Consider the following 72,089-nt stretch of genomic DNA (forward strand, 5'->3'; position numbering starts at 1 on the left):
TCAAATAGTGCTTGCATTATTATTTATTTGCTTCTTTAGAATTCCTCTTTGATCAACATGCTTTTTAGAAATATGTTTTTGTGGCCTTCCCAAATTGTATGCTAATGGGAGTTTATTGCTTTGGTGATTTCATTTAGGTTATGCATTTTGAGCAATAGACAAGGGTTGTTGCTACTTTGTGTTGCATGATCAATAGTTCTTTGCATGTGTACACCTCCATAGGGTTTACAAACATGACTCTCAAGGGATTCTAGTGGGTTTCACATTTCTTAAGAATGGGATTGAACTTAGGCTCTTATTACATTAGTGGTTTGATTGTTTTGACATTACTAGGAATCCATAATAGATTATTGCCTTTATAGTATGTTGCAATGTGAGTAAGACTTTGGGACTCCACTATGGAGAGATAAACCACCATTGATAGCTCTTTTTTTGTCTGATTTGAGCTTCATGCTTGTGCCCTACAACTTTTTGGGACTAGGGTCTAATTGGAGTTTCCTTTGATTCCTTTTCTGGTCTCCACTTGTACGTAATGGTCAGTTTTCCCTTTTTTGTAGGTTTGGACTTGCTTACTAGTTGTAGTTTCTTCTCTTCCACATTGATCAGGGTTTGTGGAAAGTTTTTATTCCCTTTGGCCCCAAAACCTTATGTTAATGTATTAAAGCTAGACCCTTTTTCCAATGAGAGCATGAGCATTGACCTCTCTCTTTGTGGTAATCTAACTAAAAGACATGTAGGGTGGATAGTTAATTCTTCTTCAAAGTTAAGATCAATATTTGTAACAACCCTAATATGGAAGTTTGGTGCTCTATTTTGGGGCATGTAGTTTGAATGATTTGGATGATCGTGTCAACTAAGTTTAGCTTGTTATTGCAAATTCTTATACCAAGCTTGTTTTGCCACTATGAGGACTCTAATTAGAATGTCAAGCTCATCCATAGGAGGTTCATGTTAACAATGTTATGAGGTTATTTATTTATTATGTTGCCATTGAAGTGCCAATTATTCCATAGAAGTATCAAATGATTCCGTGGAAGTGTCATGGTGATAATATTTCTTGATTTTGATTCCATATTGAAGTCTCCAATGATTTCCCCTTGCAATGGCTCTAATTTCATATTGCCTAATTCTTTGATGGCATAGACAGGATAGGGTCGAAAGCCTCTAAATTTCATCTTTTGTTTATGGCATTTGATCAAGTAAAGAAATAATAGATCACCTCTTCTAGAGTTCATGTATTATATTTGGTTGGTGAACCAAGCCTCTGTCTAGATCTTTTAGAAATCAAGACATGGGTTGCCAAGATGTGCATCTTTGTAATAAGCACTCTAGCCCAACAAGCCAATTGGTCCAAGCTTCTTCTCACCACTCTTGTAGTACTCTCTACAAAATGGGATAAGAAATTCTATAAGTATTATGTCATTTGTACCATGTGTAAGATTGAATTAATTCTAATCCATGGTTGTATTATAAGTAGTTCAATAAGCCCATAAAGCTACCATAAGCTTATTGTCCTAGTCTGTCCTAGATGCAAAGAACTATTTTGATGAGAACATTTTGTTGAGATATCAAGCTCCACTCATGATATGCCAGGGTGACCGTTGTGCATTTATGTCACTGATTTGTTAGCTATAGATGCGGTTGGTACACCGCCCATGAATAATAGCTAGATGACAACTATCCTTATCTACTCTAGTTCATGGCTCAGTTAGTATGCCACCTTAGTTAGTTGAGTTTGGTTTGAGACCCATATATAGGGTTCTTCTATTTCTATGTACTAGGGTTCTTTTGGCTTACACAACTAAGAAGAGGAAAACTGTTTTCAGCCTCCATCTGTGTGTGTATTCCCCCATTGTGCAAGCAAGAAAGCTACAAGTGAGATTCCTTCCTTCTCTCCCACAATCCTGATATGGTATCAGATCCTTGTTTGTGGTAAGGAGATCAAGAAAGCAAACCAAGTTCGCGGTGTTCTGGTAAGAGGACCAGTGTTGCTTTGATTTTTCTGTTTTGGGAGCAAGTCTCTGCAGGTAGCACAGCCGGAAAGTGCAAGAGTGCATTGCCTCATATTGAGACGCCCTTCGCTATGTAGCAAGAGGGCAGTATATGCTACGGGGAAAGGCCTTTAGCCCTTGGTTGCTCTGTTTTTTTGATTTGAGGCCATTTCGGGGCCTCTTTTGGAGGCGGAAATTTTCTGCACCACGCACTCAGGAAAAGGCCCTGTTTTATGCTGTGCGACCACTGTTCTACAGGTCGGTGAAAAGTTACTGTAGATATTGCATCGTATGCCTGTGCGCAAAGACATTGGGAGTCACAGAATCATCCTTGTTGCCTGTTGATGCAAAATCATCACTAAGAAGTGATTGTGTGGTCAAATACCACTTTCGTCAGTTTTGCATATTTGCCCTTGTGAGGCTGAAGCTGTGTTCTTTACAGTGACAGAATTTTTTGCAGTGTTCTGTAATGGCGTCTGATTCTCTTTCACAGATTGTCATTGAAAAGCTTGACAAGAACAACTTCCAAGCATGGAAGTTTAGAATGACGAATTTCCTTATGGGAAAAGGATATTGGGAATTTGTTGCAGGAAATGAAGAGGAACCAGTTCTTCCTGATGTTCCCAATCAACAACAAATGCAAGCATTTAAAGCATGGCATGAGAGAGCCAGGAAAGTTATGTACTGGCCGTCTATCAGCATTTCAGACTCTATGATTGTGCATATTCAAGATGCAAGTACGCCAAAGGAGGCATGGGATACTTTGTCAAAACTGTATAGCACAAATACGCAAGCCAGGAAAATGCAGCTCAAGAAAGAGTTGCACAATGTGCAAAGAGAAAATATGAGCATCAATGACTACCACATGAAGGTGAAGAAGATTGCAGATGCACTTGCTTTCATTGGGTCACCAGTGGAAGATGATGATTTAGTTTCTGTGACCTTGAATGGTCTAGGAAAGGATTATGCACAGTTCCAAACATCCATTTCCGTCCGTGAAAGATTTCCTGATTTTGAGGAGTTGATTGCTCTTCTAATTTCTGAGGAGCAGAGAAATGGTGGTGCATCTTGTTCAGGAGGAACTTCAAAAGAAGTTATCTTCTACTCAAATGTTGGAAGAGGTAGAGGCAGAGGTAGAGGAGGCCGATCTGGAGGCCATGGTAGAAATCAGAATATGCAGCAAACTCAAGAAAACCAGTCCTATGGAGGAGGACATGGTAACTCTAGAGGCAGGGGGAGCCAAAGAGGTCGTGGTGGATGGCAAAGAGGCCAAAATGCAAACAGTAATGTTGAATGCTACTACTGTGGTAAAATGAGTCATATGGCTAAAGACTGTTATAAAAAGCAGAATGACATCATGAATGGAAATTTGCAACAAGGGAATTATGCATCTTCTAGTAGACAGGGTGATGATAGAAATGAGCATTTGTTTATGGTGCAGCACATGAACAATTTTATGACAAGTGGAGAAGAAAGCAACGATGTATGGTATGTTGACTCAAGTGCATCAAACCACATGACAGGTCATGCAGAATGGATAGAGGATGCAAGGAAAATGGAAAAACTAGGATTTGTGGAGACTGGTGATGATACTGCACATCCTATTGTGCAGATTGGAAAAATTCCTTTGACTATGCAGGATGGGAAAAAGAAATACATGTCCGATGTATTTCATGTCCCGAATATCACCAAGAATCTGGTTTCTGTTGGTCAAATGGTTGAGCAAGGCTTGCAGGTCAGATTTAATCCTCATGGATGCTTTGTTGAGGATATGAAAAATAAAGGTCGCTTGATAGCAAAAGGAAAGAAGAAGGGCAGAATGTTTACGTTCGATGCAGACATGCCTGAATTGAGTACAGCAATGTTTGCACATGGGACCGGTGTAGTTGCAGATGTTGATATTTGGTATAAACGCATTGGTCATGTTAATGTACAGCGACTGCCCAAAATATTGTTGCAGGATTGCCTAAATTCAAGGTTGCAGAAATGCATAAGGTATGTGAAGCCTGTCAATTTGGAAAACAGGCAAGGAAACCATTTCCTAGACACGTTCAAGAGAGTAAGAAGCCATTGGAATTAATCCACTCTGATGTGTGGACTACTAAAGCTGCGTCTCTTGGAGGCTGTCATTATTTCGTCACTTTTATTGATGACTATAGCAAAAAAGTTTGGGTGTATTTCATGAAAAAGAAAAGTGAAGTTTTTGGGCATTTCAAAACTCTTAAAGATATGGTTGAAAAAGAAACAGGCCTGCAAATAAAATGCCTAAGATCAGATAGAGGGGGAGAGTACCTCTCAAATGAGTTTGCAAGGTTCCTGTAGGAGCATGGCATAAAGCAGCAATATTCATGCAGTCATACCCCACAACAAAATGGAATTGCAGAAAGGAAAAATAGGCATATTGGAGAGGTATCTCATGCCATGCTCAATGAAAAAGACTTGCTAGATTTTTACTGGGTTGAAGCAGTTGCTACAGTAGTCTACATAATGAACAGGACTCCCACTGCAGCAATACATGGGATGACTCCAGAGGAGAGGTATACTGGTAGGAAACCAGATATTTCTCATTTGAAGATTTTTGGTTGCATTGCCTATGTTCATGTGCCCGATGAGTTGAGATCCAAGTTGGATCCAAAAGTTGAGAAGTGCATCTTTATTGGTTACTCTCTGCAGCAAAAAGGGTATAGATGCTATAACCCTTCTACTCGTAAGTTTACAGTGAGCAGAGATGTTGTTTTTTATGAGATGAGTAGCTGGTATAAACCAGTAAATGTGATTGATGATGTAGATGCACAAAATGGTAATGCTGCACATAATTCACAGCAGCAGTCACAAGATATTAGTGGACCTGGAGCGTCCTCTAGCAGTGGTTCACATTCTTTGCCATGGATAAGTAGATTGAGATCAGGAGAATCTTCTCAAAGCAATGCAGATAGTGGTATGCAGGTATCACGAAAAGGAAAAGAGAAGGTAGATCAGCCCATGTTTGATGTGAATGCAGGTCACTCTTATGTGGATGGTGAATCCAGTGGCTCAGAACAGAGCATTGATGATGAGTTGGGTATTCCTTCTATTGTTACACTTGGAGTAAGGAAGACCAGGGATGTTTTGAGAGCACCTATGAGTGAACCTACTTTGTGCAGGTCTACCAGAGTTAGGTATCCTGTGGATAGGCTGAAATATGATGGATTTACAGCCATTCACTATGCATATATGGTCAAAGTGATACAGGAACCAGAACCCACTTCTTTTGAGCAAGCCATGGGAAAAGAAAAATGGGAGAAAGCCATGGATGAAGAAATGGATGCCTTGGAAGCAAATGCTACATGGGAATTGGTACATTTGCCTAAAGATAAGAATGCAATTGATTGTAAGTGGGTTTATAAGGTGAAGCACAATGCAGATGGCTCTGTGAACAGATACAACGCAAGATTAGTAGTCAAGGGGTATGCACAAACATATGGCATTGATTATGAAGAAACATTCAGTCCGGTTGCAAGGATGGCAACCGTAAGAGCAGTCATTGCTATGGCTGCATCAAAGGGATGGTCTTTACATCAGATGGATATAAAGAATGCCTTCTTGCATGGTGATTTGCAAGAAGAGGTCTATATGGAGTAGCCACCAGGTTATGTGCATATTGTTCATCCTGAGTTTGTTTGCAGGTTGAAGAAAGCCTTGTATGGCTTGAAGCAAGCACCTAGAACATGGTCTAACAAGATAGGCCGGTATCTTGTCACTATTGGCTTTCAGATTTCCAAGGCAGATTTCTCACTTTATGTGAGAAAAACAGAGAAAGGTATTATGCTGCTTGTCATTTATGTTGATGATTTGATTATCACAGGTGACAGTGATGAAGATATCCTTCATGTGAAAATGCTATTGAAGCAGAAGTTTAAGATGAAGGATTTGGGAGAGCTGCGTTATTTCTTGGGCATTGAGGTGATTAGATCACCAAGTGGGATATGGCTCTTGCACAGGCAGTATGGATTGGACATGCTGTCCAAATATGGGATGACAGGCTGTAAGCCTATTTCAGTTCCTTTGGAGCAGAATGTGAAGCTGAGCGCAGATGCAGGTGAGCTTCTGGAAGACCCTACTATGTACAGATGCATAGTAGGAAGTTTGATTTATATGACTATTTCCAGGCCAGATTTGAGCTATGTTGTTGGATTGGTAAGTCAGTTTATGCAGGCTCCAAGGAAACCGCATTTGGATGCGGCTAGACGCATACTCAAGTATGTGAAGTCCACATTGCAGTATGGACTATTTTATGAGACTGGGGTTCAGATACAGTTGCATGGATACACTGATGCTGATTGGGCTAGTAGTATTTCTGATAGACGATCTACCAGTGGATATGTGTTCTCTTTTGGGAGTGCTGCAGTCACTTGGAGCAGCAAGAAACAGCCTACAGTTGCCTTGTCAAGCACAGAGGCTGAGTACAGGGGTGCAGCAATGGTTGCATGTAAGGTAGCTTGGTTGCATAAGCTACTTTATGATATGCATCAGTCTACAGATGGACCAGTTGTCATTTATTGTGACAACATGAGTAGTATACACTTGGCAAATAACCCAGTCTATCATGCTAGAACAAAGCACATTGAGGTGCATTATCACTATGTGCGGGAGAGGGTTTTACTAGGTCTTATTGATGTAGTTTATGTCAGCACAGAAGATCAGGTAGCTGACATATTTACAAAGGCATTGGGCGCAGAGAAGCTGTGCAAGTTCAGAGACCTGCTTGGTGTGCAGGAATTGGGATTGAGCTTGAGGGGGAGTGTTGAGATATCGAGCTCCACTCGTGGTATGCCAGGGTGACCGTTGTGCATTTATGTCACCGACTTGTTAGTTGCAGATGCGGTTGGTACACCGCCCATGAATAATAGCTAGATGACAGCTATCCTTATCTACTCTAGTTCTGGCTCAGTTAGTATGCCACCTTAGTTACTTGAGTTTGGTTTGGGACCCATATATAGGGTTCTTCTATTTCTATGTACTAAGGTTCTTTTGGCTTACACAACTAAGAAGAGGAAAACTGTTTTCAGCCTCCACCTGTGTGTGTATTCCCCCATTGTGCAAGCAAGAAAGCTACAAGTGAGACTCCTTCCTTCTCTCCCACAATCCTGACACATTTATCGATGTTTTATTTATTGATTCTAATTGGTCATTAGCTTGATAGTAAGACGTAGGCTTTATGTGAATGAGCAAGAATGTGGAGATCAAGTACTCAATGAGTTGATTGATGAAATGTGTTTATGGTCTCATAAAATCTTAATAATGCAATCAAATCTAGAGATGACCTACTCCCATAAGAACTTGGTCATGCTTTTAGTTTTATTCTTATGAGAGATCCTATCCTCATCCCATTAGTCATGTAAACTATGGGAACAACGATATATCTTTCTTACAACTATTCAATTGTAGGAATAATGGGTTCCGTCAAGTTTATACCCCATTTCTCAAACTCTTGATAGGCAATCATTGGTGTGAGTGTCATCTTATCTTTCCTAACTAATATCTTGGTAGGTTGGCACTCATCACAATTTTTTGCAAATTGTGCCACATCCTTAAACAAGGTAGGCCACCATAATGTGATTGAAATGCTTTTCTAGCCATAGTACTAACTAGTATTGGCATGGCCTTTGAGTGGCCTTCTGCTATCCCTTTGTGTACTTCTTGGAGGACATCCTCCATTTCATGCGCACACATGAGTCCTTTTAGAGATTTTCTTGCCCAAATCTATACAATTGTATTGCAACCATCTAGTAATTTCATGTCTTAATGAGAAGACCCAACAAGTCTTGCCTTTTCTTTTGGGCATTCATATAATCCTTTCTCTAAGATGTATACAATGCCATCATCCCAATAGGGTGATATGTTAGCCTTGAAGAGTTGTGCCTCTTGTTAGATTCTAAATAAAAGTGAATCAAGGAGATTATTATTGATTCTAGTTGCATTTTTCCCACTTGTTATCCTAGCCATGTGATTGGCCATGTAATGTTGCTTTCAGTTGCATATGATCACACAAAACTCAAACTTCAGTAGTAGTAGCCATCTAGAAATGGACCCTATAGCACATGGTTTATTTTCCAAATAAAGTAGTGTCTAATTGCCTATTAAAAAGGTGAATGGGGTGGCAAGCAAGTAGTATTGAAACTATTTAACTACATAGATCATTCCCAATCCCTCTTCTTTTGTGGTGGAATAGATCATCTCAACATTAGTTAGATGGTTACTAGTAGCAAAGGTCACTAGAAAGTCCACATTTTGTTCACTAGATTGGCACAATACCACTCTAATGGAGGCCTTGCATGCATCAATGTGTATGTGGAAAGTGATTGCCTAATCTGGGGCTTGTAGGATAGGTGTAGTTGTAAGTGTCTTTTTGAGAGCTTCATACATAACTTGACACTCCAATGTCTAGTCCTACTAGATAATCAAAAGTTTGTATAAAGGTCTTACTATAAAAGTGTAATTTGGCACAAAAAGGCACTACTATCCAATATGGCCAAGGATATAAAAGAAATAAATTCCATCAAGTGGTTACAACATCATTCTTTGATACCACATGACCCAAGATTGTTTGATCCAAAATTGGCATTTCAAGGGATTAAAAGAAATTTGGTAGACTAATCTTAGCTTCTCTAAGTGTCACTCCCAACTTAGAAGGACACATAGATCATCAACAAACACTTCAAACCACTTCCTTATCTTGTGTTTGAATATCATGCACATCAAGCATTGAAAGGTGGCTAGGCATGACTATGTGGATAAAAACCACCATTCCATGGCAAAGGCTATCTTGTGCCTATCATGTGAGTGGACTTGCACTTGATTTATGGAGTTAAGTCCATGATTACTCAAATCTAGTGGTTACAATGTCATTTCTTTGATGATCCAAAATTGGCATTTCAAGGGATTAAAAGAAATTTGGTACTAAAGACTAATCTTAGCTTCTCTAAGTGTACCTCCCAACTTGAAATGACACATAGATCATCAACAAGCACTTCAAGCCACTTCCTTAGAATGTCTTTGAATATCATGCACATTGAAAGGTGCATAGTGCATTAGTCATCTTAAAAGGCATGACTATGTAGATAAAGACCACCATTCTATGGGAAAGTATATATTGCCCCTATCATCTGAGTGGACTTGCACTTGATTTTATCTTTAGAATCCATTTAGGGAAGTATAATCTTCCTTTATTGTCATGTTCTTGATCATGTGGTCTATATATGGTAGTGGTTAATGATCTCTTTTAATATTCACATTGTGTTCTTCTAGTTTACACATACTCTAATTTTTCCATTCTTCTTAACCACCACAACAATGGATAATACCTTATTTGTTGTATGCTCTATTTATAGATGAATCCAACTTCAAGAATCTCATCCAACTCCTCTCAAACATGGCGTGATATATCATGGATCCATCTAGCACAATCTTTGTTAAGAAGCTTGCTAAAAACATCTCCCCCTAATAGAAAGGTCCTCTATTTTGCTATGACAAAATTCAACATCCACGTATGGAGCAAGAAATGGAAGCCTTCTTAGGGCTCTATATTAAGTTGTTTCATGGATAAAGCAACCAAAGTTCATGCATACTTGATTAGGTATGGGACACTCTAATAGTAGATTATCTCCACTGTAGTTTATGCACTAGATTTTTTGCCTATATAACCTCGGTTAATAGTTTCTATGAGTTTAGTGTGCTTCTGTTATTTTTTCTTAAAGGCGTTCAAAATATCTTGAGCTATGTTGAGTTCTACATTGCTTTTGCTAGGCTAGGGATCTTGAGATCCTACCCCTCCTTATGGAGATCGTATATTCTAATGGCTTTATCCAATATTACATTTTTATAAAATCTATCCAAGACTAAATTACTTGCCATGGCCTTGTATATTCTTTCATCTTTGATACCCTTGATAAAAGATTTGGTTACCAACTTGAAATTAGATGTCTTTTGCTAGTATTTTTTATGCATAGACCCCTTACCTTGAAGATGTAGTCTTTCATGTTGTCTTCCTTCTGCAACTCTACATTCAATAGTCTTACTATGAGGTGATCCCCATATCATACCTCCACAAAGCACATGATAAAGAGGTCATTGATAATTAAGAGAAATACTCCCTTCATAGTGTCTATGAATGTAAACCACATCCCTCCCTTTTCAACTAGGTATAGCCCAGAAAGCTTGTGCTCTTTATAAGTTTAATAAGGGTATTAGCTTCACACATCTTCCCAAACTGCTCCTTAAAGTTGTAAGGATCATTCCCTACCTTGAACTTTTTTTACTTGTTTGGCCATCATTGAGATTGTGGATTGCTCTTCCCGAGTATAGTTCCTAGTCCCATTAGCAAGGTATGACTATTCAAGATCAAGCTTAAAGCATGCTAGAGTTATCAAGAAACCATCTTTGTACTAGGTCCAATAACAAGTCATTAGTTTGTACTAGGTTGACCTTGCATACCAAAGTTGAAGACTAGTCTCTTGATGCCATATGTTTGACTTTGCATATCTTCCCTCTCCTATTGTGTTGCTATGGTTAATTCCACCAACAACTTAAAACACATTGAGTGCTTTTCTCTTGATCTTCAAGGGTTTATAACCTTTGTTCTATGGCCTTTTGGGCCACTTTGTTCTTGTAAAATTCAATTACACCTTCGAATTTTTCGAGAGTTTTGAGCAAGTTATTGAGGAACTTCTCTTATATATTTTTTCCCTTCCATCTTGTTGGTTTTTTGTTGGGTTCATCTCATATTCACTAGCTCCATGATCCTCTCCATCAATAAGGCAAGGGGGTGTTCTCAATTTTTTGCTATTGTAGGATGCATTTGGGACTAGGATATCTACTTTTCTTGGGGATTGGAAACTTTAGCCCATTGTGCAATCGCATACATAGTGATCTTTCTCAACTCTTGGTTTGCTTAATTAATCACAATCACTCTCCTAAAAGAGAAGATCCTCCTAGCCTTGGATTTTGATCTATTTTTGCAAGCAGGTTAAGCTTCTTTGAAAGCTTGTTATGATTCTCATTTTGATTTCTTAGGTATTTCTATTTTGACCCTCACCTTCAATTGTCTCTTGACTATCTTATATTATCAATAGACTAGGCTAAGTCTCACTCTTTATTAATTCTTGACTCCAATGCCCTTGATCTAAAAGGTTGTTTTAAATGGGTTTGGTTCTTTGTGTGTATTATTCCTTGAGTTTCTTATGTTTGATTTGATTGATTTAGGGTTTATGCTCTTTAGCTCAAGTTAGTGTTTTATATGTGTTACCCATTTTAAGTTTGTGGGTGTGATTTATTATTAGTCTTTAATTTAGCTTTTGACTTCGGCACTTCTTAGTGCAACAAAAAAAAAATGCACAATCAATGTTTTTGCTCTCTTATGCTTAATGCAAGGTTGATTAATGATGATGCAAGTGGGATTTTTGTGCTCAATCATTTTTCAAACTACATCAACTGCCAATCTTGTGCTCAATCAATTTTCAAACTACTTCAAGTGCCAATCTTATGCAAGCACTCAATGTATTTGTACGTTGCTATTATTGGGGTCTCTAAGTGGTTAACAATTCACTCTTGCTACTTGAAGTGTACCCTAAGTACATTCATGGGCTAATAGATTGGGAGACTCATAGGCTAGTAGGTTGGGAGACTCGTAGGCTAGTAGGCTAGGAGGGTGGGATAGTACTAGGCTAGTAGGTAGGAGACTCATTGGCTAGTAGACTAGGAGATTCATAGACTAGTAGTCATGGAGACTTGTAGGTCAATAGGCTATGAGACTAGGGGACTCAGAAGCAATAGGTTGGGAGACTCATAGGCAAGTAAGCTAGGAGACTCGTAGGCCAAGAGGCTAGGACACTCATAGGCTAGTAATCCGGGAGAATTCTAGGCTAGTAGAATGGGAGACTAATAGGAGGTTAGGAGATGCATATGTTAGTACTATTATATGATTTAATTACAATTGTGAACTAAGAGATCATTGGGGGAGTTTTGAGGTCTTGAAATTACCTTTTAGGGTGTAGGGAGTGTGTGCTCTAAGTGAATGGCTCTGTAATGAAATTCCCATTTTTGAAAAATGAACAAATCATTTTTAAAGTAGATATAAATATTTATCATTGCAATTTTTTAATATAAATACCTATATTTTAACACATGTGGTCATGGTCGTGACGCTCTTTGATTTAATGGCATAGTGCCTCGTTCACCTTACATTAATGACATAATCGTGATTGCATGATTGAATCTAAATTAAAATTATAAAAAAGGTTTGGGTCTCAACTTCCCCCCTATGTTTTTCCCTCTCAGCCATGGATATATAATTTCAACCTTCAACAAGGCACCCAAGCTCTCGAATTGCATCCATATCAATGTTTAATTAATTTCATAGCAATGAAAAAATGAATTCCAACCATTATTAACAAAGGTAGTTGGGTCATCATGCAGCAAGCAAGACGTGGAAGAAGACAAATGTGTGAGCTCATTCATCTCTACTTGGAAGGATTGAATAAAAGAGTTCAAACTTAGAGCAAGTAAGAGTAGTGTAAAAGGGGTGCTAATATAGCATGTATTTATGCATAGAGAGTCCTCAAAGTTTCCACTACACAAATCTAATTGTAAGTATTTAATTCTTAATGCTTATCTTTTTAAAAACTTATCATTAGGTTTGATTATGATCATATACATTTGTTTTATACAAATGTAATCCGTCTAATCTTGAGGAATGGAAGCCAATTGACTATATTATTGATGTTTTGCATGGTCCCATTGGAGAAGAAATATACAAAGGTAAGAAAAAAACATAGCTTGCAAAGAATGGGGTATTCATTTATGATTATTCATATGGGGCCCCTACATTGCATTGTCAATGGGGTATAATTTTCCCCCTTCCTTTGCTTGATTTTTCAAGTTTTGAATGGCCTTTGCCAAGCCCAACCAATAGTGAAGGCTGCAAGTGCAAAATACTTATGTATTCATTCATATTTGTTACACATTATCAAGTATTCTTTAATTTCCAATTTACGTATAACTCCTTGTCTCTTTTCCATCATATTATGTTTGATATAAACATGATTTTTTTGTCAATATTATTCCATGCATTCATTTATGTCCTTACTCAACAATGTATAGAGTATAGTATCATCCACTCTGCTTCCTATGTTTGTATATGATCATTTCCATGTTTGTACTTATAGTGTGAAATTGGTGTTTATGGGGGCTTGTGAAGTTGATCATGCCCTTTATTATTCTCATATGCCTTGAGGGTGTCCTTAGGAGTTGCCATTCCAAGGAAATAGCAACAAAATCTACTAAGCAACATGAGGGTAGACAAATGGTTTCATTTTTGCATTGATTACAAGGGCCTCCATAAAATCCTTACTAAGAACATATATAGATTACCATGGACGGATGACCTTATGGACTAACTCTTAGATACACAATATTTTACCATGATTGATATTATATCTATATACTATTGAATACAAATATCACCAAGAAATATTGCAAATATCATGTTTCATATCCAATATGGACATTATCAATTTTTCTTGGTGGAGCATATAATACATTTTTTAATTTATGCATTCATGTCTGCTCATAAGGCTAATAGGTTTTGTTATGATAACCTACTATCAAATCTAGATGTTGTAGTTTTATTATTAATGTTTTCTATTGTCAATAGAGAAAATTACCATGAGTCTCAACATTTACTATTATACTTACTATTAATGTTTTCTATTGTCAATAGAGATAATTACGGTGTGTCTCACCATTTACAATTTTCTAGGTTGGTCCAATGTTAAAAGCTATCATGGAGTTGAAAAGTCAAAATGTTTGGTATGTTGGTTGTAATCTCTGTATACCTAGTGCAACAATATTGTTTTCAAAGACATGACACACAACTGGACGGTGATAATGAGCTTTTGCACCCAACCAAGTTCTCCATTGTCCACATTCCAACTGCAATGTATTTACATTATTCAAAAATATCATGGCCATTTTTGTGGCAATAATGCACTTCCTTTTCTTCATATCCTTATCCAAAGTGGCATGGAAGTATACCTTTTGGACTGACCAATGCTTATGCAACTTCCTCACAAATGATGAACTATCTTTTATATCCATATCTGGGATAGTAGGATAGTGGTGTTCAATAATGATATAATCACTTAGTAAAACATTGATGAAACATCTAGAACTCTTCAACTTTGTCTTACATATTTTAAAGCAAGAGAAGCTATACATTAAGCAATCCAATCTTTTAATAGGCAATTGTTGTATCTTAGTTGTGGCATTTGAATTGTTCTTGAAAAGGTTTGCTTTGTGCTTGAATAGCCTATTCTATAAGCCATTCAACAAGTAAAACCTTTTTTATGTCTTACTAGATTCTTCAAGAAGTGTACAAAGAATTATATTAGGATTGTAGAACCCTTTTGAGTCTAATTTTAGGAAAAAATATTATATTAGTCTACCCATCCAATGGACCAACAAGCTCAATCAATGTTTGAAAACATTAAAGTAGTTTTTAATGTCTTACTAGATTCTTCATGGTGTATAAAGAATCATACTGGGATTATAGAACCCTTTTGAGTCCAATTTTAGAAAAAAACATTATATTAGTCTACTTATACAATGGACCAACAAGTTCAATCGATGTTTGAAAACATTAAAGGGTTCGTAACAATTCAGTGATGTTGTAGATTGTGGATAGAAACAAGTGATTTGTGGTCAAAATTCCAGTTATTATGTTACAAGTATTGTTCTTTATCAAGATGATTGGCATTTTACATTCAAGAGTTGCAAGCTCACTAAATTGTATATGTAGTACCCCACACAAGAAAAGGAATTGTTAGCCATCATCCACACCCAAAAACTCAAAAGCCATTATCTTTACACGTCCACTTCATGGTGTAGATAAACCACTATCCTTTGATATTTGTGACCAGCCCAAAGTTTGACATTGTAAGGCTAAGACAAAACCATGTGAGTATTAGACTACTCTAATTATAATCTTCCAAGGACAAGCAACACAACTCTACCTGAAGGTCTTAATACTCCCCCACTTCTGTGGTTGTAGGTAATAAGTAACTTCTACAATATAACCTGGTAGAATTTTCACTTTAAGACCACAAACCTCTATAATTGCACCATTGTTAGGTATCTAGTGCAATTGAGAGATTAAAATAGAAAATGCTACCTATGTCAAGAAAACTCCCTTGGAAAGTTTCTACAGTTTTTGTTGAGATGGACACCTTGAATTCTTCAAGGGAGAGGGAATGCAATGCCCAAATAGTTTTGATTGTAATGATTTCTCCATCGCCTCTCTAACAAATTACCAATCCCCAAGTAGATCTTATTTTAATGAACTTTAATGCCCTCACTTGCAACTTACATCCCAAGCTTTCAAAATCAATATCCAAGCCTTGCTTCATAGCTCAATTTTTAAGTTTTAAGCTGCATGTGAATTCGATTTACGTAAATTTACAACCTTACAGAGAAGCATTTAAGTATTAAGCTTCTATGTTACAAAAAAAAGGGTGGAACATAAGCTTCCATGTAAATTTACAACTTTACATAGAAGCATCTAAGTAATAAGCTTTCCATGTTACAAGAAAAGGATGGATCATGAGGTGGTTGATTAGGATGTGCTACCAAGAAAAGAGAAACTAAAGCATCAAAAACGCTATATGATCAAATGAAAAGCCTAGTTACATTACAATTAGAAAAAGTACAGCAATGAGGAAGGTAGAGGTTCTCGTTGCCTTCAATGCCCCCTACTTACATTATTTATATTTTGCTATTTAACTAAAATTCAAAAGCTATCCTCTTGCTAATTAACAAAGTAAACTCCTCCAAATTTAATACAACTTTGAGCTCGTTTAAAGAGTGTACAAGAGATCGATATACAAATTACAAAGAACATGCAATCAAGCCATGAAAATGGAAGGCCAATCCATCTACATGTTTGTCAGTGCTAAGCAACCATAAGATCCACCTCAATTAGACATTTTAGCCAACTCATTCGCTGCGCCTAAAGGAAGTTGTCTTAATTCAATGTGTGTGTGAGAGAGAGAGAGAGAGAGCTTCCCCAATTCCTACAACAATATTTGTAAGAGCATTGGGAGAAGCCACAATGATACTCTAAGAACAATTTGCAAATATATGTCACTTCACCAACCATCAAACTCATGTCAAGGCATTTAGAGGCCTCTGATATATTGCACCATTATTTATGTGTATTGCTTATATCAAGGCACCTGGAGGCCTAGAAACAAATACAAAAGCTAGAGACCAACAAACCTTGGGGAGACTAAGTCCTGATCTTGAATACCTCGTCCCAAACAGTCAGCTGCCATGTGCAATTCCAAGAACCCAAGACCAAAGTATGCTCCTTTGATCCACCGTGACATTACTATTCTATAGAGGACAAGTAAAGGTACTTGGCATCAATACAACACATAGGAGTCATTAAATCATCAAAGACCCAATGAAAGATTACGACACTAATATCCACGAGTATAAGCAACAAACTGTATCATCGCAAATAATTGCATTCAGCAACTATAGGTGAAGTACCTGTAGTACCTTAAGGCCTCAACAATTCTATGATATGCCATCTCTATGCTTGTGGAATGCACAGTACCATTTAGATATAGAAGACAATTATATGATGCTCTTCACATGGAAAAGCGAGCAGACATTTTGAAACAAACAATAAAACCCATCTGCTGAGAAATCTCTCAATACCAGCCTTAATTTTTTGGAAATTTTGTTGCAGGTTGTAAGCATTTTACTATTATGGCCATTTTCCCAGTACAAAGTTCCATGTGTGAAAAACCAGTTATGTAGCCCTTTGAATGTAGCTATCTTATTTCTGTCACTACTGTCACAGTTTAAATTTCAATCACCAAAATGTTTGCTGAAACAAAGAAATTGAGGTAGAGAGAGAGAGAGAGAGAGAGAGAGAGAGAGGCACAGATCATCACAGGGTGATTTGTCTAAATCACTTCTCAACTGAATTAGAACATTCTTTGATTGTGTGGCCACCCTTCAAGATTGAAGAAGTTTTATTACTCTTTGAATTCTGCTACAGAGAACTATGCATTCGTGGTCAAAATACGTTCTCTTGTGTTGCATTTGATCGCGGACTTGAAAATGTAACATGTGATGCAAACTTGTGAGTGAATTGTTGAGAAGGCAGGCCAGCAGGCCACTCAAAAAAGCCTACAGCACATCAACTTTGAAGAGAGACTGAAAGTAAAAATGTTCTTGGGACAAAAAACAGAGAGTTGGCTGTGCAAGAATAAATTTCAACAATATGCAGGCAAACTACATACACTTGTGATAGAACATCAGCTCCTTTAGCAGAATCACAAAGGAAAACAATGCAGAAGACAAGACTCTTCCAAAGTTAACACGCTCTCCACATAAAAAGTAACCAATGATCCTTCAACAGAGCTCCTCTGATCCCGACCAACTGGATAAAAACCTATGGTACCATACTCTCTTTGAAATTTGCCATGCTACTTCTGCTGCTTGCATATGGCGTTAATACATTCTTCCAACTGAACGAGAGATGCTACAGCTAGAAAGGTAATAAATTATGGATCTCTCATAAAACCAGTGATTTGAGGAGAGACCTTCCCAAAATACTTGGCCCATACGGCTTGGCCATACAGATGCAGTGCCAAAACGGCAAGTTAAAGCAGCTCATAGTTCTGGCAGAGACTGCAAGGATCTGACTGTGGATGCAGGTTCAACCACAATTGCAATAGCACTGCAAAAGCAACCACAGCAAAAGAAGGGTATGATATATACTCAGCTTGCAGAGTCAATTGTGCAACTCTTGCCAGATACAGGGACAGACATAACCCCAGTCCTGCAAAGTCAGAATGGAAAAAGACTTGAGGTGCTTGACAAATACTCTTCCCACACCAAATATATAACTAACTGATTTGTATTATTGGCAAGGACAGGTAGAAGAAGACGACAAGTGTGGCAAACCATACCAGTTATTAAAGCCCAGGTGAAACCTTCAAAAACTCAACTGAATTGAAATCCTCCACTGGGAACAGACTGATTTCCACCAAAATTATATGCAGCTTGATTATCAGAAGCAACGTTTTCATCTTCCTCCTCATCCAGCCAGTATGTTTCCAAGAGCTTCACTGCCTTCTCATAAATGTCAGAATTGTCATGGGTCTGTAAAGTCTCAATCTTTTCAACGCCTTCTGCTTCATCAATATACTGAGCATACAAATTGATGCCACCTGTATTACCAAGGTCCTTCTCGGCTTCCCCAACCCTCAATATGTTTTCTAATCCTTCCAAACACACCGTCACAATTCGAGGATCCGAACAGGTCAATAGATCACACAATGGCTTGATGCAACCTTGGCTTATAAGGTACCTGCAACAGGTGAAAATTATGCAACGTAAATTTAGTCACCACAAATATGACATGAAGTGAAGGGCACTCTTCTGCCATCTGGCAATAGTACTTTATCTGTTCGTGTGTACCACCCGATGTAGCATTTGATATAGCCCAAGCTGCCTCTTTTTTAATCTCAAATTCTGCTGTACCAAGCAATGATACAAGAGGAGGGATGATGTTTGCATCAATAACGGCCTGACAATCATAGAATCGATTCTTAAGCACCATTTCCCAGGAGTTCTTTCTATAGAACTCCAAAGAACAGAAAGAACTGTTGTAGCATAATTTGGGTGAAAGGCTGCTCTAGACTGTGTGCAACTGTCACAATAGACAATACCTGAATTTGCTCTTTGTTCCCAGCAGTTATATTTGATATGGTCCAACATGCTTCCTTTTTTATGCTTCTTTTGTGGTTGTAAGTGAGCAAATTTAGAAGGCAGGGAAGTACATTGTGGTTGAGAAGATACTGTTACAAAATCAAGTGTAAGTGACATTAAATCAGTGGAAACCACTCAAAAGGTTGATGTGCAAAAATTACCTGTGTCTGTGCATCATCCCCTGTGACAATATTGCCCACTGTTCGTAACGCAGGGATGAGGACCGATGGAGATGGATGCCTGAACCCAAGACAGTGTCAGAAGACTTCAGCATACATATTATTGCATTTAATGAATGTGCAGGTGAACTCACAGAAGCAATGCAACAAGCCTCGGGCAAACACCAGCTTCTATAACCGCCTGAATTTTATCATTTGTGCCATCAGAGAGGTAGGAAAGGGCCCAGCATGCATCTATTAGGACATCCTCATCAGTTGATTCTATCAATCTCTCAAGAGCAGGAAGAGCGACTTTTGTCTGCAACAAATAGCCCCATGTCACAACCAGAAAGTACAAAATACAAAGGGCTTGCAGCCCAGAATTATACAACTCCACATTCCTACCTGTTCAAAAGGCGGTGGGGGCTTTCCACGACAGAAATTGGAAAGGGTCCATGTAGCATTTCTAAGCATTGAAATCTTTGCATTTGCATTCAACTGACCTAGAAGAGGTATCATGGCACCATGGCTCAGGACCAAATCCCTACATGTGGGAGAATCACCAGCAACATTTCCCAGTGCCCACACAGCCTGGCATCATTGTGATAAAACATTAAGGCATCAATATCTTACAGCTACAGCCCAACAACATGCAGGTTCCCCAAACATCTTCATATCCCCTCAGACACTGGAGCAGCATGTCCAAAGAAATTGAAAAGTATGATCTGTACCTGTTCTCGGACATCATCACCAGGGGAACTGAGTAGCTGCACAAAAATGGGAACTGCGCCATGATTTATGACCACTTTAGTATGCTCTGAGGTGCCAGATGCAATGTTTGTCAAAGCCCATGCAGCCTCAAACTGAGTATGTTCATGAACCAAAATTAGACACACACAATGTACAACATGACTGTTTGGATTTACAGATGAATCAGCCCTAATAATACAACAGTCAAACCTGTAGCTGGGGAAAGTCATTGCGGAGAAGAAACTCAACAAAGCGTGGAACCACACCTGCATTAATTACTTCTGCAATTGGAGGACTGCGCTCTGCCAGACAGAAGTACAAACTTTTCAAAAACGTGAAAAGATTTGCCCAAATCTGACTTGAAATAAACAAGAGGACCCAACATGTCAAATCTTTCTAGTTGTGCTTAGCATAATACAAAAAAAAGTCACACAATGAGGTCACTTTGTGTGCTGACCTATTGAAAGAAGCTTCCTGAACTGGTGAGTAGCTTCTAACTGTATGCTTGGATCTTCGGACCAAACTCCACTTACCATAATAGGCAAGCTTTCAAGCTGCATAATATAGTGTAGCATATTATAAACAAACCAAGCCATCAAATGTGAATGCCCAAGGAACACATCAATCATATAACATATGGATCTATCACATACAGATACCTGGAAGTATTTCAGAAAAATGGAAAGAAGAGAATGCTGGTGCCAACCACCCACCAACCCCCACACACACACACACAGATATATATATAGAGAGAGAGCACAAATTATGCAATCTTGCACAATGCCAACTAGTGGTCTCCCGAAAATTCCATAGAACACCTTGACTAAACAGGAAATCCGTTGGCAATCAGACTAATGTTTGCACATGAAGATAATCAACAAACAAACATACGTTGGAGGAGCAAGTAATAGTACAAGAACTTGAAGCCAAAAATGAACCACCCGTGAAAGTCCATGACAGTTGGTTGTTATCACTTCCATCCGAAAAGCAATGGTGATCTTTAGAATACGAGATGGAAAAACAGAAACAGGAATAGTGTGACCATCAAGATATAAGAGTTCCTCATTTACAGGAATAGTGTGAACATCAAGATAATGAACCACCCATGAAAGTCCATGACAGTTGGTTGTTAGCGCTTCCTTAGAATATGAGATGGAAAAACAGAAACAGGAATAGTGCGACCATCAAGATATAAGAGTTCCTCATTTACAGGGATAGTGTAACCATCCAGATAATGGAGTTCCTTATTTACAGCTAGGTCAAGACTGTTTAAGCTACCTTGTCTAGTTTCATATGCTGTTTCTGCTTTTGTCTCAGATGTCTTAAGTGGTGTGTTTAACTTGTCATATGTTTTGTCATTGTAATACACTTGAGCACCACTTAATCCAGATCTTTGTTGGTCATACACCACACGTGTTGTAACACCCATATACATGGTTGGCAGGCGACCAGAGTGACCGGCAGCATGCCACATGGCTGGGGCTGGCTAGACACACGAGCAAACATAGCAGCCAGCAGGTTGCAGGCAACACAGCAGTCAGCAGTTAGTAGTCAGGGAAATAGTCATTTCATTAGGCAGCTGACAAGCTGGACATTTAATGGAGGCCTAAGGGACAGCAAAAATTACTTGATGATGTTGGCAAAACAAATTAGAGCGAGTCAGCAAAGCTGTTGAGCAAAACGAATTTTAGTCAGTCAGCAGAACTGTTGCGCAAATTACATCTGCATTCCTATTAAAGGCAAGAATCACTGTGACCAGCATGGTCTTAGTCTCCTTTCATGATTTCTAGATCTAATTGTGATCTCCTCCTAGCTCTTAAAGGAAAAATTTGTTGTGAACAGCAATGCCTTAGTCTCCTTTAGAAATTTGTAGATCTGATTATAATCTCCTCCTAGCGAGTTTACGGCAAATCATGAATGCTCGATAGCATGAGCATGTAGTGCCCCTAATCCCAGTGGTTAGTCTCACAAGGATATGAGATTTTGAGATGCTTTAATCTTGCAGATAACATTTGATGAAGTTATTAAGCAAATGTGCAAGGTTGTTTAACACATGTGATACACATGGCAGTTATTTCATTGTAACAAGTTAAGGACCCCAAGGATGCACTGGGGGTCAAAGGCAAAAGTTGTGATAAGTTATGCCAACTGGGTTTTGGTGGTCAATTTGTGTCAATTTTGACCCTAGGACAATTATTTCGTTAATAAATGTCAATGGTGACACTGGGGACTAACATTAATTAATTAATTAATGCCAATCTAAGGGTCAACAAAGATTGGGGACCACTCCAAGTTGCAAATGGCCTAGCCAATTTAATTTATGGATGGGCACATTTAATTTTGGGTAAGGTTAAAAGGGCTCAAATTAATTTTCACGATTATTTAATTTTTAAAATTAATTAAATGGCTAGATAATACTCAAAAATCAATTCAGAAGGCTGCCACTTGGCAAAAATGCCTATGCAAACTGAGAAAACGTTTTTGGGGACTAGGTCTCAACCATTTAGTTAGTTTATAGTCTGGGGGAGAAAGAGAGGGACTTGCTAGTCCATTTTCTGATCAATGAACAGCAATTTGTTGCAAAAGACAGAAATCTAGGGGCCTCAATAGGCAAGGGTGTAACCAACCTTCCTCCTCGAACAGGGTGATAAATAATTTATTAAGCACTATTTACAGCAATTAACAAATTCACAAAAATGAAATGCATACTTTACCATATAATCTTGGACATTGGACACCCTGTTGGCCCCAAAACTAGCACCCCTTTTGGTATTCATTTAACTTAATTGAAGAAGAAGAAGATGTGCAATGGGATTCTCCCAATCCCTTTCGGTATTCCAACTCCCCTTGCTATCCAAAATGACCAGCAAGTCTTTAATCTAATTTGCCCCTTGATTCGGACAGTCAATTGGCCTTCACCTACATTGATGGAGATGGATAATGCCCCAAATTCAATTATTTGCCGGTCCCTCCACTTGGATAGGCTAAAAACAGCTTCAACCTTGTTGAATCCAAGTCTTGGAGTTTCCAATTTCTAGCATGCTTCTCGAGACTGCTGCTAAACCTTGATTTCTGTAGATTAGGGTTTACAGCAAAGAATCTGAAATTTCTCGATCTTTGGTGATCTCAATGCTGTAATCTTAGGAGCAAGGCTATAGAAAGGCCAGGAGATGAGAGAGAATGCTGAGGAGAGAGAAAATTCAGACTTTCTTTGCGAAGAACTGAAGAAAATCTGTCATTTACTTCTGCTGCCCTGTCTCAACAGCTTGTAGATGCAAAGAACTGAAGAAAATTATGTTGGAAAATGGCAGCCAGCTATAGAGAGAGAGAGGAGAGACAATGACAGCAAGAGAGTTAGCTGAAGCAAAAAGAGAAGTGTACTTGCTAGAATGAAAGATAGAGTGAAAGTACAACTTATGTTTAGGTCAAGGGTTGGCCTAACTAGCCTTCCACCAACTAACTAGAGTTAGGTTTAACACCTTACATTGACACTTTAATAAGTGTCCACACCACACAAATTACATTGGGTACTGCCCATAGAATCAGCAAATTCTAACACCCCCCTACAGTGCTAATGTGATGAAGTACAAGAATGATCAATCACCAAAGGATAACAAGTTTAAGGACTTTCGAAAAGCCTAAAACTTCTTGCATGGTAGTGCCTTGGTGAAAATGTCTGCAACATTTTTCTGTGTGGGTACATACATCAAGCTAATCTCTCCTGCATAGCATCTCTCTCTGACATAATGGTAATGCACCTCTATGTGTTTCGTGCAAGTATGAAACACAAGATTTCGTGCTACTGCAATAGCACTTTGACTATCAGAAAGAATGGGTGTAGGACCCTCCAATGGTAAATATAGATCAGCCAACAATCTGCGCAACCATACACATTCCATTGTTGCCGTGAAGGCTGCCCTGTACTCAGCCTCACAAGACAAGGTAGCCACTGTAGATTGTTTCTTGTTTAGCCATGAAATGCATGAACAGCCTAGAAAGAAACAGTGTCCACTAGTAGACTGCCTAGTGTCTACACCACTAGCCCAATCTAAATCACTGTAAGCCTGTAAGTGCAAGTCTTCCCTCCTAGGAAATAATAATGCATGTAACTGAGTACCTTGCACATATCTAAAGATCTGCTTAACAGCTTGCCAATGTATGGTCTGTGGGCTGTGCATATACCTACTCACTTGAGATACTGCATACTAAATGTCAGGGTGTGTGTTACAAAGATAAATAAGACAGCCAACAGCCTAGCTGTAAATTGCAACATCAAACATCTCTTCACCATCATGCATAGACAGCTTTAAGCCTAGGTCCATAGGAGTGCACATAGGTTTGCAATCTTGCATACTAAACCTACATAACAACTTATCCATATATTGTGACTATGACATGATGATACCATGCTGATTTTGGGTGAACTGAATCCCCAAATAATAGTATAGCTCCCATACCTCACATAGCAAATGCATGTTTCAATTCAGTCTTAAAATCTGCAATTTTTTCTTCTATAGATCCAGTGAGTAGCATGTCATCTACATAAACAATGATAATCAGCAAGTTCCCCCCCTCATTCTTAATGTATAGAGTGGGAGCAGTTGGACTATTTTTGAACCCTTTGCTAGCCAAATAAGCATCAATTTTGGAGTACCATGCACGAGGAGCCTGTTTGAGACCATAAAGAGCTTTATGCAGCTTGCATACCATGTGCTCTTTCCCCCTAACCACAAACCCTGGAGGTTGTGACATATAAACATCCTCATGCAAATCCCCATTCAAGAATGTTGTTTTAATGTCCAATTGATGTACTTTCCGGCCATAATTTGCGGCCATAGCAATCACACATCTCATTATACTCATACAAGATGTAGGAGCAAAAGTTTCTTCATAATCTATGCCCTTCTTCTGTACATAGCCTTTTGCTACCAACCGTGCTTTGTACCTGTCAATTGTACCATCAGCCTTGCATTTGAGTTTAAAAACCCATTTTGTGCCAATGGCCTTCTTGCCAGGTGGTAAATCCACAAGATCCCATGTAGAGTTAGTGGCAATAGAGTCTAACTCATCCTGCATGGCCTGCATCCAATGTACATCTTGTTGAGCTTCATCCAAGGAAGTAGGCTCATCATCATCCAATAGCAAGCTCATAAACACATGCTCATCACAATCATCTAGTTCCATAAAATCAATCAAATGTGCCCCCCCTACATCATTTGCTGTATTTCTGGCAACCCTTCTAGTGCGTTGAGGTATAAGAGCATCCATTTTACTCTCCTAGAGAGTCTGTAACAGCCATCTTGGGACTATTTTGGCTGCATTTACAGCAGCCCTTTCATGTTGTTCTGCTTCTTCCACTACATGTGGCAAACCATCATTGATACCCTGCTGTTCAGGAGCATATGGTGCAGCAACAGCTTGTTGTATTAAGTATTGTCCTGCCATTTACACCAGGCATAGACTCCAAAGTAAGTGGCAAAAGACCCTCAAACACATCACCAATGTCATGGGTGACTGGCATTTGAAACTGATCATGTGAAAATGCAACATTTTCAGCAAATAGGACATCCTTGCTGACAAAGACTTTCTTCGTGCGTGGGTCATACAAGCGATAGCCCTTGCTCTCCGAACTGTAGCCAATAAATATCCATTTTACAGCCTTGCCATCAAGCTTCCCATGAAGCTCTTTCGGAACATGTGCATAGGCTATGCAACCAAACACCCAAAAGTAGTCTACTTTGGGTTTCTTGCCATGCCAAGCTTCGAACGGTGTGATTGTCTTCAGTGCCTTAGTGGATGCACGATTCAACACATGATTTGCACACTGAAGGCCTTCTAGCCAAAAATTATGAGGTAGCCCCTTGCTTTTTAGCATACAACGAGTCATCTCCATAAGAGTCCGATTCTTCCTTTCAACAACACCATTTTGCTAAGGAGTCATTCTAATAGTGGCTTGATGCGTAATGCCATGATCAAGCAAATATGTCTCAAAAGCATGAGACATGTACTCCCCCCTCCTCTATCTGTGCGAAGTGTCTACACTTTTAAGTCAGTTTCAACTTCAAGCTTTGCAACAAGATGTTTGAAATACATGAACACATCAAATTTTGTTTTCAGTCCATACACCCATGTATATCCAGAGTAGTCATCAATAGATGTAACAAAGTACTGATGACCTCCAAGTGCACGTATCCTCATAGGACCACAAACATCAGAGTGAATAAGCTGCATTTTTCGAACACGACACACTGCACCATCCTTTTTTAAGGCAAACCTATGCATCTTGCATGAGGAGGTGGAGTCTTCACTGGAGACAATGTATCTATCATATGAGTCATGACACCTTTAAAGGGTCATCAAACTTCCAAAGCTCATGTGTCCAAGGCGAGTAAGCCATAGCTTCGCATTTTGCATAGCGAGCGAAAGAGTAGTGACTGCTAAAGCATCATGAGACTGTCTATTATATGTATCCAACAAAAATAGACCCTTATACAAGGTGCCAAACAGCCTAAGTGCATAATCCATCTCTCTGTCTCTAACAATGCATATGTCATCCTCAAAGATGACCTGAAAGACATGCTTATTAAAAGCAGAGATAGGCAACAAGTTCTTTGTAATGCCAGGTACAAACAAGACATCTAGAAGCATGAAATCACAACCATCTGCAGCAGTAATAGTGACTATCCCAATGCCACATACATCATAACTGCTGTTGTTCGCACATGTAACACAGTTCCTAGCAAGGGCTGAATGCAAAGAGGTAAACAAACACTTCCTAGAAGTGATGTGCTTTGACGCCCCACTATCAAAATACCATGTTTGCTGCGTTTCAGCAACATTAAATGTTGAATCAGCTAGTGAAGAATCATAACTGCATGTGAGAAATGCACAGTTCTCCTCTACAAAGTTGGCTGAAGTATCATCATCAGTAGATTTATTGGCTGATGTTTCTTGGACAGCCAAACCAAAGATCTTTCTCTTCTCTTTGGCCTGGCCAATCTCTTTTTGTATTCATCGATATAGTGACCAGGCTTCTTGCAATAATGGCATTTTTCCTTCTTTTTAGTCGTTTTTGTGTCTTGGACAACCTTATTTTATGGCTGTCCAACATCACCCTTTTGCTGATTTTTTACATTTTACTTGACTTTTCCTTTGCCTTTGAACTTGGAAAGCATAGCCATATCACCTAAACACAATGCCACATTCTTCCGAGTTTGTTCCTCTTACAACAAGAGGTCTTCCAACTCCACAAATGTAAGGGACTGCTGCCCCCCTTCCCCCCCCCCCAAAGACAACATCAAAGAGGTGTGTAAATCAAGATATAGCTCTAGAAAAGAGTTCAGTGTGATGTTTACCAATTCAACATCCTAAATGACCTCATCAACATTGAGTAGCTGCTCACGCAAATCCTATATGTGAGTAAGGTGCTCTGTCATGCTATCACCTTCATCCATGGTCACATTGGCCAACTCTCTGCGAAGATAGGATATCCTAGCCTCATTGCATGCTACAAACATACGCTCAAGTACATCCCATGCTAATTTTGAGGTCTTACAAGACTGAATGTGTAGAATAATTGCCCTTTTCACTGACAAGGCAATCAAAGAAAATACATGTGTATCTTTGAAGTCCCATTTCCTCTGATCCTCGGTAGGAGGGAGAGGAGGGGTAGCAGCAATAGTAGCACAAATACCACCACCAGCAGCACCAACGATCTGTCCTCGAGCGTTACACTGAGGTATCTAAGGTGCAAGACGTCCTGGCCACTGCAAATCTCCTGTAGCATAGTCCCACAGGTCCTTCGCCACAAAAAGGTGACCAACCATAAAACTCCACAGAGACTAGTTTGAGCCATCAAGTTTGTCCTCCCAAGTGAGGACACCAAGGATGTTGCTCTGATCACTATTCCCCTCACGTGTCATGTTGTCAACGATAGACAAAAATTTGCATCCAAATACTTAAATGCTAATGTGTAGAGTATACTCCTCAGAGTACCAAAATCCCCCACAGGATTAACAAACAAGTATCAAACTATCACTCAAATGCCAAAGCGTACACAATGCCACCCAAATCAACACTCAGCCAATAAATTACAGCACTATACTGCTATACCACACCCGCCTCAAAATGTGTACCCACAAAAGTTCAAAATACAACTTAATGCTAATTCTTACCGAAATTTATTGAATTTTCTACCCAATCTGACTGTAACAGCAATTAAATGCTGTTGTACTACTTGTTGCTTGCCTCGGAGTACTTGTTGGGTGAAAGCCCCAAATTTCTTTCTAAAATTTCAAAGAAATTGAAGAAATTTGTACCTTACAACTAGAATTTCTGCAAAAATGTCGCCTCGGGATGCATGTCAACAGTGAACAACTGAGATCTACCTCGTGATACGTGCCGAATCCAAAAGACTGAAAAGCCCCTAATTTTCTTGAGCCAATGTGGAAAAAATTGTGCAATGTCTATGAGTTTGGTAACAATTTGCGCAAAGGGCCTCCAATCAAGCAAAAGCCCCAAATTTTTAGTGGGAATGTTCAAGAAATTGAGAAATTTCTTTGAATTCGTTGTTAATTCAAACTTTGGGAGCAAAAATTAGCAAAAGCCCCAAATTTTTGGGCAACACAAGCTGAGATTCGAGAAGAGATGGCTGAAATAGATTGGAAATTCCAAAAATTTTGAGAAAACCCCAAATCTGAAAATTTGGGTTTTTGCACTTCTTAGGGTTTGCAGAAATACAGGACTGAGAAAATGGCGGCCAAAGCTGAGAAAATGGCAAGCAGAGCTGAAAACAGCAGCAGCTCTTCCAAAACAGCAGCTCTCAGGCTGTGTGCAAGGCTGCATGTGGGACTGCATTCAAGGCTGCGCGCAGGCTGAAAACAGCAGATCTAGAGCAGATGACTGAGCTGGACAGATCTGCAGCAAATGAACAGATTTGGAGCTGATGGCTGAACTGGACAGATCTGGAGTAGACAAGAGACAGCTCAGCTACAGCTCCTCCACTTCAACAGCACCTCACAGCAGCTGAAAACTCTTCCTCAAGCTGAGAACCAAGCTGGCAGCAGTAGGACCTTGGGCAGGATGGCACCCGCCGCTGATGGCTGCTGAACGGAATCCGCATGTACGAGTTGCTCTGATACCACATGTTGGAAAATGGCAGCCAGCTATGGAGAGAGAGAGAGGGGAGAGACAATGACAACAAGAGAGTGAGCTAAAGCAAAAAGAGAAGAGTGTACTTGCTAGAATAAAAGATAGAGTGAAAGTACAACTTATGTTTAAGTCAAGGGTTGACCTAACCAGCCTTCCACCAACTAACTAGAGTTAGGTTTATTTTACTCTAGAGCCTAGTGTCACTACTTTTAAGTTTCTAAGACACTAGGTATACACACCTTACATTGACACTTTAATAAGTGTCCACACCACACAAATAACATTGGGTGCTGCCCATAGAATCAGCAAATTCTAACACATTTGTCATTTATTGCTACTGCCCTATCTCAATAGTGTGTAAATACTATCACCTGCTGTTGATTGATCTTTCTTGCCCTTGGCTGCCTCAAAAGGTCCTCCAATGGCTGCAAATCAAACCAACAACATCTCCTCCCTCTCTCTTGCAGGTTGAATACACTAAAAATGCCTCTCTCCAACCTCTAAAGACGTTTTTCAATATTGCATGGGCATTTTTGACAAGTGGCAACCTTTCCAAATGTTTTTTCTAATATTATCCATAATTAAATATTAATTTTAAATATTAAAAATTAATCTAATAATTATTTTGGTGCCTTGAATAATAATCTGACTAGCCAATAATTAAATTGGCTAGGCAACTTCCATTCTCGAGTATCTTTGCGCCATCTTTGACCATCAAATTGGCCTTAGGTACCATTAAACACCACTTCCCTAGTGTCACCAACTGACACTTATGGCCAAATGAATGACGTAAGCCAACAACTGAAATACCACCAAGTACTTGTGTGGCATAACTTATAGCAATTTTTGCCATTGACATCTTGTGATTTTCTCGGGTCCTGAGCTCGTAAATTTACTCTAACCCCGATTACACCTCACATGTGCAACATTTACTTAACCATGTGATTAAAAATTAATGCACATGTTAAGTGAGGTTTCAAAAATACATGTCCTCATGAAAAGGACCGCATGGATACACCTTCCAAGGGCTAGCAACAACATTGTTGTTCAGGTAACAACATTTTGAAGATGCTTGCTAGTAGGTGATAGTAAATTCAAGCTGGAGCTAATAGCAAGTAGATTTTAGGATTTTCTCGTGAAGAAAAACAGATCTCTCTCTCATCTTGGCTTTCTCTCACCTTCTCCAACCTCTTCTTGGGAGATCTTAGCATTTTCCAACCATTTTGAGCAAATCTTAGCCAAATTTTGTGAACAGCAAAGATCCCAAGGATCTTTAATGTAAACCCTAAATTTTTGCAAAAATTAGGGTTTAGCAACTACCTTGGGACCCGTGCCAACAAGAGAAGCCATCATACAATGAAATCAGCACCTAAATTTCGTAGAATCGGCAAGGATTTTAGATGCGAAGTCATCCATTGTAAATTGGGACAACAATTGGCCAATTGGTGGTTCTATTAATGCAAGTCTTGGGTGAAAATCGAGAGACAATTGGCCCAAATTGCTTGCTAATTGTTTGTATAGCAAGAGACTTTTGGATCGGCAAAGAAGATTATGAAATCTCAACTTGTACTCAAATCATCAGCAATTAAAGTTAAAGAAATACCGAAATGGATACCACTTTTGGAACCACCCGAGTCTCCATTGTTCAACATTAATAAGGTAATGTGTGCATTTCAGTTTATGCTCATTTATTAATTACTGTATTTAAGCGTTTGATCAAGTTGTACCACCCTCTTTGAGAAGGAAAGCCGATTTCATGATTCGATTGCCCAAACACCACTCAATCCCTTGAGTTGGTGGGCCCACGGCACCTAATTGCAAGCCAAAGCTTTGTGCTAGTGCTAATTTTTGCTCTCAGTTGAGAAATTACAGCAATATGTCTTCATATAGTGAGATGGAATCAAGCAATGATGATGCCTCTCAATATGGAACACTCACATGGGGAAGAAAAAAATGCAATGCCTAATCTTGGACAAGGTCCAAACCATAGACAGCAAGCTGAAAATGTTGATGTTGGGCAAGATGCAAAGCCTTTTAAGGCATAATGAGATTAATGACTAATGACCAATTCAAGAATCAGATGAGGACAGCAACAAATCTCTTTGCAAAATTGACAAAGAATCCTCAGTGTGCCCAATTTTTGAAAACTCCGAAGGACAACAAGGGCAAGAAGAAGTCTTCTTCTACAGAGAGTAGGGAAAAGCCTAGTAAAAAGTTGTTTAAGGCGGAGAAAAGGGGCAAATCTGAAAATCAGCCTGAAAATAGGTCAAAATGGCAAAGAAAGGGCTCGAAAACATTGGCACAGCGTAAGGGATTGATGCTTGCAAATAAATGTTTCATTTGAGAACAAGAGAGTCACATTGCAAGGGATTGTCCCAATAGGCAGCAAGCTGGAAAATCAGAAAATCAAGGAGATCCTAAGGAAAAAAAACCCAAAACATTAGTGGTATTGGTGCCAATGTTATTAGTGATCAGCCCAATGATGATGCTACCGATTTGTACACAGCACAGAGCAAAATTAGGGATCAGCATGCATTGCTTTTCTTTGATAATGGTACACGAGCCAACTTCATCCCTATAGACATGGTAGCCCATCTAGGAATCAGAGAGGATGAGATGGAACCTATGGGGGAAGTTGGATAGTGCCATGCAAAGCCTATCACACAACTCATTGAAAAGCGTCAATGAAAGTGCCGATTGAATATATAGGGATATGTGGATAGTGAAGAGTTCTTCATTGCTCCACTTGAAGGTTGTCATGTATTTCTTGGAATACCATGGTGTCACAATATGCATGTGGTGATTGATTCTCATGCACAAGAGATCAATATTCAACATAAGGGAAAGACACTCACACTCGATATAAAGATAAAGGAAAATCTGCCCCCGTTGTATCTATAGTTGCCATTTCTAAAGTAATGAAAAATCATATTTCAGTGTACTTAGTTCTTACTAAGGATAAAGTTGATAGTGAGAATATTGGAAATATGTCTAAGATAGAGATACTTTAACCTTGCCGATAACATTTGATTAAGTTATTAATCAAATGTGCAAGGTTGTTCAACGCATGTGATGCATATGGCAGTTATTTCATGGTAACATGTCAATGACCCCAAGCATGCAGTGGGTGTCAAAGGCAAAAGTTATGATAAGTTATGCCAACTAGATTTTGATGGTCAATTTACGTCAATTATGACCCTACGGCAGTTGTTTGGCCAATAAATATCACTAGTGACACTAGGGACAAGCATTAATTAATTAATGCCAATCTAAGGATCAAGAGAGGTTGCGAACTACTCTAGGTTGCAAATAGCCTATCCAATTTAATTATGAATGGGCACATTTAATTTTGGGCAAGTTCAAAAGAACTGGCTAAATATTGCTCAAAATTTGGTTCAAAAGACTACCACTTGGCAAAAATGCCCATACAAACTGAGAAAACGTTTTTGGGGGCTAGATGTCAGTCATAGTACCCCAAAACCGTATCTCAAGGGACCCATAATGGAATGGCCATTTTGGACCGAAATGGTGTCGAGAGTTTTTTGCAAAAACTAAAAACCCCTAGAAAAACTATAGATAGGTTGGATTTTTGTTAGCTTAGTTGTTTACGTGGCTATTTGTTTTGTCGTTTCGTGGTTGGATTTTCTATATTTATCTAGCTTAGAAATTGTTTTTTGTTATTTTATTTGGATTTTTTTAGTTTAAGAACTTGATAGCCTTGGTCAAGATTGGAGTATTCCGAATAGATTGGAGCTAGTGTTTGCTAGTAGCTGGCAACCATTTTAGAACGCGTATGATTTATTGCCGATACTTTTGCACATCACATGGATTATGGATTCACGAGCACTTCACGCTACACCACTGCACTTGGAGGTCATCTCTTAATCTTATCAATTACTTCCATGCCATGGGTTGGATTAATGCACATTTTGCACCATTGTTGAGCACTAGTATGACACGATGCCCGATGCAACTATGTGCAATAAATCTTAGATGCACGCGCACCTAAGAGAGCACCTTTTATAGTGCACGCATTGTTTCTTGCACACATGAGAGTTGGGATATTCATCACTTAAATAGAAATCTCTGGTTGAGTGGAAAAGGTGGTTAGGTGAGTTTGAGGGTCGTGAAGAACACCTTCAATTATGAAATGGGTTGTTTTCTTGGTCAACATCACAAGGACCTGTAGATAGGCATTTTCCATGGTTAAGGATCTAAAGTAATTAAGGAACTGTATTTGCATTTTACTTGACACATGGGCATATGTAGATAGGCTAGACACTATTTTGTTCTAGTGCATACATTTTTTTTGTGTGGAGCATCACTTGTTTGATGGTATAGCATGGATCCCATCTTGCATCTCTTATCAAATCATGTATGATTATACACAGAGTTTATCTTTGAAAGCACATTCTTGCTAGGACACAATGCATGAACAAAGGCAAGAACATCTGAAGTAATAAAAACGTTTCCGAAGACTTAAAGAATGTGTACACCATATTGGAGTTTATGAAAGAATGCAAGTGAAGAATTATGATGGAGATTTCAATTTGGCTTGAATTCTTAATGGTGGAGATTCTTAATGGTTTGAAAGAGGGCAATAAAGAATTCTAGATTGGTTCAAAAAATGGAAAGGCAAAGATAGTGTTGAATCATGGACATGAGCTTTGCAATGCGACTAATGCTACATTTGCAATTATTCGAGATCACGACCAAAACTTGGATGTTGCAATTGTTCTTCAAGGGCAAAGATGTTTTCAAAGCATACTCCTACTTACTTGGGAGCAGAAATGGAGCAAAGAATCTTTGTAGTCTAGCGACGTTTTTCATCATATGACAGGTTTTTTTGGTGCTTTTTGCTCAATGAAGAGACATATGGATTCCTGAGGTTGCAAGCCTTGCTGAAAATTATCGTACTTAGAAGAATCAAAGATATGATGGTGAATGGTAAAAGGCTAGTTGGATTTCCAAAGAGTATCAAAATGATTTATAATGTGGATTTGTCATGAAGATGGTCATCGCCAGATAATCATTGGGGAGAACTTAAATTGCTTAGGTTGTGTTTTTGAGTATTATGATTTTGAAATTAAGGAGACCGAAGTTATCAAAGTTGTTCAAAGCGCAAAGAATCACAGGAAGCCAATTATGATTGAAGAAGATGTGCTTCAAGCACTTCCTGAGAATGACAAGACAAGTTTCCTTGCCTCTCTATATTTTATATTTTCCTGTGATGTCAAATATTTGGCTTCAAGTCTCTTAGAATTGCACTTCGGATAAGGCTTCCCCTCAGTCTCCAAATCCATCAACCTGCAATCTTTTCTTTCATACAAATGCAGCTTGCAAAGATTTGACACGAAATGATGAGGTCCGCAAGATTTTAACCTGTGATGCCATGGTTTGGTGAGACGAGAATGACGAGAGTATTTTCATGGCAGAGCATGATTCTAGCTTCTCATAAAGATACGTTGCAACAAGATATTGAAGACCTTGAAAAGCATTGTCAAGTTGCAGACTTGCAATATGAAGAGCTTGTTGCAAGTGTGCCGGAAACAACAAGGCTCTTACTACGCCAAATAAAAGCGATTCGAGAATCAACCACCTTGCGAGCAGAAGCAGGGAGTGGGGTTGAGCATGCATTGAATACTAGATTGCAAGAAGTAGAAGCAAAGGCTACAGCTCCACAAGAAAGAGAGCGTGTCACTAATGAGTGTTCAAATTTTGTCGCGAATGGCTGTTCTTGAAGCTCAAGTTTCTTGCTTAAGAGCTAAACAAACCCAATTAACTCGATCAAAGAATGTCAAAGAGCATCTAAGAACTAGTAGGAATACTTGGCAACACTTGAATGAGCCGCAAACTATGGCCCTGGCCCTCTCTTCAGCCACACAAATGCTATGCCTGCAATACAAAGCGTAAGGTTGACACGAAGGCTGCAATTTCTGTTCTGATAAGTAACATCAATGATGAATTACATGGATTGCATCACTCATATGCATGGGCATTACGATTCTTTTTTTTTGTGGATGCGACGGCGGCTTTTCAAGGGATTGATTTGAAGATTTAAAACTTTCTGACATTACTGAAGGCGACAAAGAAAAGAACATAGAATTGCCTATGAAGGTGCACTACTCATGGGCTACTAGTCTTGGGGAAGAAGGCGCAGTTGGGGGAGACACATTGCCTAAGTGTTTCCATGAAGATTGGAGTTATGCTTGGAGGCTAACCTGTCTGGGAGGCTGCCAATTGGATTGGTCATTTGTGTTCATGTGTTGGTTGAGTTGCATTTGTGAAACATTGAAATTTTTTTCGTTTTCAGTTGTTCTTCGACAAAGTCAATTCCCTAATCAGCACTCCTTATCGTCGCATTTACGGGTTGTGAGAAGGGCTTGTCTTTGATCACCGCTCACTAAACAACGAGAATGGGAAAATTACCGTTTCAGCACCCTACAGCAAATGGGCAAACCAGTTTTCATTTTCGCCCGTCTTCTGCGTAACTGTCTCCTCCTCTTGCTCAAGCACATTACCACTTGCAGCTCTTGACTCCACCACCACCACCACCATCTCCTCCTCCTCCTCCTCCTCCCTTTCTTCCTTCCTTCCTTCTTTCCTTCTCCTTCTTCTTCCGTTCTCCTTCTAGATTCTTCTCCTTCCTTCTTTTTTTCTAAGTTCTTCTTCCGCCCTTCTCCTCCTTTATCCTTGTCCCTCCTCCTCTTCTTCCTCCTTTTCTTCAACCTTTTTTTATTTCTTAACTTCTTTACAAATTCCTATTTGGCATTACCTTATCATGGTGCTAAATCTGTTTTGGAGGCACCTCAATCCAATCAAGGCATACAAGGATCCTCAAAGTCAAATGAGGAGATAGTCCATGGACCCTCAAAATCCAAACGAGTCATGACTCACAAGTTAGTTTAGCATTGCAGTTGCTAGTTACCAATCACCAATAGCATTACACGTCACATACACATGATGATATCATGATTATCCATTGATGTTGATGGTTATTACTCAATAGTTGCTCATACTCAGTGCTCACTGGACTTTGGACATATTATTCACATCATATAATTGCATGTATCTTGATTGTACTTATTGTGCATCTTGGTTGCACCGTTCTTAATATCAATCTTTAGATGATTCATGAGTCATATATTATAACTTATTTTGTTATTTAAAGTTTTGAAAACTGTCTTAATTGTGTTAAACTATCTTAACCAATGAGTCTTCACTCATGACACATATAATGAATCATGATTTCGATAATATAACATGAAGACTCAAAAGTTTTGTATAAAATTTGGATACATGTTTTGTGGAATATTTAATATCCATGTAATAACATATTTATTTTAGTGTACACACCAAAATGTTGTTTCCATGTTTCTAAAATTTGGCTGAAACTCTAATTTTTCTTGTTTTTGTTTTTTCTGTTTTAGATACTCCCCCGTACTACAATCTCAATCACTCAATTAGTTTACAGCTTGGAGGAGAAAGAGAAAGAGAGGGAGCTACTGGTCCATTTTGTGATCAAAGCACAACAATTTGCTCAGAAGATTTGGGAACCTTAACACGCAGAGGACAGTTTGGAGACACCTTCCAGAGGCTCGCAACAGCATTGTTGGTCAAGTAACAACATTTTGGAAATGCCTCGCAGTGAAACCAATAAATGCAAGGTAGAGCAAGCAACAAGGATCTTTTAGGGTTTTCTCCAAAGAAAATTAGATCCCTCTCTCATCTTGGCTTTCCTTCACCTTCTCCAACCCCTTCTAAAGAGATCTCAGCATTTCCCAACCATTCTGAGCAAATCACAGCCAAATTTCATGGATAGCAAATTGTTAGGAATAAAGGGCCATCGTGCCTTTTATATGTGCACGGGTGTAAACACACCCTTAGCACATTGTACTTTCATACATATATCTATCTAAAACCTAAAGTGGTACACTCATCATTGTACCGAAAAACGTGTTCACTCTCTACTCTGCTAACTCGCACTCTCTCTCTCTCTCTCAGAGCGTAAGGCCTGTCTACCTCTATCTTCAAGCCTCATCAACTCCTTTAAACTGGTATCAGAGCGGTGGTTACAAGGTTCGCGTTTCCAAGGAGTGTAGGTCGCAGGACTGACAGAAGTCCACTCGATAAGTGAAGCGAGCAGGTCGAGCACAAGACCAACAATGCCAAGTAGTCAAGCGGTAAACGACGTCTGTAGGGAAGTCGAGCAGGAACAGCAGGCAGCACCAGTCGACAGGTTTAGGCTGCCGACGAGACGACAGCTTTCAAGTGCGTGACGGGTCCATCAACTAGGGAACCAACATCATGCTGAAGACCAGCGGGCAGCGACCAGACCAGGGCCAAGTCGATGGGCAGGCAAGCTGACAGGACTGTAGGCGCGCTGCACAGCGACCACACTACAGGCAGCAACTGACGGGTATCCAGCAGGCGGCCGTCTGGCAGGCGTGATAGGTCATGCGACCCGCCCTACGGGTCAATGCCCCCCCCCCCCGGTAATTTTCTTTAAAAAATCAGAAATTCTATTTCTACCAAATCTCTTTTTATCTCTCCCCTTGCTGGGTGTTCGTGCACGCAAGCACAGGGCGCAAATCTATGCAGGTTTGGGCCCAGAAATTTGGGGCTTTTCCCGAATTTGGGGATCTCAACACAGAATTGGACAATCTGACTCAGAAATTGCAAAGTCGGTGCACATTTGCCCGGGATTTTTGGGGCTTTTCACATTTTTAGTGAAATTCTTTCAATTTCACTTAAATTAGTGCACGCATGACTTGGAAAATTTGGGGATTTGTCCAGATTTCATGCGCGCAAGATGCAACAATGATATTTGTCTCAAAAATTGCAGGAATTTGTGACATTTTGTCCCTAACATTTGGGGCTTTTCATGTACATGCACAAATTGGGCTGAAATTGACCCAATTTCTCGACATTGAGGCGCATTGGACCCCGTGCAATTTGGGGCTTTTGCGATTTGGGCAAAATTTGTGCAGCATTTGGTCAGCTTATGTATATGCAGGTTGAATTCCGCACAATTTGGACATCAACACTAAGTAAAATTTGGGGGTTTTGTTGAAATTGCTTTATTTTGGCAAAATTGGACAATCCTATGCATGACAGAGGAAATGCATATGTGTGTTTGACGCTTTTGGGCACAAAAATTTGGGGCTTTTGACCGTTCGTGTCAAATTTTAGGCCCGTGGGTACACGTACAACAGAAATTGCAGCTGAAATTTTGGGATTTCTCATGTAATGTGATGCACATGCCCTTTGGAACAGCTGTAATCAGTTGGATAATGCTATAGCACTTGGTTTGGTGCTTCTGAAAACTAAATTACAGATCTAAAATCTGTACTTCTGCGTGGTCATTTATTGCTGATCGGTACTTGTTTGTACCTTGGTCACTTAGGTGACAATTTGGGCCTGCATTTACCGGTTTTTTGGTCACTTTTGAGCTGAAAACCATTGCTGGCAGCAATGACAGCAGTAATTTGATGCATATAAAGAAGTTTGAAGGCGCATATAATTTTGCAGTGTGGCAAAAACAGTGCTACAATATCCTATTACAAAAGAAGCAAGCAAAGCCGATCAAAACTAAAGGGGCAAAACCTACGGACATGGACCAAGACGATTGGGATGAGTTGAATGAGCTTGCACGCTCAACCATAGAGCTATCGATTTCTGATGCCTTACTCTTCAACATTGAAGGTTTGGATTCTGCATATGCTATATGGACTAGACTGGAAGAACTGTATGCACAAAAGAGCGCTGCAAGTAAAGTGTATTGGCTGAAAAAGCTTATGGATTTGCGTATGAAAGAAGGTACAACAATGTCTACTCACTTAAGTGAGTTTAACTCCATTTTCAACCAGCCGGTTGCCTTGAAGTTCATGATTGATGAGGAATTTAAGGCTACTTTCTTGCTTTGCACTCTACCAGAGAGTTGGGATACATTCAGGACTGCCATGAGCAATTCTAATGTGATCCTTTTGTATGTTGATGTAGAGAGTGCTCTACTTATGGAAGAAATGAATCGGAAGAACAATGCATCCAGCAAGACTTCCAGTGCTTTGCATACGAGGGACAGATCACAGCAAAAGGGCAAATATGATGGCAAGGGACGCGATAAATCACGTGGCAAAGATGTTGAATACCATCATTGTGGCAAGAAATGTCACTTTAAACATGACTGCTACAAATGGAAGAAAGAGAAAGGAAAAAGCAAGAAGACAGATGATTGCAAGGAAGAGAAGAAGGACAGTCAGCCTAAGAAAAGCAGTGTAAAAATTGAAGAGGTGAATGTAGTCACTCATGACACTGACAGTGGCAGTGATGTACTCTTTGTCTCTTCACATTTTGGTGCACATGCTCTACTTGCAAATACAGATGATGACATGCATACCTAGATTCTTGATTATGGTGTTGTCCATCTTGGGGATAACTATGCATGTGAGATTGCAGGTATTGGTAGTGTGCAGTTACAGTTTCAGCATGGCTATATCTTTACACTTCAGCATGTACGGCATGTACCTCAACTTAAGAAGAGCTTGATCAGCACAGGGCAGCTAGATGGTGATGGTTTTCAGACCACCTTTGGTGATGGAAAATGGAAGATCTGTAAGGGATCTAGGGTTATTGCCAGAGGTTGCAAGAGTGATACGTTGTATCCACTTCATGTATCTAGTGTGCGTGACCATGTTGTTGCCGTGACCGAGCAGCCAAGTATTTCTTTGTGGCATGGCCAGTTAGAACACATAAGTCAAACAGGAATGAAAGTGCTTTCTTGTTTGGGTTACTTGCCTTGTCTTCGTTATGCTAATTTTGAGCACTGTGATCATTGTATTTATGGCAAACATGCATAGACTTCTTACAAAAAGTGTCTTTCTTTGAAATCTTCTCCTCTAGAGTTAGTACATTCCAATGTATGTCAAATGCCAGGATTATCTTTAGGGGGAAATAAATATTTCGTCACCTTTGTCAATGATGCTACACGGAAAGTATGGGTTTACCCTATTTGTAACAAGGATAAAGTGCTTGACAAGTTTAAAAAATTCTTGGCATTGGCTGAAAATCAGACAGATAAGACACTTAAGTGTCTTCATTGTGACAATGGTGGGGAATATGTGTCCAAAGCCTTTCAGGCATTTTGTGACAACAAAGGGATAAAGAGGGAGCTCACTGCCCCTCATAATCCACCCCAAAATGGAGTTGCAGAGCGTATGAATCAGACCATACAGGATAAGGTCCGTACGATGATGTCTCATGCTACATTACCCCATGGTTTTTGGGTAGAGGCTGTTATGACAACCGTTCACTTGATTAATCAATCACCAAACAGGTCTTTTGGGGGGGAGTTCCCCAAGAAGCGTGGTCGGGCAAGCCACCTTTATATGCTCATCTAAAAGTGTTTGGCTGCGAGGCTTTTGTGCACATTCGTAAAGAAAAACGCAGCAAACTTGAGTCAAAGTCCTGTAAATGCATTTTCCTAGGATATGGTGACGCAAGTGAAATGGGGTATAAATTGTGGGATCCCGAGAAAATTAAAATAGTACGCAGCAATGACTTAATCTTCTGGGAAGATCGCATGTACAAGCCCGAAAAGACTGAGGAGGTTCGTAGGGTTATATTCCGGGAAGAAATACCTTTTGGACAGCAAAATGTGCCCGCCGTACAGCAGCAAATACCTGCTGTAAATGAACCTGTAAATGCAAGAAATGATGCTGGAAATGATCAGCCAGCTATTGCCCATGAAAATGAGCTATTACATGTGCAGGAACAGCCAGGACAGCAAGCTGTTAATGCTGATTTGCAGGCTGAAATGTCAGGAAAGCATGCTGAAAATGGAAATTTGCAGGAACAGCCAGCAAACAATGACCATTGGGTTAGAAGATCGTCTAGGGCTACTAGACAACCTGATAGATTTGTTCCTGGTGCAATTAATGTGGCTAAGTATGTCATGTTGACAGACTGTGGTGAACCATCTTGCTTCAAGGAAGCAATGGACAGACAGAACAGCAAGAAATGGTATAAAGCCATGCTGTCAAAAATGGAATCTCTTGACAAAAATGGCACTTGGGACTTGGTGCAGTTGCCTAAAGGGCAGAAAACCCTTCCATGCAAATGGGTTTACAAAATGAAGGTCACTTCTGGTTCCTCACCAAAGTACAAAGCAAGATTGGTTGCAAAGGGGTACAAGGAGGAGCATGGAATTGATTTTGATGAGATTTTCTCTCCTGTAGTCAAGATGACTACATTGAGAACCATTTTGGGCTTGGTTGCAGTTGAGGATATGGAGCTCATACAGTTGGATGTAAAGATTGTGTTTTTACATGGTGATCTGCATGAAGACATATATATGCAGCAACTTGAAGGGTTTGTTGAACAAGGGAAAGAACAAATGGTCTGTAAACTCAAAAGGAGTTTGTATGGGCTGAAACAAGCACCAAGAGAATGGTATCATAAGTTTGATACATTCATGTAGTCCCAAGGACTTCATAGAAGTCAAGTGGATCATTGCTTGTACACCAAGAAGGCAACAGATAGCAGCCTGATTATCTTGGTTTTGTATGTTGATGACATGCTGATTGCTGGCAGGGATACTCATGCCTTGGATTCATTGAAGCACAGTCTTCATGGCAGCTTTGACATGAAGGATCTGGGTGATGCAAATCACATTCTTGGCATGCGAATACTCAGAGATAGATTTAAAGGTTTACTCTATCTATCTCAGCAGGAGTATATCTCCAAAGTTTTGCAGCGTTTCAATATGGAGGGGGGGAAAACAATTGGGGTTCCATTGCCTCCATATGTGAAACTCGGTGCAAAGGACAACCCTACATCTGATGATGAGAAGGTTGAAATGGCCAAGATACCATATGCTTCAGCTGTTGGCAGCTTGATGTATGCTATGGTTGCTACACGTCCTGACATTGCTTTTGCAATGGGAGTGGTTAGCAGATACATGGCAACCCCTGGCAAGAAGCATTGAGATGCAATGAAAGGTATTATGAGATACCTCAAAGGCACAAAGGAGTTGTGCATCTGCTTTGGAAAGCAGAAGGCATCTGTTGTTGGCTTTACGGATGCACACTATGCTGGTCATGCGGACTGCAGGAAGTCCACTTCTGGGTATGTGTTTACTTTCACAGGAGGAGCGGTCTCTTGGATCTCCAGGCTACAAAAGTGTGTTGCATTGTCTACTACAAAGGCAAAGTATGTAGCTGCCACTGAGGCATGCAAGGAGGCTTTATGGCTTTCACGTCTGGTGGGAGAGCTTGGCATCACAGAGTTACATGTTCTCCATTGTGATAGTCAGAGTGCTATCATGCTAGCACGAAATCCTATCTTTCATGCAAAGACAAAGCACATACAAGTGAAATATCACTTCATTAGAGATGTACTTGACAGCAAGAGCATTGAGCTTGTCAAAGTGCATACAGATGATAATCCTGCAGACCTTCTCACGAAGGCTCTTCCAGCAGAGCGGTTTGCTCATTGCCGACAAATGATGGGAGTTGGATAGATATATTTATTTCAGATTTGTACATACTTAGACTTAGCTGATTCTTTTCTCCTCTTAAGGCACATTGCCTTTAGGTGGGAGGTTGTTAGGAATAAAGGGCCATCGTGTCTTTTATATATGCACGGGTGTAAACGCACCCTTAGCACATTGTACTTTCATACATATATCTATCTAAAACCTAAAGTGGTACACTCGTCATTGTACCGAAAAACGTGTTCACTCTCTACTCTGCTGACTCGCACTCTCTCTGTCTCTCTCTCTCAGAGCGTAAAGCCTGTCTACCTCTATCTCCGAACCTCATCGACTCCTTCACAACAAGGGTCTCCGCTATAAACCCCAAATTTTCGCATAAATTAGAATTTAGCAACCACCTTGGGACTTGTGCCACCACCACTAGAAGAAGGTATCGTACACTGAAATCAAAATCTCAAATTCGTAAAATTGGCAAGGATTTCAAATACCAAGCCATTTATTGTAAATTGGGGCAACATTTGGCCAATTGGTGGTTCCATTTGTGTAAGTCTTGGGTGAAAATCAAGGGGCAATTGGCTTGGCCCAAATTTCTTACTGATTGCTTGTTTAACAAAAGGCTTTTGGATCAGCAAAGGAGATTAAGGAATCTCAACTTATACTCAATCCATGAGTAATTAAAGTTAAAGAAAATACTGACAGGGGGCGCCAATTTTGGGGCCAACTGGGTGTCTATTGTTCAAGATTAATAAGGTAATGTGTACATTTCAGCTTATGCTCATTTATTAATTGTTGTAATTAAATGTTTGATCACGTTTTACCACCCTCTTTGAGAAGGAAGGCTGGTTTCAATTGGTGCGTGAGCAATAGATTGTGTGCAAGCTTACGCAATCAAGGTGCAATTGCCAGTCTGATCATTCATTGGTAAATGACATGTCAAGTTTTGATGACACAGCAAAAAGCAATAAGTTTATTTCATCATGCAGACCATAAGTAGCATTCTCATTAGCAACATGCCTTGATGAAGTAGCCAAGATACTTTGGTAGTCATACTATATTTCATGCTATGGTGGGTCAAGGATCACATATGTCACAAGGATATGTATTTTTAATGCTTAGCTTTAGCATTATCAAGTTGTGCACATGTGAGGTACACGTATGAAATGCAAGTCAGTTTAGTGACAGTGATACCTTACTAACCCTGGTGATCAATGGGTAACACTGACAAAAGTTGTAATAAGTTATGCTTGACAAATACTAGGTGGTATCCAGTGTCAAAACTTGGCCTAGAACATTTAATTAGCCATTAGTCTCAGTGGTGACACTTGGGAATTTGTATTAATTAATTAATTAATGCCGATGACCTACTAAGTGCTCAAGATCACTTGGGTGATAAATTGGCCTAGCCAATTAAATTGTTGGCCAGTATTCTTTTTTTGTGCCACTTTGGCGGCTTGTTTGTGTATAAAAAGCACCAAGCGACTATATCTACATTTTTGTTGTGTCATTCATCGTCCAAAAGGATGGATCATTTTTTCATATCTCGTCTCTGTCAACGCTTTGAGGGCTATCACAATCTTGCTAAACTTATCTTCTTTTATAAGACCATTAAGGAGAACAACCTTTTTATCGTCATCATCCAGATGACTATTATGAGTGGTCAATTACTAAAAGAGAAGGTTGAGGTGATCCAAACATTGTTTGAGAGAACCAATGGGATTATGTGGTAGGCTATACAATTGCATCTTTAAGAAGATTTTAAATTATTTATATCACCTCCATATATTGTAGCAAGACTATCCCATACCACTTTTGTTGTTTTGGTAAAGTCAAGATGATGGAACTGATTATTAAAGAGGCCAAGTTCAATGATGCCTAGTGTACTCTTGTTCATTTCCAACTAATCTTGATGAAGCTGGGGATTCCCTTGAAGATGTTCTAGTTCTCCAATGGACACAGCCTTCCATGCACCTTCCCGCAAGAGAATGAGTTAAATTCGTATTCTTCTAAATCAAGAACTCGAAAAGAGGAACCTCTCAACAACAATGCACTATCTTCATATGCCAATGGTGGATACCATTGTGCCACTGAAGGTCACTCAATAGTGGCAATGGGTGGGTAAGCATGGCAATATACAAGTAGTCAAAAGGTCTCTAAGCAATGCTAGAACAAGCCCACAAAACATTGTCACATGGCTACATGCAAAGTATGGCAACTAGGCAGAGAAGTTGGATAGAGACACACAAAAGAGTGAAGCAATGGCAATAGCTCATTGCAAAGAGCAACAGCAAACTAGCATGATGTTAGCAGCTCAAACATGCAACCAATGCATATGTTAAAGAGGTAACTTATGGTGACATGGCAAAGAATATTAAAGCAATGACTTAAGCTTTAATGTTTCGGTGACATAGCACAATCAAGCAACAGGAGACATCTGGCAACTAAATAGGTCAATGTGTAGCTTGTTGCTTGACATGGCCTTGGCAGCACGAAGAGACAAGTCGAGATGTGGCAAGATAGCTAACAAGTGACTCAATAGGAGATGAATGCAAGGGTTGTTACCCTATCTTGGAGCCACCACCTCACCCTCCCCTATTGACACCCCCCAACTATTGGTGCATCGCCTTTGTTGTTGTTGGTGATGCTTGACATTTGGAGCCTTCCATCTGATAATAGAGATCCACTGGTGGCTGCATTTACCAATCTATAATTGTCACTAGTTACTTTACACGTCAATAGAGCCAATGATTGTTGGGACAATCTCTATTCCTTCTGCTCACACACCCTATATTTCTTTGTTTGATCATTCATTTATCTAACATTTATTAGTTTCTTCTCCTTCTTTTGTGTTCTTGTTTGAGTTCATGGTGTGTTAGTCATATACATATAATTGATGTTCTCTCTCCAAACCCTAGAATATCTACACAAGTGGGCTAAGTCCAAGGAGGGAGATGATGATGACTTAGTTGTGCCAATCCTATAAGAGTATCAGCAAAAAGACTAAATGTGTACCTTAGAGGTGGGACTCTCTAACCCACCAAATATAGGCTCCCAAACTGTGAATGATTAATGGATGCATTTGTTTTTAAAATAAGAAATTGCACTTGTATCCATCCCAAGTTCAATGGCACCAACTTCACAACCACAAAGGTCAAAAAAGAAATCCCACCAACATGCATCATTATGTCTCTCCATTTTGAGCAACATAGATATTACCATCATGATCAATCAACAAAAGGAATGTGAAGAAAGCCACCAGCAGTATAGCTCCCAACTTTTATGTATAATTGATGGGCACAATTATCTTTTAACTAGAGATTGCACTTGCATGCATTCCCAACAAGTTCAATGGCACCAACTTCACAACCAGAAAGGTCTAAAAAGAATGGGCCTGGCAACTAACAGATCCTACCAAGGTGTATCATTGTGCCTCTTCTTTCTGCATACTGATGCAATTCAAGGTTATGCATTGTGCATCGTAAATTGCATATCCATGTATTCAGAGAAAGATAAATAATAGATGCAATATTCCCCTACTGTTATGTTGTCTTCCTCCAATTTCAGCATGCGCAGGCAATCAACATTGCACCAGCATGCAACCTAAGAATTGTAGTGAATTGTCTCCAGAAATATGCGTAGCTCTCAGGAAAATGAAGATTGTTTTTCTGTAATAATTTAATTTTGTCCATAGAGCGCGACAAAATGACGCAGAGACTCGTAGCTTCAAACCCTAACTCAAGCACAATAAGGAAAATTTATTGATTTCGTAAAAGAAGGGAGGGGAAGCATCATACCTTCTTCTCTAAAGAGCTCGACTGGGCGCTACTGGTGCTGCTGCTGCTGAGGAGGTTCGCAGGCATGCCCTCCTTGCGCTTCTTGAGCAGGCTCTCCTCACGCTTGCTCTTGCGGATCTCCACCAGGTTGTCCTCGCGCTTGCGACGGGCCTCATCAGCATCAACGGCGACCTTGTATGACTTCCGGCGCACCTCGGCGCGGGCGTTAGGGCGGAGGGACATTGGATATGGCGCTTAGACACGAGGGACAGACACAGGTGAACAGACGGACCGAAGGACGCAGAGCCACAAGGAGAGGAAGGGGGGGACGGGGGGCCGCTATATAGCCTCTGCTGTTGCTTTTGTTCACTCCGATAGTGTTAATGTGGAGTTCTTCTCTGCTGCCAGCCCTGGATTCCCAACTTCCACCCTACTTTTAGAATCTCTCTCCATTTGCTAATCGACCACGGAGATGGCCGTCCAGATCACGCCATGTACAAAGAAGACGCCGCGCCAAATTGGAGGCACATTTGCTTCCTATGGACTCACCAATTCCATGGTCATACCTACAAATGGAAAAGCTTTGGCTACGAGATGGTTACTCATTACATGCCCAAATATGTTGAGGTCTAAATATGCCTTTCAGATCCAATGTTAAAGTGTGTCTAATCTAATGTGATACTCGTCCAAAACAATGTTTAGTGTTGAGTAAAATACGCTTCGTCCTATCAAAGGACAATGTGTCTAGTTTATAGTTTTGTTTTTGTGATTTGCCAACAATGTTTTTTAGTTTAAGCTTTTTGTCAAAACGTTTGAACCCTAGTCTAGTTCTCAAAACTAACATCAATAATATCATAAATAGGCTATTAAATGCACCAAATAAGGAGGCATAACACTTCCACCCCAATCTTAGAGCAGGGTCACAATGGTGAGAGTGGAATGCCACTCCTGCTACTAACCCTCAATCACACCACGATGATTTGGGGACAATGGGGTTTCATGAACCTATTGCTCTCCCTACTAAACCTTGAAAAAACACGATTCTAAGGCTAAGTTAGCGAGGTCAATGGAACTAAGGCATCTGATTGATTTTGGTGGTGATGGCTTTCATTTGCTTCTCATCATTAATGAGCAATGTGCAAGAGATCCAATCATCTTGTTTCGTTTTCCTTTTTGGCATTAAGTGACATTGCTTTACACTCCTCTCTATGGCGCAACTGCAATGTTAACTTGAATGTTTGAGATTCCACATAACACTACAAACGTTAGTGCAACTCAGCCCATGTACCCATTTTGTTAGCATTGCCATGTTTAGAAGATTGTGTGCAAGGGTGGACAACACATTAAGCATTTACACGCCACATGGCACTTGCTTTCCAATGTGTATAGTGACTCTTATAAGCCATTCTCATCTCTCTCTCTCTCTCTCTCTCTCTCTCTCTCTCTCTCTCTCTCTCATGCACAGATCAGACGCCGTATGCGCGCGTAGTGAGCGTCAGAAGGTCCCCAAGAATAAAAAAACTCTACTTTTTACACAAAAACCAATGAAGAAAGCTTGCACGATATGAACAAGAGACCAAGTGGGTGCAAATCTCCCCCCATGCCTTGTGTGAGCGCTCCACAAAGCATGTATTTAATATATTATTCATCTTTAAGCTCAAGAAATAGCCCAATTTACAAAGTAGCATGCTTTTGCTTTTGAGTTTGCTTTTGTGCCACTAAAGAATTAAAGCTATTGGGCACCCAAGAAGTCAGGCGGTACCCAAATACAATGTCCAATACAAATATATAAATCGTACGCCCATGCGCATACAAAAATAATAAATAAATATCAAGTGCTTTAATAAATAAGCGCGACAAAATATAGCCGCCATACCTAAGATACGCGCCCATCAAAAGTTGATGATAATTTGAATACACGCTATCCTCCAATGCTTTCCAATGCCACCGCTGCTTGCTCTACACATCAACTGAAGCATTCACAATTGTTAGAAAAATAATACAATTAAACCGACAAAAGTAAATACCTAGCAATCTTTAGCTACAAAAATAAATTGGTTAGAAATCAATCCTAACCTTAATTTATTACGAGTGCGCACTCAAAACTCATAAACGTTTATTAATTTAAATATATATTTTGCGGAATCACCCGCTATGGAATCACACACGTTCACATAAAATTAACAAAACGCCCAAAAAGAATAGGCGTCCCTATCGACTTTTCGCACAAAGAATCCACTTTGTGTATGAGCCCCGGTAATAATAAAATTTTACGGAATCCACCATGGAATATGCCTCCTGGCATCATACCCCCGGGGTGGGATAGCAATTGTCCTCAATTGCTATTAGCTCAATGTGGAGCTAACAGTGTGGGGAAAGCACTTAGATCTCTAGCGTGCATCCATTGGGCCTCTTCAACAGGATGATTTTTAAACTTAACCAAATATCTAGAATATCTACGGCCAGTTCTAGTGGTCATAAAGTCAATATCTATAATAGTTTCAGGCTCAAGTATTTCAGTTTCATCATCTAGCAAAGGAGGGTTTTCATAGACATGGTGTACAGGTAATTGGCCTCTAAAAGGTTGTAATAAACTGATATGGAAGGTGTTGTGGATTTTCCAATGTTGTGGTAGTTCTAGTTTAAATGCATTGTCATTGATTTTGTGTATGATCTTGAATGGTCCATAAAAACTAGGTGCTAATTTAACAACGGGGTGTTTATCTACACTTTGTAATTTGCGTTTTTCAATTCGTAACCAAACATAATCATCAACTTTAAGATCCATAGTCTGTCTTTTCTTATTTACTTGTTTTGTGTATGATTGTTGGGCTTTGGCAATCATATCTTTAATTTCATAAAAAATAATAGCATGCATGTTAGCAATATCATCAGCAGTTTGAATTTTGTTTGATAATGATGCAACAGGTATAAACAATCAATATCCATAAATAACTTCAAATGGTGCTTTCTTTGTAGCTGTATGTGGTGTGTTATTATATGCAAACTAAAGTAAATGTAGATGTGTATCCCATGTATGTGGTTTTGAAATGGTGTAAGCACGCAAAAGATCTAAAATAGTATTGTTAGTAGCTTCTGTTTGACCATTTGTTTCAGGATGAAATGCAGATGAAAAATCAATCTTTGTTCCTAAGTTAGCAAACAAAGTAATCCAAAAATTATTGCAGAATCTAGAATCACGATCAGAAATAATGACTTTTGGTAAACCATGGTTAGTGAAAACAGTTTTCAAAATAAATTGAGCAGCTTGAGATGCAATTAAAGTTTTCTTGCATGGAATAAAATATGATTGTTTGCTAAACCTGTCTACAATAGTCCAAATCATATCATGATTAGCTTTAGTGTTAGGTAGACCAGTGATAAAATCCATTGAAATCTATTCCCATGGTCATGATGGAATAGATAATAGCATTAGTAAACCATATTGTTTACCATGGTGTCTTTTAACTCGTTGACAAATTAAGCATTCAGATACAAAATTAGATACATCAGTGTCCATATGTGGCCAATAAAAATCTTCAATCAATGTACGCAAAGTAGATATAATTCCTCTATGACCTTGATATGGAGGACAATGAATTTCATGCAAAACAAATGATTGAAATGGAACTGTCACACATAATCTTTTTTCATAAAACATAAATCCATTAGTGTAAAACAATGAATCAATAGGAATCCAATTATTTGCAACTAGTTTATTTCAATCAGCTTGAAAAGTAGGATCCTGATGATAAGCATCTTTCATAGGGATAAGGGAATCAAATGATATCACAAAAATATTTTGAGTTGTCGGTCTTCTACTCAAAGCATCAACAACAACATTCTCTTTTCCAGGTTGATATTGTATAATGGGATGAAAACTTTGAATAAAAGCGGCCCATTTAATGTGTCGGTCAGATATTTGTGGTTGACTAAGGAGATGTCTAATACTTTGTTGGTCAGTTTTGATCATGAATTCAGATCCCATTAAATAATGTTTCCATTGACATAAACCTAGAAAAGAACGTAATTCATGCACATTTTTGGATATGGGCAAATTTAAAATTACTTCTATCTTTTTAGGGTCGACTTTAATACCTTTTGATTAAATAATATGTCCCAGATATTCAATTTTCGTGTGGAAGAATTCACTCTTTTCGAGGTTAGCATATAATTAAAGACAAATGTTCATAATGCTCATTCTCATTTTTATTGAAAACAAATATGTCATCAAAGAAAACTATGACACAATGCTGATGTTTCAAGAATATGTGATTCATCATACAACTAAATGTGGCTGGTGCATTAGTTAAACCGAAAGGCATAACCAAAAATTCATAGTGTCCAAATTGTGTTCTAAATGCAGTTTTGAATATATCAGATTTGTCCAATCTTACTTGATGATATCCAGATTTAAGATCTATCTTACTGAATATGGCAGATCCTTGTAGCTTATCCATAAGATCATCTACCCTAGGAATCAGATATCTATTCTTAACTGTAATTTTATTTAGGGCACGATAATCAATGCACATGCGATAGGTATTATTTTTCTTCTTCACTAGTAAAACAGGTGCACCAAATGGAGAACTACTAGGTCGAATTAATCCTCTGTTAAGTAATTCTTCTATTTGATTTTGAATTTCTTTCTGTTCAATTTGGTTATGTCTATATGGTACTTTACATGGTGGTTGTGGTCCAGGAATTAAATCTATCTTATGATCTTCAGGTCGTGAAGATGGTAATCCAAGTGGTAAATCAACAGCAAAACAATCTTGAAATTGGGCAAGAAATTGTGTATGCCTAGGATACATCTGTTTTTCTTTAGCTTGAATTTCATTCACCCATATTAAATAGGATTTGCTACTTTTACGTAATGCACGTTTAGCCTGAGTATGTGTAAGTAGTGGAAAATTATTGAAAGCGTACATACCATGCAGTGTGATTTGTTTTCCTTGAAAATAAATTTTAATTGAATGCGTAGAATAATCTATATCAGGATTGTATTGATGACGTCAAGGCATTCCTAAGATAAAGTCACTAGACTGCAAAGGTACAACTAAGAAATTTCTTCGTTCAATATAATCACCAATTTTAATTTGTAAATTATGCACCTCTTGTGCTCCATTATATCTCGTACCTAGGAATGCAGCCTTGATGCAATAATGTATAGAAACAGTTTGTAAATTCAATTCTTTGACTAATTTTGCAGAAATAAAGTCATGTGTGCTCCCATCATCATGTAAAATAGTCTTTTCTTTACCATGCACAAAACATTTCATTGTTAATAAAGAATGGGGAGTTGGCATACCTGGCAAAGTATCCGAAGTAGTACCAATGTCGTCGTCATCTTCCGTAAAGTCCAGCATTTCCTCACGTTCTTTGTCTTCTATTGCTCCCAAATAATTGATATGGACGGATGGCTTTTTGGATTGACAATTGGCTGCTACATTTGTAACAAACTATGGGTTTTGCTTTAGATACATTATTAGTAATGGCAGGAAGTTTAGGAATATTGGGATTTGACGGAAGAGATGGCTTAGGGTTTGGATTTGTGTTTGATGGCAAGGCAGGTGGTCGTGTCCAAGATTTACGGAATGAAGATGGAAGAAAACGACTTTGATTGAATCTTAAAAAATTTGGATTGAATTGTTTGGAACCAAAGTTACCATTAGTTGGAAATTGTCGTGGTCACTTGTCTCGTTCGCAAATTTTGTCTTCAGTGTCATGGGCCAAGGAAATTGCATCTTCAAGTGTTGTTGGCTTGAACATATTGACTTCTGCATAAAAATGTCCAAGTAGGCCAGACATAAACTTGCATTATGAGTTGCTTTAGGTACATCTTCGAGCATACGTAGTTGCAGTAGAGCATTCCAGAAACGTTCAATGTATTGTGAAATAGGTTCGCGATCCCTTTGTTGTAGAAGATCCCATTGCTTGATATCCCTTTGTTGTAGAAGATCCCATTGCTTGATAGCTTTTTCATGGAATTGGGGAGGAAGGAAATTCTGCAAAAATTTCTTTTGGAAAGTCTCCCAAGTAGTGGGACAATCAATGCTCTTGCGGACCACAGTCCACCATAAAGATGCTCGGTCAACTAAATGGTTAGTGACACATTTAATTTTATCTTTCTCAGCATATGTTTCTTCATGGAAGTAATCATCAAATTGACTGATAAAAGCAAGTACAGTCTTTCCATCACGTGATCCATTGAAAGTACGAAATTTGAAGTTTCTTTTACTTATCTTTGTTTCTTTGCGAATGGATTGGGCTTCAAGTGTTGCATCGATGGTATGTCGTATAAGATCTTCAGGTTGCGATCCATCTTGGTCAGTGGTAGATCGTTGCAAATTGGCCAATTGAACTTGCAAAGCTTGTCGGGCTCTTCATTCCTCTTGAAGCTGCATCATAATCAAATCCAACTTTTGCTCCATTGTTGGTTCGGGTAGATCACCTTCAGCCATAAAATCATCCATGTTTTGTTCAATCATCCTGCAAAATTCCAAAAGACCTCACACACTCGAAACCTTGTTAGCGGGATGAGAGTAGCTCAAATGCGGGTTTACAAGGCTTGTATATATATTGTTTGGCTTTTGTAGTATTTCTCGATTGCGAAATTCGATGTCACAACCGTCTTCCAGGAAAAAAATTGTGCATATAGACTGCATATAATCTGCGTGTGAACTTTTGCTTTTGCTGAAACTGGTTCAGCAAGACTGCAAGTGTGAACAGGGACTTCTTGGAGCTCCAAAACCAGTTCAGCTTATACACAGTATGAACGGCCGCTAGGAAGGTAAGTTTTGTTGGTTGAGGAAGTTGAAAGTTTAATGTGATTTAGTTGATTAAGCTTTTTAAGCTTAATGGACTTAAGCTTTTTAAGCTTAATGGACTTAAGCTTTTTAAGCTTAATGGACTTAAGCTTGATGAAGCTTATGTGTCGCCGTTTTCGTTTTTTGAGGGGGGGCGTTTTTTCACGCCGTTGATTCTGACGACAGCATACTGCAACAACAAATCGACGATTTGGAGGGCTTTAAGCTTTTAAAGCTTAAGCCTTAAGCTTAAAACTTTAATGTTTATAAACTTCTCTTCTTTCTTCTCTGTAACTTCTCAACAAAACGACTTGATGTAAAAGCTTTACCGCCGGTCCTTCGCCTATCAAGAGAGGTCCTTCGCGATCAGAGGGTACAAAAGGGGGTTCTTGACTGCCAGGAACACGCTGGTATCGACCGTTTGCCACGAGACTGACTGTAGAGCTCGATCGTTCTAGAAGCTCCGCCTTCGCGTGAGATGGTAAGCGATTGGAAGCTCTCGATCTCAGCTTCACTTTGATACCACTGGTGCACAGATCAGACATCATATGCACGCATAGTGAGTGTCAGAAGGTTCCCAAGAACAAAAGAACTCTACTTTTTACATAAAAACCAATGAAGAAAGCTTGCACGACATGAACAAGAGACCAATTGGGTGCAATCTCCCCCCATGCCTTGTGTGAGTGCTCCACAAAGCATATATTTAATATATTATTCATCTTCAAGCTCAAGAAATAGCCCAATTTACAAAATAGCACGCTTTTGCTTTTGAGTTTGCTTTTGTGCCACTAAAGAATTAAAGCTATTGGGCGCCCAAGAAGTCAGGCGGTACCCAAATACAATGTCCAATACAAATATTTAAATCGTGCGCCCATGCGCATACAAAAATAATAAATAAATATCAAGTGCTTTAATAAATAAGTGTGACAAAATATAGGCGCCATGCCTAAGAAAACGTTTATTAATTTAAATATATATTTTGCGGAATCACCCGCTATGGAATCACCCAGGTACACATAAAATTAACAAAACGCCCGAAAAGGATAGGCGTCCCTATCGACTTTTCGCACAAAGAATCCACTTTGTGTATGAGCCCCGGTAATAATAAAATTTTACGGAATCCACCGTGGAATATGCCTCCTGGCATCTCTCTCTCTCTCTCTCTCTCTCATATTGCTCCATGCTTTCCTCCTCTGTCTTTTTGCACCTTCCATGGTAAGGGGGATGAGAGCCTTTCAAATTAAGAGTTTTGGCAAGTAAGGGTGTGATTGTCCCTATATGGTCGATTCGTCCTAGTGATCCAAAACAAAACTTGAAAATTAATACTGATTATCGAAGTATCCCAAATGACAATTGAAAATTGATGGTCATGAGAAAGGGAGAGTCACCTCTCTCCCTCCCTCCCTCCCTCCTTCTCTCTCTCTCTCTCTCTCTCTCTCTCTCTCTCTCTCTCTCTCTCTCTCTCTCTCTCTCTCTCTCTCTCTCTCTCTCTCTCTCTCTCTCTCTCTCTCTCTCTCTCTCTCTCTCTCTCTCTCTCTTTGTGAAAGTTTGAATTAATGCATAGAAATATTTACATTAGGCCTTTAGACCAAACAAGCTCCACAAGATTGGCAGCAAATACTCATGAAGCCAAAAGGCTATTGAAACACCATTTTACAAGAACAAAAGAAAATGATCATAAAGAGGGTACCATAGAGGTGGAGGGAGCAATATCCATACATGGAGCAGCTGTCACAGACATGCCATGATCAAGTGTATGGATTAATTCTTACTCATGCCATATGAATCCACACCCCATGCGAACACACCCTTAACAGGACATCCTCAAGCCAGCTATGCCAACCCAGTCTTGCCATGTCATCATAGAGCCTTCTAGAATATATGCCATGTCATCACTTGCATCATCAATGATGTCATTATAAAACCTTTTAGACATATGCCATGCCACTTGCATCATCGATGATGTCATCATGAAACATTCTAGAAGATCTTTAGCCGCCCTCCAACACCTATAAAAGGAGGGGCTTGCCATAGAGCTCCTCAATCTTGCTAATGCTAGTCTTGGGAGCTCAAGGAGTTGAGACCTCCAAGTAAGTAACTTCGAGTTCCAATTTTAGTTCTTGTCTGGTCATGGTATCTAGTATTGCCTTGTCTTCCTTTATACTCCTATTATCTTGTCACCTTGTAATCTCATAGTACAAGATCTTGTCTAGTATTGTCTTGTATCTTGTTCATCCCCATCAAGGGAGATCTTGCAATTCCGATATCTTGTATCCATACCTATGGTCCCCAGTTGTGGGATTCTTCATATCCTATCGATTGATGTTGTCTATACCTACGATCCTAGGTTGTGGGATTTTCCATATCTTGTTAAGTTATCATTATACCTTGTGCCCCAACATGGGATTATATTGTAATCAGAATTCTTGTAGCAAATCTTACATCTAGTCTAGTCTCTCGAGCATGGTTCAGTGCTCCCATAATAGTTTGGCAAGACTACTTTCTAGCCCTACTGAGCACCATGGAAGCAACCCTTGAAAGAATTGTGGCCTCCCTTCAAAACCTCCAACAACAAATTCAAGACTTGAATGAACAACAAGTGTAACTTCAAATAGAACACCCTATGCATCTAGGTCATGCACTTCAAGAGATGCAAGATCAGATCCGAGACTTGCAGAACAACAAAGGAAGTGATCAGATGATTCCGCGTGTTTATCAACCGCTAGTAAGAGAACCCAATTTTAGCATGCTAGAGAAGTTCAATGGTGACCATTCGAAGTTCAGGGGGTTTTTGCAACAAGTAAAGCTCTATATTCACATCATCATGCAACCAGATAGGTATCCAAGTGATGCTTTCAAGGTGGGATTCATTGGGACTTTGCTTCGTGGTCAAGCTTTATCATGGTTCACTCCAATCTTGGAAAAGAATATGCTAGTACTTCATTACTATGAGACATTTCTTTGTGAGCTCAGTTCCACATTTGGAGATGCAGACACTATCAAGTAGTAGAAACAAAACTTCAAAAGCTACAACAAGGTAACCACCCTGCATTTGCTTGTGTGTTTGAATTTAGGTAATTAATTTGTGACTTCACTTGGCATAAGGAGTATTTTATCACACAACTGAAGTCATGGATGGAAGAACTCTAGCATCTAGAGATATTACCAAGGAAACTTGACCACTCATGGTGACTCTTGGCGATCACAAATCTCATGTATGCTTTAATGTCATATCTAGTCCCATGAATCCAATCATCCTTGGGATACCTTGGCTAAAGAAACACAACCCAAATTTGATTGGGTTAAACAAAAGATTACACGTGAAAATCAAGGAAAGTTGATATATCTAGGAGCCAAAGCCTTTATGCACATAGCAAGGCAGGAACCAACCTTCATGATATATCATATACCAGCTCAAGAATCTAGTAAGGATGAGTTCAAGCTACCAAACCAGTATCAAGAATTCCAAGATGTCTTTGAAAAAAAGAATGCAGATCTCTAGCTCGAGCATAGACCATATGATTGTGCTATAGAACTCCATGAGGGGGCTCAATCACCTTTTGGACCTATCTACAAACTATCCTCTGATGAATTAGCTAAACTACGCAAGAACATTGATGAGAACTTAGCCAAGGGGTTCATTAAGCACTCGAAGTCTCCTATTGCTAGAGCCCCAATTCTATTCGTAAAGAAGAAAGATGGGTTGCATCTAATGTGTGTGGATTATCGAGGACTCAACAAGATAACAATCAAGGATTGATACCCTTTGCCGTTGATACTAGAGCTCTTTGGAACGCCTTGGAAAAGCCAAGATCTTCACAAAGATTGATCTACGAGGGGCTTACAATCTTGTACAAATCAGAGAAGGAGACGAATGGAAGACAACCTTTCGCACAAGGTATGGCCACTTCAAGTATGTTGTTATGCCATTCAATCATCCCATCAATGCTCTTGTGGTATTTCCACATATGATGAATGATATCTTTCAAGAGCATCTAGATGATTGAAGTAGGATGATGGTAACAGTGTAGCCCTATTCATATATGAAAACATCATCACCCGTTTTGGCAGTCCGCCTCGAGATGGTAAGTGACAGAGGTACTCATTTCCTTAATAAGATCATGGAAGAGTTGACAAAACTGTATAAGATCCGCCATCGCAAGTCCAACCCCTATTACCCCAGAGCCAACGGCCAAGTTGAAGTCACCAATCTATCCTTTGCTCGATCTTGACCAAGACGATTGCCGCACATCGATGTGATTGGAATGATTGACTTATAGAGGCCTTTTGGGCATAAAGAACCTCTTACAAGGCTGCTACATGACAAACCCCTTTCTAGTTGCTGTATGGCACATAAGTTGTCTTCTCTATTGAGCTGGAGTTTCCCTTTTTTGCGAGTGGCAGTCAAAGAATGCCTCGAAGATGATGAGTCTCTCCAGCACTGCCTGTTGCATTTGGAATGTTTGGATGAGATTCGACGGATGGCCCTACAGTGCATGGAAACTACTCAAGCGCGACGCGAGGCCTATCATGACAGCTTCATCAAGCACAAGGAGTTCAAAGAAGGTGATCTTGTCCTGGTTTATGATTCCTAATTTGGCAAGTTCCCTGGCAAGCTTCAACAATGTTGGATGGGTCCCTATAAGGCACTTACTGTCAATCCTAATTGTTCTGTCCAAGTGCAAGCCATCAACGCTTCTGAGGATCCCTTTTTGATTAATGGCTATCACCTAAAGAAGTATTTCTCTCCCTTGGGATCTTGACAATCACAGTTGACCCACCCTTTCCCTTTTGGGCATTGCACTGTCCTTCTTTTTGTGCTCCTGATAGCCCTTATGATCTTCCTCATGAGGCGATCTTGTTTTGCTAGCTCCTCCCAAACACCTCCCATCCTTACTCTATTCTCCTCTCATGTTATCTAGCAGTGGTAATGTGGATGGTCCTGCCAAATGGTATTTCTACCATTCTCTTTAATAATTTTTTTTAAAAAAAGAAGAAAAAAACAAACAAATTGTTATGGGAGAAAAGGAAGCAATTCCCTATCATAGCAGGCCTTATTCCAAGACAAGGTGGTAAACACCCTTGGATGAGAAGCTGGCTATGGAAAAGGTGCAACACCCTGCAGTCCAGAATAGTTGAATCACTAGCCGAACCTTTTCAGACGCAACTTTCCAGAGCCACCTCCCTTGGTGCGCTGGATCAATAGTCTCATTCGAAGGACTGATTCTCTACAACATACTACCTTTTTCAAAGACAACATGCTCTACAGATAAAATCAAGTACCAGATATCTTGGTTGCCTCCCTGGGTATGTCTCATCTTCAACACCCTGATGACAAAGCGATCTTCATCGATAACCCCTTGAGTGCTGTGAGCTTTCATCTTGATCGGATGGGAATGTGAGTATAGTCTGCCCTCTATATCTATCAATGAGTGTGAGACAACAGAGGGTGGGGTGAGTGACCAGTCCTTTCCCTTCAAGTCAAATGAGAGGTGCGATGTGTGAATGGAGTGTTGCACGCATGGGTTGGGCTTCTCAATGCACAAAGCACAATCTGTTCTTGTGCACTACACTATCAGGCTCCCTAGCCTTCCTTCTTGCACCGTATGCCGGCACAAGGTGGGATGCACAGTTGCACCATCAAATGTGCACAAGGCATACAACCTCTGCACAAGTGACTGTGAGGCTTACATCCCTGGGTGTAAGGAACGTACTGCCCTCCTGTATTCTCCAATAGAGTGTCAGTTAGAGGGGGGTTGAGTGTGATTGGTGTGTTCTCAAAACAATCATTGAGAGGTGCGGATTGAGGGATGTTACGACAGTGGAGTTAGGTACGCTTTTTGTTTTTCTATGCACCCACGGGATGGGTCTCTACCACACCACCACAAGCCATGCCACTCTGTTTTCTGTACACTGCACGATAAGGCTCCCTGGCCTTCCTGCTTGCACCTATGCTAGATGGGTAGAACGCACGAATGCACCATCAATTGTGCACACTGGCATACTCCCTCTCAATTATTTTCTCATTGTTCCATTCTATACTAAGCATGAGTTATGGGATTTCATGCTTATTCATTAAGCAATGTGCATCATGGGGTGAGCGGCTATTCTATCATCCTCTTGAGTGCCCGTGAGTTGAGAATTCTATTCTTCGTCATCGACACTTGAATCGCCGGACTTTACCAACAAAGCTACCTCCATGGGTACTGTTGCATGGTTCGTGCCATGCTGGACGTGTTTTGTGGCGTGTCTTGGTCCCTCTCGCCACCCAACGATGACTTCGATCTTCTTGCATCAACAACGACGGTTCCCTTCAACCATCTACAAAATGGGCTAAGTGTTCCTAACCCTACCTTTCTGTTTGTTAGTGCATGTTATGTTTTAAGTGTGGGGACATTAGTATCCAGTCGGTTGACAAGTCCTAGGCTGTGTCGATCAATCTACTCTAACTGGTAAGGTCTTCAGTGTGGGGACGCGTCCCTGTGCATCTGATGTGTATACCCCCTGCATATGTCATTAACTAATCATGCATATCTACCCCATACTAGTTCTTCCCTGATGGGGTTTCTCTTCGACATTCAATTTTGACGTTTTTATCCTTTTTGTGTACGTTTTTACCCTTTTTTCATGTGAACCTGCCCTATTCTCTTCGACATTCAATTTTGACTAGATAGCCTTGTTCGGTCACCCTTCGTGCAAAATTATCCTTTTTCTCCACCCTGTTTCGCCCTCTGGATTTTTGGTTATTAATTTGTATTGGTGTTTTCAAGCTCCATTTTCTTGTTTTCTCCATGTGAATGCTCCTAACCCCATCTGAACTGCAATTTTATGTGACAACCCTGAAGATTCTATGTGTCTTGACATTTTTTATTTTTCCGCTCCCCCCTCACACCAACCCCCCTCTTAGCCCCCATTCTTCCACAGAAACCCGCTGACAACCGTTGCCACCTCGCTGACGACCTTTCCTCCATTTTTGTGTCACCACCGGGTCCACACCACCCCCTCATCCCCCCACCTTGTTTGCAGGTGTTCATGTGGGTATTTGTGCGCGTCGCGAGTGCACTAGTATCGTGTTCGGGAGTCGTCTCATCTGTGTTCATGTGCCAGGACGCACATCTCGAATTGTCCATACGGTGGTGCGTGCCGTTCGAGCACAAGCTGCTATTCGCACATAGCTCGCTATCTCCTTTTTATTTTTTAGAAACCTATTAACATCGGGAAAAAATACCTAAAACCCTAAAAAATTCATAAAAAGTTAATTAAAAAAATAGCTGAAATTTTCCTTACCAAATTGGGAAATTTTTTGGTTTATTTTGTAGGTTATAATGCTGAGAATTGATTGTAGAAAATTAACAATCCTTAAAATCCTTCAAAATTCATTGAAAATTGAGAAAAATTCACTAAAAATTAATAAAAAGAAAAATTAAATTTAAAAAATCTCAAAAAATTCCATGAATACATTTGACTACTTTTGAAATATTACAAGCTGAAAAAGCCTTGTCACATGATCATCCTATTAATTAAGGCCAAAATATTGAACTTTCAGTCCATACAGGTATGCACATTGGATATTTATGATATAATTCAAGAATTTGCAGATCAAGAAGCTTTTGGATAGCCAAACAAGGATGAGGTAAGAGTAGAAACAAAGTATAAGATAGTTGACAAGAAGGTCAAGCCGGTGGTGGCTACTCCTCTACCTCCCGAAAGTGAAGGACTGGCAGAAAGGGCATCCAAACAGCCAAGCCTTCGTGATCCCAAAGATATTTGTCACCAATTTATAGCTGAAAGTTTACAAGAGCTGAAAATTGGTGAAGACTCTTTTCTCTTGCCAGCTGAAAAGCAAAGCTTCATGTAGATGTTAAAGAAATATGGAAAAGCTTTTTCATTTCAGCCACATGAAATTGGCTGTGTGGATCCAAGTGTTGTGGCACCAATGGTGATTTTCACGGTCCCACACATTCCTTGGAATCTTAAACCAATTTCAATACCAAGGGCTCATTTACCTAAGTTATTGGAGCTTTTAAATGAAAAGATAAAAATGCGAATATTGGAGCCATCTTCAGCTCCATATTCCAACCGATGGTTTACCGTGCCTAAGAAGAATGGATCTTTGCGATTTATTCAAGATTTACAGCCTGTCAATACAGTCACTATTAGAAATGTTGGTTCGGGGCCAATTGTTGATGAATTTGCTGAGGCTTTTGCAGGTAAAGCAATTTATTCCATGGGAGATTTATATTCGGGCTATGACCAATTTCAGCTTACTTTGGAGAGCCGAGACATTACCACAATGAAGACGCCTCTTGGTTTAGTCCGTATGTGTACTCTACCTCAAGGAAATACAAATTCAGTAGCTCAATGATGAATGGCATGCATAAAGTATTGAGAGATTATATTCCCTAACTAACTCTTCCTTTCCTTGATGATGTACCGATCAAAGGATGTGAAGTTCATGAGAAGAATGAAGAACTCAATGAACTTGGATGTCGCAAGTTTGTTTCCGATCATATTAATGATTGTGCTCAAATTTTGTCTAAATTGAAAAAAGTCCATCTTACTCTTCCAGGTGCTAAATCTGTTTTTGGAGTCGAAGAAGTTCTTATGGTAGGGTATATGTGTGGTCCATATGGCCGAAAGCCTTCTCCAACTAAGATTGATGCTATCAGCAAAATGCGGGAAATATGCACAAATGTTTCGGAGGTGAGAAGATTTCTTGGAGCATGTGTCTTCTATCTTATTTGGATCCCACATTTTGCTCATGTTGCTGATGTTAACCCTCAAACGAACGAAGGTGGAAAATCCAGAAAAGCTAAAGCAGAAGACAAAGACAAAGGCCAAGGCAAAGAGAAACGGAAGACAAAGACGCACAAGGAGAATAGTCCTAAATAAGGGAGAAAGGTGCACAAGGAAAAGCACAAGTCAACACTTTTGTAAAAGAGCGCAAGCACATCATGGTTTAATTCAAGGAGCACCGGGCTCTCACCCGTGCAATTTGTAAATGTAGACGGGCGGTGGAAAGGAAGTAGGAAGATAGAAGGACAATGAGAAAAAGGGCCTAGGCTACGACCGGCCATGTAAAAAAATGGAAAAAGGGGATGACCACCCAAAAGGGATTTAGGATTTTGTATATAAAGTTGAAAAGTGAATGAAAAGCTCATTCTTGTGCGTGGCCAAAAGTAGCTCTCCTCTTCTTCTTCTTCTTGTTCTTGCTTGCTTGAGCTTGTGCTTGAGAGAGGGAGTGTGAGAATGTGAGGGAGTGAGCATGTGAGGGTGAGGGACCGAGGAGGAGAAGCTCTCCATCTTCTCCTCTCTTCTTCTCTTCTCTTCTCTTCTCTTGTCTTGCTCGCGGCAATGGAGCGTGGAGTGTGGAGCTCGAGGATGGAGCTTGCTTGAAGCTTGCACTTGGATCGTGGAGCTACCGGAGTGCGGGGGAGAGGAGGTAACTCGAATGGCATGGAGGTAAGCTCACTACACCCGTAGATATGGATGGCGCGTCGGCCATGTGAGAGGTAGCCATTAGTGCTCGGCTTGGAACGCTTGAAACAATAAGCGGTCTGTGGGTCTTGGCGATTGAGCGAAAGCTCCCACATTTTGGTTCTGTTCTGGGACAAACGGATTCAAGCCTTGAGCGCTTGCGCGCTTCGAATCGAGCATCAAAGTAAGGGTTTCCCCGAATCGGTGCTTAAGATAGGTAGGAAGTGAGGGGGTTGAAGATGGTATTTGATCTCCTTGGCAAGTAGGTTTTTTGTTTTGTTTGAGGTTTATGTTGTGAGATGGAGTAGTGTAGGTATTTACTTTGTGATTTGGATGCATTAGAGTAGGAGAAAACAAAGAAAAACAAAGAAAATCAGCATTAGGGTTTCTGTTGTCAAAACAAGGAAAGAGGGTTTGATTTGCTTGCCGATTTGCATTTTGGAGTTTATTGGCTATTCCATGTATATACAACTCTTCCCCTCCATCCATAGCTTTGATCTAGAGATATGTATAACAGGTCGTGACCTGAATCGTATGATTCGGGCGATTTATCATCGTGTCGGCAAAAAACGCGCCGTGCTCGACGCGTCCGAGTGACGGTGATTCTGGGCCGAGTCCCAAAATCGGCCCTCAGTCCACTACCACTTGGACCACTTGACTCGGCCCACCTGATTCGGCCCTCGGCCCGGCCGACTCGGCCCTCGGACATCTAGACTCGGACTGGCCGAATTTGACATTTGGACGAGTCACATTCGGCCCTTCTTACTCGGGCCTCGGACGGTCCGAATCGAGCATTCGGCCCCTGTAATTCGGACCTGTTGGGCCGAATTTAAATTTTCTCAAAATTTAACCTGAAGACAGTGAAATTAACCGAGAAACCATACATAGCCGAAACCATATCATAGATCGATCACTGGCTGAAACTTAGAGCAAGTAGTTCAAAATTTGGCTATAAATGGTCCTCCAAATTATGCATGATGTTTACCGTAGCGGCCTTGCGGGCCGAGGGGACTGCCCTCCCCCCCCCCCCCCCCCCCCCCGGACCCTTGCAGAGGGGGCTCTACCCCCTCCACACCTCCCCTAAGTAGGTTGGAGAGAAAATGCGCGTCGTGACAGGTCTTTCAAATTGGACCCTAGTGAAGTAATGGCTCTACACGAGCATGGATTCTCACTTGCAAAAGAGCAGCCAAAAGCCCATACCCGAATAGAGACAAACAGAGACCCTAGAACCTCAATGGGCCGATTTAGCCAACAAGGGCAAAAAGGCCACACTGCAAAAACACATAGGTGTTGCATTTAGACTACATCTAGTCAAAGCGGAAAGCAACAACATCAAGCTATAATAGCGAGAATGACTAGATATGACAGTCCTGACGATAGATGCTCCTTGAATAGCACTACACTGACAATCCAAGGCACCAGTGGGGAATCCACATCTCGTCGTACAGTTGGGGACTCAAGGACATTTGTTAGAAGGCTTAAATTTACAAGCCAAGACCCGGAAGATGAAGACATAGTACCACCTGCTTATCTTAGGGTCAAACTCATTGCAGAAAGAGAGCATAGTGTTGATGCTCTCATTGATGAAGGAGCGGATTTCAATATCTTGACTTACGAAGCATGGACTCTACTAGGTCAACCAGAGCTCAAACCGATTGATGCAACTCTTAACCCTTACGGGGAACATCCACAAGCACTTCTAGGGAAGTGCAGAATCCTTGTAACTATTGAAATAGAAAGCTTGCCAGTCCTGTTCTATGTTCCTCCAAATAGCGAGAATTGTGGAAAGGAAATCCTCCTAGGAAGGCCCTTCAAAAAGGCAACGAAGTGTGAAGCCGACTATATAGCATAGAGGATACACCTAACACTACCAAGTATGAGGATAATCACGACTTTTAGCAAGGGTGACCTCACCAAACCTTGAGGGAAGGGAAAGGAGCATTCTGACATACCAAGCAAGCCCAGTAATGAGAGCAAGGAGTTGTTGAAAGAGTTGATACAAGCGCAGGTTGAATGAAGAGAACCAGTGAGTGAGGCCATACTTGAAACAAAAAGGTCAGAAGACAAGGCCAGGGATAGGGTTTGGACTTACAAATATCGTAGAAGACCACGAAAGAAGCCCAAGCCTTATAGACACATGCATCGATGGAGAGTCAATGCAGCGCCGCGATGGATATCCAAAGCGTTGCTACGTGCTCAAGGGTATTATGCAGGTAATCGATGGATTTGGGTACCAAAACCCCCTGTTAAACCTTCTTTGTCGACTGAAGGCCAGATCATATCAAGAGCAAAGAAGCGTAGGAGGAGATCTAAACGAAGAACCAAGTCTCAAGTCAAAAACAGTGGAGTGACTGAGCCCCTCATGGTTGAAATCAAGAAACCCAACGGGACCAATTGGAGGGTAGATCCTCAGCCTAGCGTGTTTGACAAGCAGACATCAGATGTAATCGTTGAGGATACACAAATGCCACTAGTGCCCAAGGAACCTTTGATTCCCCAAGAGGATAGCAGGCATCATAGGCACAACATTGCTCATGGCAAGGTTAAATGCTCAACAAAGCAAATAGCAAAATCATCTAACAGCCATGAGTAAATCTCCAAGCCAATGTCAAAGCCACTTAGGAGTCCCAAGTCTCCTACACCCTCTTCCCCTAAACGCACACAGGAAACACAACACTCGTCAAGTGCAGCTACTCAATCCCAATCTCGACCTACATCGAAGCTTCCAAATGTCCAAGAGGCAGGACGCGACACCACCCTTAGCTCTCAACCTAAGGATGTGCCTGTGCAATCCACCGTGGCTAGATCAACGGATACTCGATCTACGCAAGTAAATGCTCTAAGGGAAACAAAAGACACGACCACTTCCAATTTCTCTAAGGAACACCGCAATCCACCAATAGTAGCAAGTCTATTAAACTAGCTGCTACTACTTCAAATCAGGGATCACAGCAGTCACAGCCCTTGGCCGTGACAAGACCCCTTGCGGAACGTGTCCTTAGTAGTTTACCTGTGGAGGAGGTGTCACAACCAACTTCATTAACAACTCCAGCCCTTCCTAAGCACCTAAAGCCTAGGCTTGAGGAGAAACCTCTCAAAGATGTGGTCAAGGAGGTGGCGTATCGAACCACTCAACCTAACAAGGCTAATCCGCAGGCCACGACTAGGTCCCATGAGGACACACTAGAGAAGGGAAATGCTGAGGCCCAACCAAGCACATCAGCGGTCGACCTAGCCCAAGGTCCTGAGCCATTAGATGCACCTGCGCTGACCAAGAAAAAGAGGAGAAAACAACGAAAACAACAACAGTTGAAGGTGGTTGTGGACCCCAAGAACGTTGAGACCAAGAGTGCTGGAGAGCTGGGGAATAAAGCATCAAGTCCATCCACCAGTGAGTCCATTGATGTCTCTCCTAATAGCGGTGAAACCTCAGACACATCCATGTGCTCTGAAAAATCAAAGCAGCTGTTTCCATCAACAATTGCTTTCAACACTCAATCCATCAACAATAGAACTCACATCGACCAATCAAGAGTGGATAGAACACTGTCACGACGGGATGACAAATTCACACCAGTCATACCCAAGGAGAACCATGACGCAATAACGAAGCCTCAAGAGAAACACGGAAACCCCAAGAGCATGAGCAATCCTAGCGTTGACCAATCGCTCAATTAGGCCTGAACCCCCAGCTATGCTAAAGCCTAGACAAACTCCTAGAACCTTGCATGAGATGGCAACCGAGCAAGCCCTCATTGAACATAGAAGTATCGCAGAATGCTTAGCTGAGTTGGATGCTAAGCTCAAGGTGTTCGCACGAGTCTACGTCCTTGCAGACGTGGGCACAATCCCCAAGGAGCAGCTTGGAGATTACTTGTCCTTTCCTCTATCCTGGGAAGAGCAAGAACATCTTAACGAGCACTACGATAGGCTCCTGCATGAACGCATATGATTCATCTCTGACGAGGAAGCCGACGAACTGTGCTTAACTGTCACGTTCAATGATGTGCTCTACAACCAAATCTCTTAGAGATAGAGCAACTAAAGCGACTAACAGAGGGCCGAAGTCAATTTGAACAGCGTTGGTGTGAGAACCGCGTTGTAATGGCCAAACTAGGGGCTCAGATCATGACAGTCTCTGAGGAGTGATTGGCCAAATGGTGATCTCAAAGAGACCCAACCTATGTGGCACCAACTTCCCTTCGAGTGCTGACTGCCATTCGGGGTACGGACTTGGCTGAACCTAGCCAAGAAAACTCTCTATTTGATAAGGTTCTCACTCAAGAGGAGTTACATGTTGCCAGTAGACTCGGACAAGGGTCCATGCTGCTCGATGTCGCAAAATATCTATCGGTACTAAGTAAGCTGCGACGAGTGCTGGATACGTGTGCCACGCTCCAGTACAACCCCAAGTTCTACAATTGGTTCTTATCCTCGTGAAGTGACATGGATTCATAAGTATGTATATAAATAAACACTGATTTTTGTGTCACTGTGTATAAACAATATCAACACACACAAGCAATGATAGTCAAGCACAGGGAGAAGAGTTGGGTCTGACAAGCTAAGCTTCTCAAGTCCTCCTCTCATCATGCATTTAAAAGCCGTGTGACCATCCCCACCTCCAAGTGAAGGGCATGCAACCCACATTACTGCCATAAGAAGCCTTGACCAACAACTTTGATGGTGTAGACAGGGTGTAGTCCCTTTCTATACACCTTCTTCCCTTTTCGGTCTATCCTTCCGAGGAGGAGCCCTGCCTAAATCCATGACTGCTAGCTGACGTAACTCAGCGTGAACCAAGATCTGCTAATGGCAGGAGGCTAAATATACATCACGGGGGCCATCCCTCTACAACAAGCACTGCATGCCCCACCTCTCCCCTTCTCGTCCTATGCGCTTGATAACCTGCACTATAATCCCTTACATATGAATGGTCTTATCATGTGACAAATCCTAATCCTTGATTCGCATCTTACAGGCCCCTCGCGAGGAAAACATGGAGAACCAAGGACAGCTAGCTTGCAAGGATGCTCTCCACAGCCGAGGGGAACATGCAGCACACGCCCCTTCGCCGGTGTGCTACGTGTCCACTCTTAAAAGATACGCCAAGAAACGCGGCCCTAAGCGACATAGCCCTGGACAAAGGCCGAAGAATCTGTGGGCCAAGGGAGCAGACACTCAAGGAGGCACACACAATGTGGCAACACCAGTGGCACAAACCCCCAACGTACGCTCGGGCACCAGATGCTCAAGGGTAGAAAAGGCGGCTCGGGATAAGGAAGAATTTAATGAACTGTTTAAAGACATTTTGGAAATGGTCGCGATCCGGGACTACACCATGCATGTCCCGGTCGACATGTTTCCTGCCCAACCTCATGAGAGCCCCGCACTAGCATCGGTTCGGTCGCCTAGCCAACCGGACTCACCCCGCCTAGTACCTATCGACTAAGCCCCTATGCTGTACAAGTAGCTTGGCAAGTCATCATGCCATAACTTTTTGTTTTTGATGAGTAAAGGGGTAAGATCCCCACTTGTACACACTTCCTTCACCTACCGTTAATGTATGCGACCTTAACAAGTAATGGGATAGGCATCATAGCATTCTGAAAAATTATGTCTTAACATGATTGCATTGGTCCGATGTACTTAACGCAAGCGAGCATGTACTCTCACGAAGTGACAAGTTGATGCAGAATGACACAGGTCAATGTCTAGAAGCGTTTAATATCCAAGTCACCACAAGACCACCAATCCCACAAAGAACTATTCTGGAGGAAGTGACAGGAATACCAAGAAACAAAAGCCATGATGGAAACGCCACTCAGAGAGAACCCAAGGACACCTCTGTAGAAAAAGCACATATTGCAACTGAGCATGGCCAAAGCATAATCATCGATTACCTCCTCCTTCTTGGCCAAACTCTATGTTCGGGCAAGAGCCACGCTCTCAACAAGGGCGAACGTCTCTTCATCATCCAAGATTCAATTCGCAAGATGCTCTGCCCTTGTCCATGCATAGCTCACTCCAAGTGCTACCTCAATTGTTCGATGTCTCACATGTTACAAAGAGGTTTGCAAAATCTCAAGTGTTTCTCTTCATCTCAACAATAGTTCCTCTAGCATCAAGGCTGGTGACACAATCATCTCTGTACTATCAATTCTTCATAGCCTTTGAATCCCAACATTTCTCAATCTAAATGAAAGGCTAACAATCTCAATGTATGGCATTGATTGTATTCACTTTTCCCACAAAAAAAAAGGAGAAAAGAAAAGAAAAAGAAAGAAAGAAAGAAAGAAAAAGAAAAAAAAAGAAAAACGCACACGATCACAGCACCACACCTAGGGGTCCTCAAATTAGGTACGCCCAGTGGGTCGGTTGGCTCCGTCCCTAATTCCCTAGCCCTTTGTACATCCCCCACAATTGTTCAGGGCACATCAAGGGCAGGACATACCTAGGGAGCTCACCTCGCCTATGGTTAGATATGTCACCCTGAACCACTTGCCATTTCTTTTGCACTCCATCTCAATGCCATTACAATCAACAGTGGTAAGCAAGGCATGAAAGATAATGGGAAAGTACACCATACTTTTCAAGCACTACAAGTAGTCACTAGCCACCGAGAGCTAGACATCAAGGAGCTCAATTATGCTACATGGCCTTGACAAGACCATAATGATGCCTCAAGCAATCTTCAAGTGTACTCCCCGTCTTCATCGACAAAATTTTCCATCAACTTAGCCCCTTGCTTCACTGACCCATTGCTATACAAGGAACCAGGCCAACAGTCTTCTAACTAAGTAATATCTAAGTATGCACAATCACTCACATAATACCTGCACCGAAGTATATACCTAGTTTGGGTCCTCAAGTGCAGGACAATACTCTCAGCTTGCTTAGAGTTCAACCTGTCTCCCAAACTAATTGCACTATGTCTTGTGCACAATAGAGAAGACTAGTACTACCCTTAGGGAGAGACCACATGAGAGGTTTTCAATTGCAGGTGTTGAAGACTCCAACGAAAGTGTCGTTCGCTCTTCATCAACACCCAACTCTGAATGCTTATCCCTTACCATCCAACAAGCCCGCAAAGAATCGTCATGTGTAGAATCCCCAACAAACCAACACTTGTGCTGGCCATCAATGCAATCCACAACACAGAATAGCCCTACCACCAACTCCAACAACCTTCCACCAGCCACGTTGGCCACCAACAGGCCCCCAGGACCTTCTGCCACACCACCACCAACACTCCTCCATGGAAACCACAGGCGTCCTTGTCACCCAAGTCTTCGGTGCATGTTACAGCCTGCTACCTACGACAGTGAGTGCCATGGGACTGGCACTCATCTAGGAGGGGGTAATGTTAACCCTCAAACAAATGAAGGTGGAAAATCTGGAAAAGCTAAAGCAGAAGATAAAGACAAAGGCCAAGGCAAAGAGAAACGGAAGACAAAGACGCACAAGGAGAAGAGTCCTAAATAAGGAAGAAAGGCGCACAAGGAAAAGTGCAAGTTAGAACTTTTGTAAAAGAGCGCAAGCGCATCATGGTTTAATTCAAGAGCGCCACGGGCTCTCACCCGTGCAATTTGTAAATGTAGACGGGCGGTGGAAAGAAAGCTAGGAAGATAGAAGGACAATGGGAAAAAGGGCCTAGGCTACGGCCAGCCATGTAAAAAAAGGGGAAAAGGGGATGACCGCCCAAAAGGGATTTAGGGTTTTGTATATAAAGTTGAAAAGTGAATGAAAAGCTCATTCTTGTGTGTGGCCAAAAGTAGCTCTCCTCTTCTTCTTCTTCTTCTTCTTCTTGCTTGCTTGAGCTTGTGCTTGAGAGAGGGAGTGTGAGAGTGTGAGGGAGTGAGCGTGTGAGGGTGAGGGATTGAGGAGGAGAAGCTCTCCATCTTCTCCTCTCTTCTTCTCTTCTCTTCTCTTCTCTTGTCTTGCTCGTGGCAATGGAGCGTGGAGCGTGGAGCTCGAGGATGGAGCTTGCTTGAAGCTTGCACTTGGATCGTGCAGCTACCGGAGTGCATAGGAGAGGAGGTAACTCGAACGGCATGGAGGTAAGCTCACTACACCCGTAGATATGGATGGCGCGTCGGGTATGTGAGAGGTAGCCATTAGTGCTCGGCTTGGAACACTTGAAACAATAAGCGGTCCGTGGGTCTTGGCGGTTGAGCGAAAGCTCCCACAGTTGAAAATCTTCATCAATTGCTAAGGAAAGGCCAAAGGTTTATATGGGAAAAAGAGCATACTCAAGCTATTCGGAAATTGAAGAAATTACTGATTTCTGCCCCCACCTTAAAGAGGGCTAATTACTCTAATGGACAGCCTATCATACTCACAGAGTAGACACAAGTCCTATTGGAATAGAATGGGCAGTCGGTCAAGACGACCTTGAAGGCAACAGATACGCAATTCGCTTTGGAGCGAAGGTTCTTAATGAATGTCAAAGAAGGTATGCTCAAATTAAAAGAGAACTTTGGGGAGTGGTAACTGCATTGAAATGTGACCAGGAGTACTTCATGGGCGCACAAGTAATAGTTGAAATAGATTGTCTTCCACTCTTGGGCATGATTGCCGAATGCTCCACTCCCGACATAGCTATGCTAAGATGGATAGCCTATATTAAATCCTTAAATCCTGATTTGAAACATATTGCAGGAAGAGATAATCCAATTGCTGACATGCTTTCACATGCCAGATATAAGGATGAATAAGAGATGATGGATGAGGAAGAATCAGAGTCTATATTTGCTAAAAATGATGCTGTAATTGCAGGTTCAAATCTGAAAACAGCAAGTACAGCTGTACCTAATGATGGTTTAGCTGTCAAAATGTAGGTACAACATTAATTACAGCAAGTACAACAGGTTCAACTGTTGAAACAAAATTTATAGCAGCAAAGAAAGAAGAAACAACCATAGAAGGACAGTGGGCATTTGAAAGACATCATGCTCAATGTTTTGTTACGGTTTGTTCTCACTTTAAAGAAGAATATTATGTAGGTGATTGGCTAAAAATTGGCCAATTTCGGAGCACTATGACAAAGAAGGAAGATTGGACTAATGAAGAGTTCAAGAGAATCAAGAGAAAAGCTTATGGCTTTTTTCTCAAAGATGGCTACCTTTGGAGGCATGCGAAAAAGAAAGGAAGGGCGCCTATTCGTGTCTTAGGAGACAAGAAGACTCAAAGACAGGTCATGCAAGAATTTCATGAAAGCCTATTGGCTGGTCATAGAGGCATATGGGGCACTTTTGCCAAAATAAAAGAGAAATTTTGGTGGCAAAACATGTATAAAGACATCGAGCATTTTGTTGAGTCTTGTCATGTTTGTCAAATGTACTCTATGGTTAAGCATAGAGATGTGGGCTTCAGCCTACCCTTCCTTTATCCATTCACTATAGATGGGTTATTGATTTAGTAACCATGCCTACAGGAATTTGGAACATGAGATATCTAGTACTTGCTAGAGAAGATCTCACAAATCAAGTGGAAGGAAAAGCCTTGACAACAAAGTCTACTCAAGCCGTTTGTAGATTTTTACTTGAAGAAGTATTTTGCAGGTATGGCTGTGTTGCCAAAGTAACTGATGATAGAGGAGAATTGAATATTGATGAGGCTCGCCATTTCTTTGCTCGATTGGGAATCAAGCTATCTCTTACATCAACCTACAA

The 72,089-nt window shown here is 40.5% G+C and overlaps 1 protein-coding gene across 1 annotated transcript; it reads right to left on the reverse strand.

Annotated features, from left to right (window-relative positions):
* Window positions 1–17,237: 17,237 nt before the first annotated feature.
* Window positions 17,238–46,616, reverse strand: LOC148019133 (importin subunit alpha-1-like). Its single transcript, XM_087660659.1, has 11 exons — window positions 46,151–46,616; window positions 20,175–20,271; window positions 19,928–20,019; window positions 19,699–19,830; window positions 19,373–19,558; window positions 19,123–19,286; window positions 18,971–19,049; window positions 18,770–18,898; window positions 18,500–18,627; window positions 18,008–18,408; window positions 17,238–17,877 (listed from the first exon to the last, which is right to left on the reverse strand). Exons 1-10 carry the CDS (start codon window positions 46,370–46,372, stop codon window positions 18,042–18,044), a joined length of 1,596 nt encoding a protein of 531 aa, XP_087516785.1. The 5' UTR covers window positions 46,373–46,616; the 3' UTR covers window positions 17,238–17,877; window positions 18,008–18,041.
* Window positions 46,617–72,089: the final 25,473 nt, after the last annotated feature.

The sequence above is a fragment of the Lygodium microphyllum genome, chromosome 20, assembly GCF_053477565.2.
Source record: "Lygodium microphyllum isolate KBCC chromosome 20, Lygodium_microphyllum_v1.1.10, whole genome shotgun sequence".
Classification (NCBI taxonomy): domain Eukaryota; kingdom Viridiplantae; phylum Streptophyta; class Polypodiopsida; order Schizaeales; family Lygodiaceae; genus Lygodium; species Lygodium microphyllum.

Bases quoted from the DNA above. Each gene is read 5' to 3' on its own strand.
- LOC148019133 (XM_087660659.1), bottom strand. From the start codon at position 46,372: ATGTCCCTCCGCCCTAACGCCCGCGCCGAGGTGCGCCGGAAGTCATAC. The intron at 19,831-19,927 runs GTTTGACTGTTG...GAACATACTCAG, and splicing joins ATGACTTTCCCCAGCTACAG to TTTGAGGCTGCATGGGCTTT. The intron at 18,409-18,499 runs GTACTATTGCCA...CACCTGTTGCAG, and splicing joins GGTACACACGAACAGATAAA to GTACCTTATAAGCCAAGGTT.